The sequence below is a fragment of the Camelina sativa genome, chromosome 12 (genome assembly GCF_030686135.1).
Source record: "Camelina sativa cultivar CO46 ecotype springtype chromosome 12, ASM3068613v1".
NCBI lineage: Eukaryota > Viridiplantae > Streptophyta > Magnoliopsida > Brassicales > Brassicaceae > Camelina > Camelina sativa.
The window spans coordinates 9,887,239-9,946,462 of record NC_141891.1 but is presented as its reverse complement, the minus strand read 5'-3'; the positions used below and the strand labels follow the sequence as shown (position 1 = coordinate 9,946,462).

The window sequence follows — 59,224 nt, the reverse complement described above, 5'->3', positions numbered from 1 at the left end:
TATACGAACTATATGTATTTCATGGTCACATATACCAACTATATGATGACATGTGCTCAACATCACAACTATCTTATTCCGGTACACCGTTCATCAGAATCCGGGGTTGACCGGCGTTGACCAATGTTGACCAATAAAAATATGCAATTTTTTTTTGTTTTAATGTTAGAAACCAAACAAAAAAAATTAGTTGAATTATTTATGAATCATTTATAGTGTTTTATAATGTAAAACATATATGGATCCAAAATAAAGATATATTGTATATAATTCCATTAATTTAGTCTTATGATAGTTATCTTTTTCAATTTCAAAACTTAACTGAAATTGAAATAAAAATCATTCATAAGATATTAAAACTTAAATTCAAACCAGATTATCTTGTTATAATAAATCAAATAAGAAAACTATTTATTTTAACTTTATTAATTTAAAACATCAACTTCTTACTTAATTTATCTAAATATAAAATTAATATTATTTAATATTCTCAACCGCAACAAATGTTTCTACAACAAAAATACTTAGAACCAAACCCAATACATATCAAAATCATTAGAATTATTGAAAAATGTTATATACTCATGGTAAATAAAATTTTTAATACCTGAAAAAATTATTAATGATTTTTCATTTCACTTTTATTAATTTTTGCAATATAAAAATATATTATATATCTGTTAATTCATCCATTCTTATAATAGTTAGTTTTTTTTTCTATTGCAATTTAAAACATCAACTTATTATTTGATTTATTTAAATACAATGTTTTTTGTTATTTAATAAAAGAAATATATTTGATTGTAAACAACAAAAACACACAATATTTATTTTTAATATATAGAAGATCCAAAAAATTGAGTTTGCAAAACAATATATTTGACTGTAGAAATATTAATATATACATATATAATTAATATATATATATTCAAAATAATTATTAATAATTTTTATTTAATTATTAGTTTAGCTTCAAAATTAAAATTAATAATTATAAGAATGAATACATTAAAGATGGAAACAATTTTTTTTTTGGTTTCTAATATTAAAAAAGCATATTTTTATTGGTTAACATCGGTCAACACCGGTTAATACTGGTCAACATCGGATTCTGATGAACAGTGTACCGGAATAAGATGGTTGTGATGTTGAGCACATGTCATCATATAGTTGGTATATGTAACTATGCAATACATATATTTCGTGTAGTTGGCAATACATTTTTAAAGTTGGGATGTGTGGCCATGTATTGAACAATACTTCGTGTAGCTGAGTATCTTTTTTCCAAAATGAAAAAGGTTTGAAGAAAGAAGAGAGACCATATATAAAATCCAAGAAAATGATTTGGAATCATTAGAAGGCAAGAAGTGGCTGATACGCTTCGTAAACCCAAGACGCAAGTCTTTTTGCCATACTCTTTACCTTCACGTTTCTCCTTCGTTTCACGTGTTATACCGTCGACTTAGGTCCTTAAATCCTAATATACGTCTATTACTTTACTACTTTAGTGTTGTGATGATTCTCATGAAAGTTTTCATACAGTATGATATAGTTTCATTATTTTATCTTCAAATGTTCCTTTATTAAACTGGTGATGATTCTCATGAATGTTTTCACATTTCCAAAATATAACTATTTTTTATTAGTATTCACAATATCGTTATTTTTTACCTAATTTCACGAATCTTTTGCGAATAAGTTAGAAACCTTTCTTTTTAGTCTATTCATCTTTTAAGTTATTCCAGTACTATACCAGTCTGTCACCTATATAATACCTAAATATGTGGCAGATAGATTTACATTTGGAATTGATCTTGTGTGGATGAGAGATGCTACAATGATGGTCAAGACTCGAGAGTAGTAGACACAGCCAACAAAAACGTATTTTTTAACTTAATTTTGTGCTATTTACCTACAAACAATAATTATTTTTACCTATACCACATTTATCTACACCAAATGGTCCATAACCAAAACCAATAAATACTAGATCCACCAAGAGGAATCTTCCATTTCCCTTTTTTTACTTTACAAACTACGATAAACCAAAGAAAAACTTGCAATTCCATAACTAGAGTTTCTCCGGATTAGGAGTAGCAATTCCCTCAGTCTGTGTCCCAGGGAAACCATTAACACCTTCGTTACTAAGACTATGAGACCATGGAATCGAGCTAACCGGTGGAAAACAACAACTGCACTCGTCCACGCATTTAGTCTGGGGGAGAATTTCAGTTCTGTGACCATCAGGTGAAGTAGCTTCCCAAAGGGGACCCCAACACTCAACTTTGTTGAACTCATTGACATTAGAATGGAAATAAACCCAAACGGGAGCTTCTTGTAACTCAGGGTAATTGTTCAACAAGTTCCCATCACCATGCACAAATGCTTTCAACACCTAAATGTATCCAAAAACAATCATAGTAATCAACATTTGTTTACACATGAAACAAACAAAAAAGTTACTTTTGAATTTGGCAAACATACCACTGGTAGTTCTTTGCAAAAGATGTAGTACCGAAACTTAGCAAAGAGATCTAAAAGGAAATGGCCACCGCTTATGTGACAATGAACGTGAAGCGACATTTGCCCTTTCACTTTCTTCCATTCTGCTACTACTTCATCTCTATATAGCCTATTTGCCCATCCTTGCAACTAAACACAAACATTTATATACATCAGCCTCTCCAAATTGCTACAACCATGAATCTGAATTACATTAATCTTTCTTAGGAATAGTGTTAAAGATTTGGGTGACAATAGATACATATAAATAGGATAAAACCATAGTGCCAAAATACAGATATATAAAGCCTAACAATAGATTATAAGTCAGCGTAGTTTGCTTGAAATGCTCAATCCCCTAAAATCTTACACTCATGAAACAGAGGTGTTTATGTTTGTATGTGTAGATACGTTAAAGAGCATAAGGAGGTGTTTTTACCTGAGAATTGTTTATGGAGTGGGAAATAGCTAACGTTAATTTAGCAGTAATGTCACTGTGAGTGAGTGTGTAAGTTCTAGGGAGTGTTGATGGATGCTTCTTCTCATCAACCCCTAAAAACAATACTTTCAATTTGGATGATTCGAATATAGCCGGTCCAAACAACCTCGCAACCTGCACCAAAATCCAAAAAGAAACCTTAAATTATTCGAATTATGTTCTTACTTAGATTCAAGAATCATTTGTAGGCTTCCTTGAATCCAGACATAGATGAGAAGAGACGTAACTTCCCATCAATACAGACAAAAAAAAATTAAAAAGAACCAAATCCTTACGGGAACAATCGACTGATTCTTCTTCTTGGATCTTCTATTGCCGAAGAAGAGCGAACTGCTGCTACTGTTACTCCGTTTGTCTGAATAAGCTGGTTTCAGCTTCGTTGGTAACAACAGATTCGCTGACAAACTACACATCTCCACTCTCTTTGAAACCAAATCACAAAGCTTCAATTTTTGACAGAAACTAAGACGGAAACAAATCACCCCTATATACAGAGAAGCCCTTGGAACCAAACGGTCACGCGATTTCTTGCGTGTTCGTATACTGAAACCGCAATCAGAAAGCTTGTAACTTTATGAAAGAAACTACAATTTTGAGCTTTTTTTTTCCTTTTTGATTGATTGCTTGAAGTTTTGGTTTTTGAATCTTTTCCTGGAATTTAGGGTTCTTTCTTTCTGTGGTGATGCGTATTTGGTTGGCTCTTGTGTTTAAAAGGGGTTGCTTCACGCTACACACTTCCGTGCCCAAATCTGAACACTCTTTTGGTATTCTTCTTGACCACTAGAGAGTGCCACGTGTACTCCAATCTTTGCATGAGAATATCCATGTGTCGTCATGGTGGGGCTAACAGGTGCCTCTAACCGTCATTTTGGATAACTTAGCCATCTCGTCTCGACAAAGAGACGACACTGACCGAACCTTTCTTTACTTAATGTACAAGTAGTTAGTTTAGTTGTCTGAAGTCCGAACCATAGCTGTCCGGTTTAGTTCCGGTTCAATTTAATTTCATTCGTTTTCTCGGTTTAGTAATTAGACCACTAAACGCCATCGTTTTAATCCAAAACTGATTCTGACATCGGAGACTGACTCCATTCGTTAAACAGTGGTAACCTTCTTCTTCTTCGTTCGTCCCCTTGAGGCCATCTTCATATATCTGGTATGTGTATGAGTGTTGTCTTTGCATTATTTCGAATATTTGATGAACTGGGGTTGCATCAATTTAGTGGCTTTTTTCTAATAAAGATCGAAACTTTTGTAGACTAGAGTAAAAATCGAATCAATGGTTGTTTGGTTCAGTTGTTGAATGTCTTTTGTCTTATTTACCCTTTTTGAACAGGTGAAATCTTGCAAAGCCTTGAGATTTTTGACATGATAAAGACTTTGGTTTCTCCTTGTAGTGTATATGTACTGTGTCTCCTCCTCCTCCTCCTCCCCCTCACTCTTGCTTTTGAGTCTTTGTTTTTAGTTTACCTTACCCATTTTATTCAATCCACGTGACTCAATTTTTAGTTTTATTTAAATGTAGTAGAAAGCATATAGTTGTCCACACATGCGTCTGTAAAAGTCTTGTGTTATTCTCTGTATTTAGGGATTTGGATCTCAGAAACTGAAGTTTGACCGATCTTGTAAGAAAGTGAAGCCAAGAGCAGTAAGAATGGAACTCACAATCACTCAACCTGATGATTGGCATCTTCATCTCCGTGACAATGATCTTCTTCAGGCTGTTGTTCCCCACAGGTCCTGACAATTTTTGTTTTTTTGTTTTATTTTTCTTGGTTTGCTTTGTTTTTGCAGCTGTATGATTTTGAGTATAACTGTTTGTGTGTGTTTCTATTTGTCACATTACTGTTTTGGTTGTTGTTGGTGTTTGATATAGGAACAATTGTTTGTTTGTTTGTTATGTATGAGATCGTCAATTACAATTTTTTATATTTTGTTGATGCTTGTGTTGTACTTGATGGTTTAAGGGTGTCTTGTAAATGTGTGTAGTGCGAGTACTTTTAAGAGAGCGATTGTGATGCCAAATCTGAAGCCGCCTGTTACAACTACTGCAGCTGCTATTACTTACCGGGAATCTATCATGAAAGCTTTGCCATCTGGGACCAGCTTTGATCCGCTTATGACACTTTATTTGACAGACAAAACTCAACCTGATGAGATCAAGCTTGCAAGTAAGTACACCTGTTGCTTTTTTTCCATCATGTTGCAATGTGGTCTGATACATTTTTCATCTTTCAGATTGAGATTCTACTTGCGACTGTTTAGTTTTATGCTCATATTATATATGCTCCTTTTTTAGGGGAGAGTGGTGTGGTTTATGCGGTTAAGTTGTACCCTGCTGGAGCAACAACCAACTCTCAAGATGGTGTCACGGACCTTTTTGGAAAATGCTTACCGGTGCTAGAAGAGATGGTTAAACAAAACATGCCTTTGCTGGTAAATAAATCACACAGCACATTATTAGATTTGTATTTTTGTCTTTTATACTGTCCTGTCTGAGGAATGTTTTTATTAGGTTCATGGGGAGGTCACAGATCCGAGTATTGATGTCTTTGACCGCGAGAAAATCTTCATTGAGACAGTTCTGCAGCCTCTAATCCAACGCCTTCCACAGCTGAAAGTAGTGATGGAACACATCACTACCATGGATGCTGTGAATTTTGTTGAATCTTGCAAAGAAGGTTTTGTAACTATCTTACTTATCATTTCGTCCTTTGGTTTTTGCTAATCTGCCTAGCTCATAGTCTTTTGTTGATTATAGGGTCTGTGGGTGCAACAGTCACACCACAACATCTCCTTCTCAACAGAAATGCCCTTTTCCAAGGTGGATTACAACCTCACAACTACTGTCTTCCGGTTCTCAAAAGAGAAATACACCGTATGTTCTTCACTTTTCATAAGAACATTAAGATTTCATTTCTTTCAGCAGCTTTCTGAAAGGTCATTGCGTTTACTTAATTGTACAGGAGAAGCCATTGTTAAAGCTGTAACTAGTGGAAGCAAGAAATTCTTCCTCGGTACAGATAGTGCTCCACATGAACGGACTAGAAAAGAAACATCATGCGGATGTGCTGGTATTTACAGTGCTCCTGTTGCCTTGTCCTTATATGCTAAGGTCTTCGATGAGGTAAAACTTTGTAACTTCAAACAGTTTACTTTCCCGGTTTGGGATTTCCTTTTAAGTTCATAGCTTTTACTTCTTTTACATTCAGGCGGGTGCGCTTGACAAGTTAGAAGCTTTCACAAGCTTTAATGGACCTGATTTTTATGGCCTCCCGAGAAACTCGTCAAAGATCACACTGAAGAAATCTCCTTGGAAGGTCCCGGACGTTTTCAGCTTCTCCTTTGGAGAGATCGTCCCTATGTTTGCTGGAGAAACTCTTCAGTGGCAACCGTTGAACTAATGTGGTGGTTTGGAGTTGTCAAATTTTTTTCTCCCAAATCAGTGTACCTTTTGGATTGGATTTTCTTGCGGCTGAGTTATGCTCTGCATTATTTGAGGATTAAAAATCAAGATATTGACCAAGAATGTTTATTTTGTGTTTGAATCTCTTTGTTTCTCCATTTTAATCTAAATGACAGTATAAGTCTCAATCAGAGTGGGTCTTATGCCTACTCCTCCAGATGAAGATGTCCCATTCTCATAAAGGCTAGGCAGGGTTGGTGTTGGGTTAACTCTAAACGGACTCATTGGCAAAGGTATGTGTTCCTCCATATTCATTGATCCACCTAGATTCTGGTCTTCTCTAGATGGGTCGGTGTAAGAGACTTGTGCTATAGTTTCATCCTCAGTTATCATGTCCGTGGATGTTTGCACTTGTCTGGAAGTCTCTTCTTCCTCGGAAGACTTTGTAAATGAATTGTCTCTGCTCGTGAAATCTGAGCACTTTCTCTGCACATACATCATCTTTTAGTTTGAATCTCTTCCAAAACACTCTCAAGAAACTTAGAAACCTAAGATTAGAGATACCTGCACAGGTTTTGTGAGAGAAGAATCTGTAAGTATTGGCTGGACAGTTTGTGATTCGTCTGTTCTTCTAACTTGTGAAGCTTGTTTTCTAGTTTTGTCGCGCATTTGAATGTTGATTTCCTTACTGGGAGGGTATTTTGGTAGACAAGATGGATCACAAGGCAATGGCTCAGTTTTAAAGTACTGTTTCACGGTGGAAGAAGTTAATCAGTTGGAGTCATAAGAACAACAAAACCAACATTCAACAGTGGAAAACGTAAAGATCCCAATCCAAACTCACCTTGCTCTTGAGTGCACTAGTTGCAGTGCCTCGAAAATCTGGATCTATTGAGAGCAAAGTCTCTAGAAGCGAAATAACACAAGTTGGAAAATCTCTGAATGTCTCTGCTATATGTGATCCATATGGAAACATGGGTCTCAATGGAGCTGACAGTTGTAGCTTTAGTTTTGTCCAGTAATCATCTGAAGGCGATCCACACAACTTGAATATCTTGTGCAGTTGATCTGTCTTGGAATATTTAGAAAAGTTTCTGAGACTTTACTTCTGTAGTAAGAACAAGATTGATTGGAATGTAATGGTTTACCTCGTTTTTTCCAGGAAGTATAGGCTTTCCAGCATATAATTCACCTATGACGCAGCCTGTGCTCCACAAGTCGATCCCAACACTGTAATGAGAGGCTCCAAGCAAAAGCTCAGGAGGTCGATACCATAAAGTTGCTACATGCGTCGTCAAGGGAACACTGTTATGAGGATCGAAGAACGTAGCTAACCCAAAATCTGCAATCTTAAGGACTCCATTAGAGTTGATCAGAAGGTTTGAGCTTTTTATATCCCGATGGAGTACATGATTAGTGTGACAATGATCAAGCCCTCTTAAGAGCTGCCTCATATAGCATTTAACCTGACAGAGAAGAAGAGAGTACCTGAGAATTTAACACCAAGTAATGAAGAGAGTTTGAACAGACGCGATTAAAAGTACCTGAGGTTCTGAGAATTGGTTACCGAGTAATGAAGAGAGTCCCAAGAGGTCATGTTTCATGTACTCAAAGATCAGGTAGAGGGTAGAGGAATCGTGGTCTACAAGCATTAAGCCTTCCAGTTTGATGACGTTGGGATGATCTAACTTGCGCAGGATTATGATCTCTCTGGCTATACACCTGATGCTTTCTGAGTCGTTGAGATCAAACCGGATTCTCTTCAAAGCTACGGTCTTGTTACGAATAAGATCTCTAGCTTTAAACACCTTACTGAATGTTCCTCCCCCAATCTGTTGCAAATACAGAGAATATGTCTTTTCTATCAAATGGGAATCAACAAAGAAAGGTAACGACAGAGAAAAAGAAAGAGAAAGAGAAAGAGAGACTTGTTCTTGCTTCTCGAAGTTAGATTCACGGCCAGGGATCCAACCGACAAGAGCTTCATCAGCTACGGAGATAAGCCAAGATGGCCAACCGGAGGCAGCTAATTCCGATGTACGAGGATGAACATTAACAACAAGAACGCTTTCTTCTCTCTTCAGTTCCTTGGGACAAATATCACTCATCTTCAACAATTCTGAAACCTTTGGGGTTTGATGATGACCATCATCATCAGCCATTCTTCTTTCTGATGGAAGAGTATGGAAGCGAGGACGGCTTTCCGCCAACCCTTTTGTTGCCGGTTTCTTTTTCCGAGAAGAAAAGATGCAACCCATATTTGGGCAAAAGCCTTGAAACCCACGGCACTGAAGTTGTTACAGAAGAAGATATAGAGAGAATATAGAAAGTGCAATAAAGAAACGTAAACTAAACAATAAAAGAAAGTGAAAGGAAAAAAGGAAATGTCAGATGTCTGAATAGAACCAAATTCGCCGGAAAGCGACAGTACGCAATCCCACCACTTAGCCGTGGACCCCTCTCTGAAAATGCTATGTCGCTAATCATGTTTATTCTCTTCATATTTAGGGATTACGTAACTAATGGTTAACCTTTTTTGGTTTACTTCGGTTTGTTTTTTATGTTATGATGATCATTGTGATTTAGAACCAAATTCCTAGATTTAGACGAAACAATATCATAATTTTAGAAGAACAAACAAGTTTAGCTTCCTTGATTAAGAACAAATTAATACACTATGTTTAGAATTTATTGAATATCACAGATTTTGGACGAAAATATGATACAATAAAAAAAAGTTGATGGTTGTTGATACATTCGTTTTGAAGTTGTGAGATTAGTATTGAGGAGGGGTTTTCTTGGATTGTCTTGTCTCAGGAGGTCCAATGAACAAACCAGTCTCCACTTCCATGTTGTCATTGTCATCTATGTTCACTTCTGATGATGATAACGTTGATTGCGATGATGCTACTGTTGCTCCCATTCCAAGCCACTTTTAATTTACAAAATTCTTAATCAGAAGCACATTTACGTTTTATACTAGTAATATTAGCATTTAAAACTATATATAAACTAAAATCGTACCGTCTCCTTCAGTTCTTTATTTTCCTTGACGAGTTTCCTCTCCTAAGGTTTTGACAATGAACAGATAAGTTTATGTCATTATAAAGTACATATGGTGTACTCACTAATACTTAGAGAAAGAAAAGAAAAAAGAAGACTGTATTTTGATTTACCTCTTCCTTCAACTTCTCAATTTGTTCACGAAGTAATTGGTACTGAAATTCAATATACAGAGAGATGTAAGCAAATTTTCCTCATTAATATATCCTGTAGGAATCGTTAAAACCATACATATATCCTACACTATCACTATCAGTGCATGCATATACTGATATACATATATAGTTGAATCGCTGATACTCATTTTTATTGCAATGTTAACTTGAGGATGGATGATAATATATATGATTAGTAAGGCCATGCAAACCATGCTGACTTGAGTATGATATCGATGATATCAGTTATAAATACATGCATGGAACGACACAAACCGCAATCACATCAGACGTATGTATGCTAGATGGTTAACAGAACAACGTTTTGGCAATTGGCATAATAATTAAAAGAACCTATGATTTTCTTATAACGTACAAACAAATTGAATTTTTGGTTTGACTATATCTTTAACATGTGTATAACATATAACATAAAATACAACATATCATCAAAACATCATATTCGCAAAATCGCATAAAAACGAGAACTACTCCTAATTTCATTTATCATAGGAAATTGAGCTTGCATGTGAATGTATGAATGAAATGGATGATGTTTTCAAAAACTTCATATATGAACATTTAGTGTGATATATCATGCGGACTTAATTGTAAATAATACCTTCTTGGCTCTTATCCTGGTCAAGCTTCGCTCCAACTGATTCTCTAACTGTTGCAGCTCCTCGATAGAACATTTATCAATGCCTTCCCCAAGCAATTTTCTGCAAATTTACTTATAATCAAAATACCTTACACTAGCTAGTGTCTAATACAATCCATATAAAATTTCTCATAAGATAGTACTATATATGAGCTAGTTCCAAACCGTTTAGATATCTCTAGCTGTTCAATCTTTTTTGTCAAGCCATGTGTTTCGTCTCTCGCTTGCTGTCAAGTACGCAATAGTAGTATGAAACATTTAAACCCACCACACACACAAAAAAAATCTAGTAAAAGATTATTCATCCGCAATGCGTGAAACCCAAAATATATATGAATGAGGACTGATTTTATAACAATGAAAATTTTGGAAAAGAGCATATAGTTTTACCTGAGAATTAGCATCTCCCTTATGGTTAATCCCGATTTCTTTTATTCGTCTCTGATATCGTTCTATTGTTTTTGCTATACTGAAAAGAATCAAATAAAAATAAAAGAAACGAAAATGTGGAGTCAAAACGTTTTCACTTCAAATTCCGAACAAGCAAAACCAATAGCTTATAAATGGTATCAGAATGTTTGTGACAACAAAGAATCAAAAAAAGTTCTGGTGAGTTCATATATAACAATATTGAGATTATATACATAAAATGTGTAAAAGAGAGACAGAGAGAATCATACGTAAGCATGGTTAGTTGCATTTTCCCAAAAGTTAGGATGTTTCTCGAGATCATATCTTATATACACATGACGTACTTTCGACACCAAAATATTCTCAAAACAAAATTTGGTTAAATGAAAACAAAAGGCTTGTTTCTTTACTTTAAAATGCATGAAATAGTAAATAGCAATATTGAGATTTATGATACAACATAATGCGCTAATATTATACATACACATTTACAGAGACAGACAGATGTATATACATAGATGCACATGGACATGCTCCAATCTACATAGATATTAATAAGCTTTATTCTTTAAAATACATTAAACAGTGGGTTAACACAACTGGATTCTGTGGTTAATAGTGCCTAGTTAATCGTGATTAAATTTCTTTTGGCTTTGCTCAAAAGACACTTAAGTACACTTACGATGTTGAAGTGTCTAATCCTTCTACTCTAATGTTTTAATCAGCATAAATTTATACCGAAAGAAATCAGCATAATAACCCAAAAAAATATAAATAAATAAGAAACCATAAAAAGAATGAATATACAATTCTGATCTACACACATGCGCTGACTCCATCACTGCTATTTGTGGGTAAAAAGTGAACCAAAATATCTCTTTGTTGCCACATTTTTACAGATCTATACTTACATCGATAATGCATATTCACACTTATACGATATATATAGAAGCATCAAGTATATACCAGAATACATGTACTCACCACATGACTGTTCACACATAAATGAGTAATTTATCCATATATTTCCAACATGTGTGTAAAAGTATTCAATAATGTGTAGGAATATATCTATACATATTCTATTAACTATATTGAACCATGGTAAAATCAATCTCACGCAAACAGCCAAACACACAAACACACGGTCTAAATAAGGAAATTTAGTGTTAGTTCCAAGTATTGCTAATTTCCTAATTTATGAAGATAGGCTGAATCGTTCATATATAAATAGGCCTTATTTGACTAAGTAACGACACTATACTTAAAAAGACTTGATATTGCTAATTTGCTATACATACAAAAGCAACTATATTACATAGCTAGCATTGAAGTCTAAATGGACAAGTATCAATTATCTGTAAACTAAAAGCTGCTACCATATCAAAAAGATCTCTCTTGATAAAGAAAGTCAAACAGATCAACTCATCTACAGCGAGAAGTGGATGGGCTCACAACCAAGTACATACAAATTTATACACAAATCATAGGTTGTAGTGCCATAAAAATCTGGTGACTACATATTGAAAATAAGATCATTAGTTTTAATCCTATTAAAAAAAATACTCCATTTTCTTTCTCCAATCTACTTTAAAAAAAATATATATATATACCATTATCTCTATGATTAGATCTTGATAATCAATCATATAACCAAATGCAAATTCATCGAATCTATTATATAATTACGGAGTAAATGAGACCCGGATTAGCATCTCAGTCGAATCTGATAGCACGGAGACTAATTAAAAACAAAAAGGAGACATACCTAGAGCTAGAGAACTCATAGAGTTTGGATCTTGGAGAGAAGATGACCAAAGCAACTTCAGCATCACAAAGGACCGACAATTCGAAGGCTTTCTTCAAAAGTCCATTTCTTCTCTTGGAAAACGTCACTTGCCTGCTCGTTGCGTTCTCTATCCTCTTCATCTCCGTTTTGCCCCTCACCATCCTTTACTTCTAATTGATTCCTTATCCAAATCTTCTGTTTAAAATCACACAAGAAAAGTTTATGTAACTCAAAAGAAAAAAAAAATGAATAGTGACCAAGAACATCAACAACAATCTTTCATTTAACCATTTTAATAAAGAAAAAGATCTATAAATAGAATCAACCAAAAACTGAAGACGGATTTCGAGATTTACCCTCTTTGGATTGATGTTTTCTCTTTGTGTATATATGAGAGCTGAGTGGAGAGAGAGAGAGAGAGAGAGAAAAAATAAATAGAAAGATTTTTGGGAAGAGGGTATGTGATTACAGATTCTTGGAAAGCCCTAGATTTATGATGGAGGAGGAGGAGAGAAAAACAAAAACTAATAAAATAAAGAGAGAGAGAGAGAGATATATATAAAAAGAAAAAGTTTTTTTTTTCCTCTATATGATTGATATATTTGACAATTTGCCATTTTCTCTTACGCCTATAACCCTAGCTAGACCTGGCTAGGATAGCAGTACATCACTTTTATTTTTAGAAATAACATTACGCAATTTCTTTCTTCTTTTGGTAAAAAACTCAAAAATGAAAACTGAAGGGCCAATGTGTTTATATAATAATAGTAATAATAACATGTACAATAATTGTGGGCGGGGTAAGAATAATAATTTTTCCCAATGAACTGACAATGAACAATAATCATTACTGTTTGGTAAATAACTACTACTCAGGTAAAAATGGAGATATTTATATATGGATTGGTGTGTAAATTGCAGCTTAACCGTGTGGGGGAACCGAAGGCGAAATTGAAGGTAATGGGGGAGATCTTGGCACGTGTCCAGATTAACCGACAACCTATAGATCCGGTGTCCGTCAAAGTATAGGTTTAAACTTTAAACTATTGCGCACCTGATGAGGGCAGCCATCATCATTGTTCCCTTTGCCAGCTCCTCTCGGACAAATAAGTGCTTACGCACGCACACCGTCTGATCGTCTCTTCTCTCCAACCGCACACCGTCCGATCTCGAAACCCATATTCTCTAGTATAATTAAAAAGACTTCGAGTACACAAAATGGGTTAAAGCATATATTGTATACTTGTGTAAGATAACGTACGTACTTTTTCGTGACTCTATAAATCTTCCTTTGTATTTATCAAGTAAGTAGTCTACATACATAAAGTATGATAGTGCTAAGACTCTCACATCGTCATATATATGGCCCCCTAATAAGATAAGCTTACAGAGAAAGTTTGAAACAAACTTTTGTTTTAACAAATAATTTTAATGCCAAAGATGAATCAGAAAACTTTACGCAAAAGAAAATAAAAAAGCACAGAACTTTAATCGTTGTGATATAAGTTAAATAAAAAACAAACCCGTCGGGACGTCCGTACAATCGACGTTAATTATAACAACGACCCATAAGGCCAATTAGATAGCAACAAAATGACACATGTACATGGTTTCACGTGGTAGCTATAGCTTCGACTCTTGTTTGATGCGCTTCGTAACACCACTTCTTCTTCATTGCTTTTTTTACTTTATTCGTTTCCCGTTTTTTAAATATTTTTAATAACCTAAGCAAAATTAGCATTAGCAAGTGGTTATCCACTATTGGATGCTTTTTTACAATAATAATACGTAAGCTAACATTTGTTTATTCTTCCATATCTCGGAACAGGTGTCGCACGCTAGGAAGGACCACATCCCTTTCACCAACATGTGCATTCAAAATGCATTTCCTATTTTCCATATGTAAACATGGAAAACAAAAAAAAGAAAACTATGCGAGAGTGAGAGAATCAATGTAATGATTTATAATGACAAGTGTGGTTAGCTAAAAGTAGTATAGTTTACATCCAATTTTCCCAACTTCCTTAATATTTCAATTAGGTAATCCCATATTTCTACTATTCTTTCACTAAGCTGGTTCAACGATCTTGGTGGTCTAATATGATCTTAGCATAATGTAAGAGCTAATTTATTATTATGGTTCAGATTATATATTACTGGAAAAGTTATAAAGGGATTTATCGTGGTTAATTAATCTCATAAAATTTATAAACTCTATCATGTAAATGGAGCTCCTCAAAAATATTGATTGATCTCTAAAAATCCATCGTTAGAATTTTTTATTCACTGCTATCAGTTCAAATATTCGCCTACGCGTGTAGTTCAAGTAGTGAAAAAATTGATTTTATACGCGTCATCTTGATGGAGCCAAGAGATACTACGGGTTAGCTTTTTTAATAACCGTCACAAAAACTCCGGTTTAGTAAACCATTCTAGTCACGGTTTGATTTAGTTCCGGTTTGGTTTACTTCTAGATCAATTTTTTTTTCTTTCTCATCGCCCAATGCTTTATATATAAGCCAAGTCAGTTACTCCCATACTCACTTTTTTAGTATAGCTGAAAAAGAATTGAATCAGAATCTATCCCTAATCATTTAAAAAGGATTAAATCAGAAACTATCCCTAATTATTTTACTTAACACAAACTATTCCTAATCATTTAAAAAGGATTTAAATCAGAAACTATCCCTAATCATTTTACTTATGAAGGGAGAAGGTACTTACGGGTTTTCAAATCTCGAAGAACCAAGCGATGGTCAATCTCCATTTGGGCCTCCAGTTCTCTTTTTATATCAGCATTTATCTTGGCTCCCTTGGAGCCATCTGAAACAACGACCTCGAATGAAATCTCGCCGACATAATGGTTCCTATGGGATCAGAAGTGATTTTCAAACTTCTCCATTAGAAGAAAAACATCACGAAGCACATGGACGTTCTCGTTATCTACGTATCCTTGGATCCAGTGACCATCGCCAATTAAAGTCAGGTTCTGCAAAAAAAAAAAAAGTTGTATAACGCGATTTTGATAACAACGGTTCTAAATAAACAAACATTCTGAAAACGAAATAATTGATTCAGAGCGCAGCGAAGCCAAATTCATACATCACCTTCTCCATGGTTTTTCGACACTTGGACGACAGGGAGGGATTTGAGGAAACAAACACACACTAGATCTGAAAAGATTGTTAAAAACAAATCTATACATGTTTTTTAGGGTTTCACTAGGTCCAAGCCCAATAAACTCAATATGAAAGGTCATTGATGGGAAGAAGATATCGGATATTAATATTTTGGGTAAATCTAGTTCAAAATACAAAGAGTGGTGTTAAATTTATATTTTAGAGTATTTTTAAAATTACTTGTTGTTACTCAATTGGTGATTTTTAATAGTCTTCTAAAATTATATATTATTCAATTTCTAAAATTATTTAAAATAATTTACAATCTCTTGTTATTCAATCAATGATTTATAAAATCTTACTTAAAACCTACTGTTATTCAAAATATCACAACTTTTTTTCAACAATGCTACTTCGAATGATTCTACGAAATTTTTTTACATTAAGTAATTTTTTCTCTATAAGATCATAACTTATTTTCCATATGAAAACATGGCAAAAAAATTAAAAAAAAAAAAACTTTGCGAGAGTGAGAGAATCAATGTAATGATTTAATCTAAAAGTAGTATCTTGGTGGTCTAATAGGTCTACTTATCTTTTCCCAACTTCCTTAATCTATCAATTAGGTCTTCCCATATTTCTACTTATCTTTCACTAAGCTGGTTCAACGATCTTGGTGGTCTAATATGATGATCTTAGCATAACGGAAGAGCTAATTTATTATTATGGTTCAGATTATATATTACTGGAAAAGTTATAAAGGGATTTATCGTGGTTAATTAACCTCATAAAATTTATAAACTCTATTATGTAAATGGAGCTCCTCAAATATATTGATTGATCTCTAAAAATCCATCGTTAGAATTTTTTTATTCACTATCAGTTCAAATATTCGTCTACCGTAGTTCAAGTAGTGAAAATTTGATTTTATACGCTTCATCTTGATGGAGCCAAAGAAGAGAGATACGGGTTAGATTTTAATAACCGTCACAACAACTTCGGTTTAATAAAACCATACTAATCACGATTTGATTTAGTTCCGGTTTGGTTTACTTCAAAGATCAATTTTATTATTTTTCTCGTCGCCCAATGCTTTTATATATATAAGCCAAGTCAGTTAGTACCATACTCACTTTCTTGCTTCCTTCTTTGGAGAACAAAATTGTTTCTTCTTCGATTTCTCCGAGACGATTTAAATCTCAAAGAAGCACTTCTCGAATTCGAGTGATCGTCGTCGTCGTGAACCTTCTCCGTCTTCGTCAATGGCGATCTATCATTCTCCTCCTGCTTCTCCGAAATCGGATCCCCCTCCTCCCGCGGAAGAGACGAATCAAGAATCGCAACTGAAGGAGAAGAACGAAACTCCGAAGCAAGTCTTTTACAAGACGAAGGAGATTGTGTATCGAGGACGATCGATGCGTATCGTACTCCAAGACAAGAACGGACCATGTCCTCTCATTTCCATTTGTACGTTCTTCTTCTCTCGCTAGGGTTTTTGAATCTTTGATTAGGCAACGGAATTGGAGAATGTAGATTTTGATTAGGGGTGAAATTGATGTTTCAGTTGTCGTTTCTTTGGATTAGATCTGTGAGTTTTTGTGTTCATCGTCGTCGTCGTTGTGGTTCTCTGTTTACAAGTTCTTGTTTGTGAATTGTTTTGTTTTACAGGTAATGTTCTTATCTTGAGAGAAGAAATAAATCTAGGTTTTGGCTGTGTTGATGTATCTGAAGATGATTTGCTGAATCATGTGGCCGACGTATTCTGTGAAGTAATAATCCTTGACTTACCTTCTTCACTTCTTTCCTCTTTATCTTGACTCAGAATGAGTGTATTAATCTTCTATTTTTGTTTCTCATGGCAGAGAAATGATTATGAGTGTATTGATGTTGAGCTCCTCAAACGCCTTGCAAAGGGAATAAATGTCGATATTAAATTCGATAGGTTAATCCTCCTTTTTTTTTTTGTTGATATGTTACAACCTTTTGTTTAATCTCCAATATCATAATGTTTTTTACTTGTTTGCAGCATTAAGGGTTTTGTGGTTACACCTGAGCTTGCTTTATTCGGTTCACTTGGTATTCCTTTGTATCATGGATGGATAGTTGATCCTGAGGTACATCATTATGATTGTTTTTATTATTTTTCAATTTGTAGTATTGGAATAGTTTTCGATATATATGATTGCTTTTCCTCTGCTTATACCTCCAGGATTCGGAAATCGCTACTGCAATTGGAGGCAGATCTTATGATGCTTTAATGACTGAGCTTACTGCCTTGGATACACAGACTGTTAAGGCTCCAAGCTGTAAAAGTAGTGAGGAATGCTCTGTTGATTTTCCTGTGTCGGTTACTGCGTCTGCAGAGCATGGTAGATTGCGAAAGGGAGATATTGAAGAAGAAGAAGCCTTGTTAAGAGCCTTGACATTATCTGGAAAGGAAGCATCTGGTTTTGATACTCACAGAGACTCAAATGAAGCAGAGGAGGCTGTGTCTGAATCCTCAGGTGAAGCAGAGGAGGCTGTGTCTGAATCCTCAGATGTAAATGGGCTCACGCAAAAAGAGGGTAAGCTCATACAAATGCATTTTTATATCTATTGTGGATAAAGATAACTCCATACATTTCCTAAGTTGATCAAGAAAACTTCACCATGGTTGAATTTTCAGGTGAAGTGATCAAAGAGTTCTTGAAAGATAATGCCAGTCAATTAACTTGGGATGGGTACGTGATTCTGTTGTTTGCTTACGAAGATTTTCTGTAATTGGCTAGACTGGTTATATCTTCATAATTATTGATCTTTCATTTCCTCCAGGCTCTTTAACTTGGAAGATGACCTTAAAGAAGATGAACTTTGTGTCTTGTACCGCAACGATCACTTCTCTACCATGATAAAGGTTATTTACTTATATGTAAAGCTGTAGTGTTTTTTTTTTTTTGTTCCCAGTCTTTTGTATCGATAATCAGGAAGTGATTTCAACAGTCTATACATAATATCTTAGAAGGTTAATTCTAATTTCGATATTTTCTTTTGCTCTCTCATTTTGCAGCATGATGAAAAACTCTTTACTTTGGTTTCTGATCAAGGCTATCTGATGGAGCAAGGCTTGGTTTGGGAGAGATTAAGTCAGGTATTTGAGAATTATGTATTAAGCTGTCCTTGTAAAGAGAAGATGAATTTTTGCTATTTTCAAAGTCTCCTGATTGCAAATGGTTTGGTTTGGTTTTCAGATCAATGGCGACTCTGTCTTCATGACTGGTAACTTCTTTGTCTTCAAGCGTGCCAGTTGCACAAGCCGAAAATGGGATACTGAGGTATGAACTCCTCCTGCTTCTGCTTTTTGTTATAATAGAACATGGCTTTTACTAATTTAGATCCTTTTTTTTTTTTTTTGTCTTTCTCAGAATGTTATCTCCGGAATCAACAGCAGTGATGATAATGAGTAAATATCTCTTACTTTACACCTTCTGATCTCTGAGGACTTAAAAAAGTCAATCTGTTTAGACTATTTCACCCTTTGTTTCTACATCTATAATCTTTTTAAGATTCTTAGTCTTTTTTTTTTTGGTTTTTAATGGCAGTCTGGATCTTCAAATGGCGAAGGAGTTGCAGCGTCAAATTTGGGCTGGAGAGACTGGATCAGAGGTATAGGTGACTTTAATACTTGCAAGTCCTGATATATCATCTCAGAATATAAAAACTGTCGTAAAAGTGTAGAGAAAAATATAGAAACAGAACTCATTCTCATATATACTCTGTTAGTTCTATAGCACATGTACATTCTCGTGGCTTTCCCCAAAACATAAGAAGAGATGAACCTTTATGCCATTTTATCTTTCTCTTGTTTCCCTACTTCTGCTTGTCCTTTGTTATGTTTTCCCATGAACATGACCGAGGACCTCTTCTGCAGTATGCTCTTGTACCAAACTGCTATACCCTTGAAAACCTTTAAAAAGTTAAAACAACGAGCAAAACACTAAAAAACTACATAAGAATTACCTCAAAAGTAAGATAGCAAAAAAAAGTAAAATGTAACAAAAACAAACAAAAGGAAAAGGTAACAGCATATGGTTTATATGCGTTTTTACTGAATACATTGATGATGAAAACAATTAACCAGATTCACACCATATATACCAAGGTTTAAAAAGAGTGAAAGCAGTAACCACCCAATACGATTTACTCTTGGGTAAATTTATGGGACGACTGCAATATCAAACAAGAACGATCATGATGCATAATAATATAGTAATCGCAAAACTCTCAAAATTTATTTGAAACCACCAGATGTTAGTGTAAATGGTACATCTTTTACAATTGAAACTGTGTCAAATTAAGTGAAACAGTTTAAAGGATGGATAGGATGTGTAATAATTGTGTGATATATCTCTTCAGGTACCAATAATAACCCTCAAGCACATATCTTCTTCAACACAAAGATGGAAAGAATTCCTAATATGGGCAAATGGACGATCTGAAATATAACTCATGAAGCATTGGCCCCTTACCACTTCTGCGTATGTCTTTCTTCTTTCTTTATCTTACTATCGTTTATCTTCTTTTTTTAATAATTATTGGCTTTACATAAATGTTTTAAGAGTAACCAGCAATCAGAGCTTTTTGAATTTGTTTGTTTCTCTTTTTATAATTGGCTTTACATAAATGTTTTCTGATGGTTTGTTTCTCTTTTGTAATTCATTTTGCTCATATGTTACAGATTTTAATTGAATTCAATTAAAATAGAATCATTTTATATACTTGAGAATACCTTTTTACAGTGGAATCAGCTCTTTTAACAGTTTGAAATGCCCTCTTTCCTTTATGCAAAAATAGAAAACAAAAATGATGATATAACATGAACAAGTAATGTCTGAACTCTGAAATACGCAGAAATTGATCGTAAAATCTGAAGGATGTGCACCATGTGATATATTTCTCTTTACAATTGGTTATATAAAAGAAGGGATGAATACCTATATCTCTAGAGTCTCTTTTCTTCTCTTCTCTTGTGTTGTCATATGATCCTATGATTTAAAAGTCCTTCAGTCCTAAATATATATATCCCTCAAAAATCATTATATGACCAAACAATGAGGATTCCAAGTTAAGAAGGGACTTATTAGGAAATGCTCTTTCCAACTAACAAGATGAAGAAGGAAGAAGAGCATCGATTCCTTTTTTCTTTGTGATACCTGTTGGTACACCATAACAGACCGGTGCAGCCCCAATCAAGTGTTGCAAGGTGCACGCATCTCGAGCTGCGGCTATAAATGAACCGATTTTACGTCTCTGCTTGTGGTTGCACTCAATCTTCTTCCCTGACCCATCATCAACATTTGATGGAGCTGGCTTGTTCCGCAAAGACGGTTTCCTTGACCTCTTGGTGGTGTTGTTTCCTTTTAGATTCATGGCTGCGAGTTCATTAGCTAATGACTCACACTGGCTACATCCACCCTCTGATGAAGAACCTGACCTCTCCTGCAACCATGCTTCCAACAACGCTTTCCCAAACCGATCAATGTCTCGGTCTGTTACGTCCCATAAAGTCGCCACAATGGCTGGAGATCCACCTAGTAGATAAGAGAGTGGTATGCCTTCTGGAATGTAACAGCCTTTTAGCCATAGTGAACCACTACTGCATCCCATTAAGAAAGTTGCAGAACAGTTATCTAGCTTCTCTATTTCACGCTTAGGTATATACTGTGCTCCTGCCGTATCATGAAAGGTAGAGGATCTTTTAGAAATCAATCTCAAGTAAACGAAGATTGCACCAAAAAAACGATTTACGATTAAACGGTTGATAAATTCAAAGTGCTAGAAGAATCATACCACTTCCATGACCAAAGTAAAGAAAGAGATCATGATTTTCTAATGCTTCTGTCAACTCCGTAGCACTTGGTTCTGATCCAGCTTTCCCCTGAAAGTATACACAATCATGGAAGTTTGAAAACAAAACATCACAATAAGGTTTGGTATAAGTATGATTTTGTATGTTACCTCAAAGTTTTGATCTCTGAACCAACTCTCAAACATGTCTTGTGTTTCGGGGAGATCACCACCAGGATTCAACAAGTAAAATGAATCTAGCGGATCAATAAGAGGGAAGGAATCAAGATGAGATCTTGCTGGCTCTCCTTGGAGACTGCGCTTCTTTAGCACAGCAGATATGCAACCTACAGAAGGCATGCGGTACACCTCTTGTTTCCTTAGTATCGGAATATTCTCCCAAGGAAGCATCTAAGCAAAATCAGAAGGTTAGTTAAATTTGCATTAACAGCTTAAACATCAGATCAACCTGAAAACCAATAGCTTAAAATTTAATATTCATCGAACCCAATATTTTATATCATGCAAGAATTAGCAGCAGTCTTCACGAAAAGGATCTATGTTTTTCATTAAGAATCGTGATGGATAAAACCATCCAGTCAAACTTTCTAATTCATGTGCAGGAAAATTATAAGGATATAATTGACGAACCTGAACCTCCGGATCTAACACAAGAATGATAGGTTCTCTGTTTTCTTGTTCGTCTTGTTGCCCTAGTTTGGCTGCTGCGTCATGTATCAGTTTTAAGGCCAATTCATGCCTACTTTCAGATATATTAGACGCAGCAGTAGGAGTTTTACAGTTATCTTCTTCGTAAAGATATCCCCCTCTACCTACATAGCAACCATTTCTTAAAGAAAGCTGAGCAACACATGCTTCTCCTTTTAAGTTTTCCGTACCACCACCAAGAATAACTTTCAAAAGCATCTCATTTACTTCCATTTTGCACTTGGACTTGAGATTATTCACCAGCTTTTTTTGCACTGAGTCAGGCAATTTGTAGTTCGACCATTCTCCAAGAAGCAGACACCTCCAGGGACCCAGCCAGGAAGCTTCTATATTCCTAGAACAAAAAAATGGTTATCTGATGTTGTTTACACACATGCAGACCCTTACCCAGTTGTCGGTTAAGAAGATGGATCAAAACACAATCCTATAGTTGTAAAATAGACAGACATGTGCACGTGTTATTAAAAAGAGAGCCATAATACCTTAGAAATATTCCCAGGCGATGATCAAGTTTCTTTCTCTTTTTCCACCACTGGCATCTACTCTCTGTTGTGTCTTCTTTAGGAATAGAAGATGATGCGTAGCTTGCCTCCAATATTGACTTAAATGCTGGAGCTACCTCATCAACCACGGTGGCACCCCATGGACAAAGCCAGGGCCCTTTTAAACTCTCGACTTGAGTCGCTTTCGTAGAGCTAAGATTTGCACTGTCATCTGACTTGTCTAGTGAATCAATGAGATCGTGAGTACAAAATATAAACACCATTGATCAACAAATATGGAATTCATACTACCTTCTAAAATCGAATCTACAGGTAGAAGTGTGGCAACCGGTTGGCTTTCTGGGTTTAGGCGTGATATGAGCACCCAGGCACAAACAGGTGAACGAATGTGCATTAGCTCCTGTAACAGTTGGTTTAAAGCACCTCCAAGCAAACTAATGCAGATGATTGTAGAGCTTGGAAGATTGATGAAAAATTCTCTAGCAAATTGTACAAGATCTTCAGTACGCTCAGGAGCAAGCCTACAATGGCGAGTAAGGAGATACAGAGTCAGCCAACAGAAAATTATAAAGCATGTCTGGTTGCTTAAGTTAAATTAATCTTATACCTGGGTAAGTCCAAATCCTCAGGAACCATGCAGCTCGAGCAAGTAGCCTCTGTGCACTGAAAATAAAAGCTGTCAGATAGAAGATGAAACACCTACTTTGAAAAAAGCAATCAATAACTACGTCAAAATATCATCAATAACACCGACGTCAATCCACAAATTGAGAAGCTGAAAAAACTTATCCAACCTACTTCAGTTACCTCTTTATCTGAGAGGCACCGTGATTTGTGTTTTCCACTCAAACTTGAAATGAAATGGTAACTGATATGGGTCCCAAGCGAGGCTTGATGGAAAAATGAGACCCAATGACTTGCTGACATCTCATTTCCATCATATTCGAATGAGAATTCAGCACTCGATGAAGAAAGCAGATATAAAGAGGCAAGCAATCTTGAAACCTACCAGGGACAAAAAACAGTTTTATACCAAACAACAATGATTTTAAGATTGAAGCAAAATAGGCAAGGACAGGTTACTGTTGAACAACCCAAGCTTATACCTTTTGAAATAATATTGGAACCTCTCTGCTGAGTACAAATGCTAACATTAACCATGACACCAGTTTTGTGAAAGGAATATGAGACAGATCACAGCAAATAGACCTATTAAAGGTAAAAATTAAGAGGTTAAAAGGATGATAAGTACACAGTTCTAAAGAGCATACTTAATCAATTTAGCATATGATGTTTTACATGGCCAAGTGGTATACAACCGATATATGTCTCACATACCTACTCTCCCTGCAGTGGTAATTCCGCAAATTCAACCAGCACAAGTTGTATAGTATTACTGCACGATCAACAGCGAATTCATCTCTTGCAACTTCTTTCCTAATAAACTCCAGCAGCTGACTGACAGAAGGCTGGTTGTGGCTGGACCAGTTGCTTTTAAATAAAACAGAGATACTATGCAGTAAAGCCTCATGAGCTAGATGAACTCTACCAGAGTCTGCCAAACATTTTCCTGAATTGGAAAACTAAAACTGTAAGCAGAGATACTCATCTTCTAGCAAAGATTCATATGTGAGACGTGTATATACCATGTGTGTGTGTGTTTTAAGAGAATAAACATATGAATAGCCAACACAATTTTCATGAACTACATGAGAATGGTCAGAACATAAAACAAAAGCATGGAAAGGGAGAATATGATCATTTGGCCTCGAAACTCACTCAAGGGTTTTCATACCCATTACTTTTTTATCGACAATGGATGAATCAAAAGGTTACTGGATCTCAGTTGTCATCTAAACTATTAGTTGTCATCTAAACTATTAAGCTATTAGATTGTTTCAACAGGAAAATGTCAAAAGGCTAACTTCATATGCATGCATGCACATTTGACTATTTGAGTGAGCAGATGCATAAGGAATTAGAGCATACCAAGGCTAACAAGTATTGAGGACGCAAGCTTCCTATGGCAGAGTTCCCATTTCAAACTTACTAAATTGTTGAGAGACCCAGATTCTGTTGCCTCTTCGGACAGGCACTGCTGACATTTCTCTTTGTAGCAAATGCAAAAGCCAAGGACTGCATTTTTTGTGTCCATGAGCACCCTATCACCCCTAGTACCATCAGATCTATCACAGAAATTAGAGTTATTTGACATAACTTCAGGCACATTGGAAAGGTTTTGGCATTGCTCTTTAAGTGACTGACGCATAGATCGAGTCAACCTTGACGTTGGCTCAGATATCAAATCCTTGTCCTTTGACAAACAAGTTGGGATAGCTCTTCGACCCCTTCTGGAGGCTCTGTTTCCTGTTGGCTCCTTTATATTGAGTTTTGTTTTACTTAATTTATGTCCTAAAACTTCCCCTCCATTTCTATCAATCACTATTTCCTCAGCAATATCTTCCCCATGTGATCTGATGCAGCTTTTCCACGCTGAGCAACAGACTTTTCCCAGGGCAGTACTAAACAAGCTTTCAGCATGCAAGAATCCATCTGTCTGGGAAACTCTATCAACTTTTTTCCGAGATATGTCTCCAAGTTGTTTATCCAATTGAACTTCCAACTTCAGTTTGCACTTGAGGCACGAAAAATCTCGCTGATTAGCAATTAATATCTCCTTTGCATTTTGGAGTTCCTTTTCTGCCAGACCCAGACACTGCTTTTTGTGGTAAAGATTTCCTTGAGAAATTAAAGAAGAAAGAAAACAAATCAAGCAGCTTATTAACAAAATGATTAAGGAAACCTAAAAGAAAAGACTATACCCATTGAATAAAGGAGTAGTTTCATACCTAAGGCAGAAGAAAATGCAACTGCAAAAGGGAATAGACTTTGCGAGCATGAAATGGCTTTTCCCCATGATAGACTGGTTTCTGCCTCCAGTCCATTCCCTATTAGATCATTAAGAATTCCAACCTGCACATTTGACACCAAATTGAGAAACAGCGAACTGATGGGACCCAGCTAGACTAGAAAGTTTGAACAGAAACAGAACCTGAAGGGTGCTTTCCAAATAACATTGGAGTACACTCCAAGGACTTAGGTAGCAGCAATTGACGTCCCAGAGAAAATTTCCACATGGCCAAAAATCAGTTGCTACCCATCCGTAGACTTGGAAGTTTTTTAAGCCAAAAGTCCGTATCTTTGATATTTTTCCAGCGTCGTTGTGTTTTTCGAACTGCTTCTCAGCTGAATACTTAAATTTCTGGTGAAATATAAGAGTCCGTATCCTATAGGCTTCTTTTGCATATGAAAGAGCCTGTAAGAGAAAATGGTTGACCATCAACTCAAGAGATTATAACAATGAAACTGGCAGTAATTCACAATCAAACTTTGGGGGCAATAGATGTAATATATGTATAACTACCTTACCTCAGAAAGTTTTCCAAATGATATGAGCCTTTCACAGAGATCATAATAGAGATATGCAGCTACAAAAGATGAAGTACCAGAGAGTGAAGCCTGCAATGACATTCATTAGCAAAATTTGGATGATCCCCATAGATATTGTTTTGAGAGGACAAAACTCCACATGAGTTAACTTTCTTACACTTGAAATGAGTTCTGAAGCTGCATCTTTAATATCATCAGTTGTGATGTCTGATTGAAAGGGGCCTTCATCTTTATTGGAGGCACGCAAGTAATTATTATGTAAATCATGGAAGTTCTGCTGGAACCCAATTAACTTTGCTTTTGAATCTTTCAAGCAATCTATCCAGAAATTAATGCATGTAGATTTGTCACCACAATTCTCTGATAAGGTCCGGATAAAGGTATCACTTATGGGGGAAAGGCATAAGGCATGACTAAGCCTTCTACATTCCCACAGCATTGCAAGGCAGACCTCCAATTTGACATTCTTCCACTTGAACAATTTGAAAATCAGCTGGTATATATGATGATGGAGCTCTGTACATCCCTGGAGATGGAAAAAAAGTATCAACGGCCAGATAGATATGAAGAACGCACTATAAAGTATGCCACTCAAAAAACATAGTGCAGCTAGATAATAGGAAAAATGTTACCTTCACTGACATTAAATCAATCATATTATACAGTAACGGAATTATGTTCTCTGTTGGTAGACTGTCCCCGCTATCATCTAGGCTAATAATCCTCAGCCAGAGATTTAGTGAAGTTCTAATATCTTGAAAAACTTTCTGCGCAAAAGGGGCGAGGCAAAATGTTTCAAGAAAGATTAAGTAAACAGTGAAACACAATTCACCAACTGAAAGATAAACTGTCAATGATTAGAAGCTATGCAATACGCATTTGCACCTTCGAGTTTGGCTCAGCTTCCTGGGTACAGAAAGCCCTCAAGCAATACGCAATAGGTAACATGTGAGAAGATGGAGTACCCTCTTTGTTTGGCCCATGATGTACCTCATCCTGCTTTCATACATATGAAATTTGTTCACTAAATATACAAGCCATTATACGAGCTATTAATTGTGAAGGTACTAAGACACATACCAATATAGAGATTGCTTCTGACAGTAAACAAATGCACTCATTTAGATGTTCAGTTCCAGATGTCCTTGTCATTCGTGCTTTCCATATTAAGATTCTTGCTCTCTCTATATGCGTATCCTCAGTGACATAAACATCCTTCAAAAGGATATCTGCTATCGTGATTCGCGTTACTTGACCTAGATTTGAACTTAATGAGAACATTTTTTCATAGGCAATAAGCTCCTGCAAGCATTTATAGAAAAGAGAAAATAAAATTAAAAACAAATCAGGATCACCAATTTTATAGGTAAAGTACATTCACCAATTAAGTATCCAAGGGAATTTCTAGTAGCATGCCCCGTCAAGTTAGAACATGCGCAAACTTTTATTCAAACATTAACTGAAAGGTTGTTAGGATCCGAACCTGCTCTAGGATTTTTCCGATACCACGCTTTGACTTTTTTGGAGAAGATAATAACAGTGAGTACAAAGTTGTACAAGAATCAGCCGCATCCAGATTCGTGTGACATTCCCGTTCTATCTGTTGATAGCACAGACTCAATAACTTGTAATTCAAAAATTTGTATAAAGGTACTTCATCAAAAATTTACCTTAACCCACTGCTTAACAATTGCCTCAGGACCTTGTAACCTTCTAATCAGATGTTCAGCTGACAACCAATTTTCTAGAATATGAACAATACTCTGTCTAATCTTACATCTGCTACATTGCTGGAGTATATCCAGGTAGAATGCACACCTCTTACATGCTTCGCCCACAAAATCCATAATGGCCTCTTCTGACAAGTCAGTATCAGATGAACTAGACTGATTTACAAACATCTGACAATGTAGTTCAACACATCTCCATGATGCCTTGGAATTCAGCTCAAGCGCCTCACATGCCTGCAAAGTAGAACACTTTATAAAATGTACAATGAGAAGAAGAAGTAAAAGAATGTATCATTTAGATGCATAGGTCCGCACAAGTAAAGCAAAACCAGATTTTTTATTCCAGTCTTGTTTGCATAGAAAATTTATAAGACGCTAAAAATCATGTCCTCCACCTTATTTAGCTCCTTATTTCTGTACAATACGATACCGATATTGTAAAGCGTCGCAATTAGATACTTGAGTTCTTGAGATCGGATCCATGGACTGGCAATTACAACTTCAATTACATGGGCACTGATCTGAAAAGAAAGATGTTCGATTACTAAGTTAGATTTATGATCGATCGCATGTTCAGGAAATTGAACAAACAAAATTCCATTGATTTGTATGCACTGCACATTAATACCAAACCTCCACTTTAAGCTGGGTTCTCAATGAGACAATGAAAGCACCCATAGCCACGTTTAACAAAGCTTTGTTATTGTCAGTTTCTCTATCTCCCTTGTCAGACGTGCATCTAAGAAGTGGGCACAAGAGATGTGAGGGATGCATTCAACCCACAAAAGATGATTTCACAAAAGAATTGATATAGTTTCCACTTTCTAAGTGCACTGAAAATTTAGACATCATCTCACCTGCCAATGATTTGCATATTACCATGATAACAACATATATATATTGAAAAAACTGGTGACAAAAATTTGCTTTTACAGTTGCATAAAACCTACAATTTAAAAGAACTATGTGATAAGCAAAAACAATCTTCTGATGATGCGCACGACTCTGACTAAAAGCTACAGAATATAGCATAAGGGACAGATAATGATCACCTTACCTTTGAAGGAAGAGACAGCCATCACAAAATTGGAGAAAGGCATCGTGAATAGTAGTTAGATGAGCAGAAGCGCAGGGCATTTCTGTCTTCAACACAATTTTTCTTTTCACTGAATATATCAAGTCTGCAAGCGGTTGGCACAAGAATCTCAAGGCATCTAAGTATTCTGGCCGACAAGTCTTCTCGTTCCTCTCTATACAGCAATCATGTCTTTTATTGTTGTAGTTCTTACGCCCACCAATCAATGATGAACCAGTCCGATTGCCCACATCACCTGAGTAACTATCAACCATGCCAAGTAAAGAAGCTAAGCTTTGCCATCTAGCATCATCATCAAACAAAGCTTGGATCTTCCAATCATCTGTTGCATCTTTATCCTTACTTTCTCCGAGCTTGGAATCGCAAACCGTGATGGACAGCCCAGTCGAATACAGTCTAAGAACCAGATTAAGTTGGGGAATTGCCTGCCAAGCAGTCAATTTGTAAATCACCTCATACACCAGAATAAATCATGAATAAGTTAAGGCAAGTTTACATGCCTAGGAGAGTAAAACTACCTCTATGAAAATAGCTGCCATCTCATTTAATTTCTTTGAAACTTTTGCACAGTACATGTCTCCTGCTGCTCGAAACTTGTGCGCGCAATAAGCGACTAGGTCAAAAAAGTCCATCAAATTCTCATTACTTTCATCCTGAAAAAGAAGCAGTGTTTATAAGGCATTGCAAGTTTACGGTAGAACATCAACGGAGAAGCTAGCAGAAACCTAAAGTCATCCAACCTAGCAACAGATAAAGGAGCAGGTGACACCAGAATGTATGGAAAATTTGGTGGTGGAAATAGTTACTCGATGTACACAAGACAATAAATAATTAAGATGCAAGGAATTCGCGCAAACCTCAAATTGGCAAGTTAAGCTGCGCAACAAAGCCATTGAAATGTCAATGATCACTGACATTTTTCTATACTTCAATCCGAACAGAACAGAAAGCACCTCGCGAGCAAACTGGAAACAGGGATACAGATTTAACTATCTATTAGGGATACAGATTTAACTATCTATTAGATTGACAGCATGTAAAAGGAAAGCAGCAGCAAGAAAGAAAGCCATCAAAGGACAAAAGCAACCTTATAAATCCGATCTTTTGACAATGCAGATTTATAGTGTTCTTTCACAGTTAAGTCGCAGAAAGACAGCACCAAATCCTCATCGAAATGTTCAGCCTCTTTAACCAAGGAAACAGCACATTTACCCATATTTGCCACGATCCCTCTGTGCAACTTTTCACTCGCCTTAGCATCTAAGACCCTACACAGTAACAAAATTTCAGGCTGTGCTAAGAAAAATTCAACTTACTGGTGCAAAATGGAAGCAGCATTGATATAATAATCAAAGAAGAGAAAGTTAAATAATCCCAAACTGACCTAAACCAGGGTCTGACCTCCTCGATCAAAACAAGGACTTTCCTACACCGCTTATCTTCTAAGTGCTGACCCATTGCCACAGCCTTAACAATGGCATTCACCGCATCAACAACGACCAAAGCCAGCTGCGCCTCACCATCCTGAACCTCAGGTAACAACCGGGATTTGCAATCAGAGCCGCCTCTTAACTTCTCCAGAACCTTAAACCCTTCAGCATAAACATTCTCATACAAACCCCAAACATCGAGACAATAAATCATCCGCAGCCTCTGAGACTGAACGGTATGAGGCTTACAAGCTAACTGCGCGGAGACCAATTCTAAGCAATCGACGCAAAGCTCATAAACGCGGAACAAGCCCAAGGCGAATTCGCGAGCTCCGTCATTAGATTTGGCGACGGAGAGGCGTTTCGGTAGCAGCGACATCGATTTGTTGAGGAAAGGAAGGAATTGCTTGGCTAGGGCTCGAACGGTGGTTGCTCGGTCTTGTTTTTTATTCCGGGAAGTTGTTGATGATGATAGAGTAGAGAAAGGTTTAAGGTAATCAGAGAAAGAGGAGAAGACATTGTCGCCGGCGGAGGAGGAGGAGTCGATGAGTGAGAGGAGACGGAGGTCGTCAGCGGACGCCATTGATTTCAAAATTTTTTTGAGAATTCCCGCTAATTGAAGAAGATGCTCATTCCTCTAGGTCTACTCTAGTCACTCTCTCTTCCTTGTAATTTCAAAATCTCATTCGACGTGAAGAATCGTAGTGAAGAAGACAGTTGAATTTTATCTGAAATTGAAAAATTATCAGAATTATAAACTGTTTTCTGTAATTATTTTGAAAATGTTTCGGAATTTTTGACAAGTTTTAGAAATTAGAAGAACCCTAAACGGCTTTTTAAAACACCTTCTAGATGTTCTCTCGCGGTTTGTAGTGGGCTTGTATATGATATTTAAAATAAAAGCCCACTTTACTTTTACAAAGCCCTTTCTGTTTAAGGAGGTTTTGCAATCAAGTAATATCATAGATGATAGTTTTTTTTTTTTTTTTTGTTAAAAATAGATGATAGTTTGGATATTAATATATTGTACTTACTTAATTTATATATGAGTTTTTATAATTTATGATAATCTTATACTTTTTCATGTGATTTTAGTTAAGTTATTCAAACTTACTTAATGGTTTGTGTTAATATTTTGTTGTTATATCACAATCCAAACTCGAACACTTGTGATAACGTTTTTTGTGTGCAAGCTTTGTCCGTGGACACAAAACTATCGTATCCAAAATTAAGGTACCCCGTACCCGTACTACCTTTAAGTACAGTGTACATACATTGTTGGACACGTTTTGATTGACAGCAAATAGTATTTGATATTTTAGCTCAGTTTAATATGAGTGTGATTTATATGCTAAATATTTTGTTACATAATTTCTGCAATATCATTTATAAATAACGTATTCAAATTTCCAAAAGTTACTAATCTATTCACCTTTTATTAAAAGTAAAAAAAAGAAAAATGAAAGTGCCTTTGATTTTGGTTTTGTCAAACCAAACCGAAACCAAGTTGAATATATACCCACCAAAATGAATCAAAACTAAACCAAAACAAAAGGAAAAAAAATCTAGCTAGTGCCTAAAACCGAAATCCAAATCCGAAAATGTTCAACCATTCCATATGTGACAAAATTGAACCATGCGGATTAAGATTATACGGTTTCCCAAATTAACGCAATAAAATCAATCATTGGTTTTTTTCTCAAGAGCTTTCTTTCTCCACTTCTCTTTCTCAACAAAATCAGCATCCAAGAACCTCGACACAAACTCCCAAACCTTAAAAACATCCTCAAAATTCATCATAAATCCTAACCTAACACTCACCACCGACAATCTCAAACTCATAGCTTCATCACTTCTTCTCTTGTTCCCAATCCTAATCTTATGCAAATACGCACATCGCAAACCAATCTTATCCCTCTCCGCAAGCCTCTCCACCACCAAAGGATCAACCTTTTCGCCTTGCCAGTCGAAAACGTTGAACGAAATCGACGACCCTCGACTTAGTTCCGTCTTTGGTCCGTAGATTTTAACCAAAGGCAACTCTTTTTCATGAGAGCCTGGATGTTGCAGAGTCATCAAGGCTCGTATTAGCCATAAAGTCAACGACTTTGACCTTCTACTGATTAGTATTAGTCCCAAAGAATCTGCGTGATCCAATCCTCGAAACTCAATCATTGCTTTATTATCTTGTTCATTCGATGATGATTCGATTTCAATTATCTCATTGCCAGAAGTAGACGCCGCTTTGTAGTCCTCGTGGTCATTTTGTTCAGAGTACTCTGTTTTCCATTTCCGAGATGGTTCTGCTTTTACGGCCGTGAGATTCGCCGGATTCGTTGGCTCTTCCGACAAAGCTGGAGAGATAGATTTCTTAACGAACAAGCAACCGAAACCAGAAGGATCGTCTTGACCTAAAAACTCTGTAAAAGAACAGATGAGGAAATCTGGTTGGAACAGAGAAAGCCCTAAAGTCTCCATGTCTTTAGAACCTAAAGCAGAGGTGTCTAGCAGTACATGCCATTCGTTTTCGTGAGCTAGACTCATCCATGAGTATGAATACGAAGCTCCTGTGACTAGAGATTGAAGTGGAAACACAAAGAGCCCTCTTTTGCCTCCTCTTCTCTTCCCTTTAGTGATTCTTCTCTTCAACTTCTCCGAGTTAATCTCAGTGCTTGGCCACGAAAACTCGGCTGATTCGGGCTTTACACCCTTTTTCTCTGAGATTCTGATCATTTCTTCAACTGCTTCGTCTTCGTAGTTGTAGACAGTGAGAAGGTTAGGATTTGTTTTGAAAGAGTAGAGTTCTGCTACAATCTTGAAAGCAGAGGAACGGTCTTGAGTTAGAATCATGTGATATTCGGATTCGTCAAGATTCATAAAACTCGTGAGTCTTCTCCTCATCCTCGACTGAAACTGAGATTCTTCTTCGCTCGCGAATGTTATCAGTTCTTTACCGGAGCTTACTTGCTTGCAAGACAAGGTAAGTATAGAAGGATTCAAATCGGGTTCTGATTCTGAGACTTGTGGAAACTGGGAGTAAGAGAACAAAGGTTGTTGCTGACCAAACACGTGTGGAGAGGACGAGAGGTTTTGGTAATCAGTAGATCGGAGATGATCGGCTTGATTCGTCTGCAAGTAATCTGGAAAAGCTGTGATGAGATCGTAGAAAGATGTACGGAGACGTGGAAGAGATTCTTGGCTCGTGAATTTGGCGTCTTGAGTTAGTAAAGAAGCTCCTGTTGTGATTACTGAGAACTCTAGCTCTTCTGGTTTCTCAGATACTGAATGAGATGAGAATGGTGATGAACAGCAGCCATTGAAGCAAGCTTCTTGTATGAAGTGTGAATTCTTCATCTCTTCCTTTTTTTTTTCCTCTCTCTCTCTCTCTCTCTCTCCCCTGTTCCTCTGTTTTTTTGTCCGGAGAAAAGAGGGAGGAGTGACTTGAGAGAACGTTTGAAGTCAATGAGATTTAAAAAAAAGTGTGAAATTGGGTCTTTAGGAAAATTATTTTGCTGTCGTAATCTAATTGCAATGCATAGTCAATCAAAAGAAAAGTTCATACCAAAATTTTGCTACTCTTCTTCAATAGCTTAACCAATTTTAAGACTTCAACTTCAGTTGATGAATAGTATAGTCAATTATTAAAATAAGAAAATAACAATAATGTATATAGAAAGAATATTATAGTTTGTTAGGTAAGTATATGCTCACGTTCAAGGTTGAACAGAGTTGACTTATCTATAGCTTTATTGGCTTATATTAGTATATTTATTTCGATTTGATTAGTGTGAATGTGTGTGTGTGTGTGTGATAGTAATGAGAATTGTAATATATATGTTGGTAAAGGAAACACAAATAAGCAATCAAAGAGATTATTAGTTTATAATTTTTAAAGTTGGCCAGATGTTTATTGACCAATGACCAATAAAATTATATCCATGAAATGGGGTCCAAGTCAAGATATAATTTTTTTTTTTTGGCCTACTACTTTTTAATATTTCTTATAACGATATATTGGACTATGTTTTTTTTATTTTGTTAAGTATACTAAATCACTTGTGCAAGAGACTTCCTAACTGAAATAATATTTTACTATAAGATTTTCTTCCTTAATGCCAGTGTTCAAGAAAGCGGTCTAGGCGCTAGGCGCTCAGCAGACGCCTACATAACCGTCTAAACCGCTTAAAATTACATTAATTTAATTTTAATATTTATTTTTGATTTTTAACTATATATATTTAAATTATTAAGTTTTATATCTATATACGTAATTATAAATGTTTATATGTTGTTAATATAACTTAAATAAATATTTTTTTCTTAATTTTGTATATAATTTATATTTATTTTTATTTTTCTAACATATATTTATACATAATTTTATATATATAATGTTTTATGTTGTAAACGTCTAACCCGCCTAAAAACCGTCTAGACCCCGATTAGGCGTTCTAGGCGCTAGGCGCTGGATCACCGCTCAGATACCGCCTAGCGCTTTCTTGAACACTGCTTGAACACTGCTTAATGCTAATCATGTTTCATCTGTTTTGTAACATCGTCCTTTCAAACGAATGAGAAAGTAGATGGCAACTTCATCATTTCATGAATCATGCACGTAGAAGTAGAACCTCGAGGGCGACGCGCTTTGGACTTGGTCAATATTATATCTTCTTATTCTTCTTCATCTCGTGTTTACACTACACTTTAATCATTAATGTCTTTACACTCATCACAATCAAACATGGAATGTATGTGTGTGCGTTTATCCATATTATACGTGTCCATGTATATATCATCCACTCCTGACTCCACTACATGGGTGTGTTTAGGTATACATGTTGGGTGGTACAAATTGCTTTTTTTTTTTTTTTTTTTTTTATATAGTGTTTGATTAATTTTAGAAAAGATAAATAAAACTTGTAAACTTGTGGTTTGTGTTAGTGTTTTGTATATCTTCATTTCGGACTTCAAATAAATTTCCTTAATGCATAATTGACAGAAACAAAAAGAAAGTTAGCTTAGGATACTCACATCTATTAACACAAATTAAACAAAATATGTCACATAAAATATATTGAGATTTATGGTCGCATAATAATAAATCAAATTTATGAAATTCTGAATCTACTGTCAGATTCTACCATTGAACGTTGCTTAACTAAAACCAACTTGTTGATTTTGGTCAGCCATACATGCATATATGATATATATGTTTGGAGGAGACTTGTAATTAAGAATCACGAGACAAAATTATGTGGAGATTATAAAGCATTATATCTTTGAGAAACACAATATATAAAAAATAACAAAAAGTGAAAAAAAGGAAAACAAGGAACAATTGCTAGTGGCATCTTTCATTTTCAACGAACCAAATCACAAGTTTACAATGATTTATGATTTTTCTTGGCGTTATTACAATCCGTGTGGCATCCACTATATGACCGCAACAAAATAAACAGAAAAACCAAGGAAAAAAAAGTAGCAAACGAAGAAACTTCTGAAAAAAGAACAGTTTTGTTACATTTCGAAATGATATTTCACAGAAATAAATCGTCAAAATATGTAAACAGCAGGTGATGTGATTATAATAAGAAGAAGAAAGAAACAAATATCAAAGACTTTATAGAAATTAATTCTGATGATCCACCAAAGAGAAGAGTAAAGTAGGAGCTTGAGGTCCATAACACAATAATTATCCAATCACGTGACCGATTTTGTATTAATTTTTGCCTAAAGCGCAGGCTAATGGTCCTTTTGATATGTCATTAATGTTTTAGTCAACGTACCCTTTATTAGTGTGACATCTACTTTTTTGGTTCAAATTGTAACGATTTTGTTATTAAAGGGATAAAAATTTTACCACTAATACATGGAGTTATAAGTAAAACAAGTAGCTACGATGGACAAAACACAAATGACTAGAGACGGAAGCAGAGTGACATTTAAAAGCATATCCCGTCCTAAGTAACCCGCCACCGTGATCGTCGCGTCGGCAATCACACGTGCGATCGTGCCTGCCTCAGTCGAAAGCAAACCTCCGTTATAAGTCCCTCTTGATAACCTCGACGACATTACTCTCGAGAGTAACGATAGATTAACACCTATAAAACAACAACAAATGGGGTTAGTTAGATTGATCTATATAGAAGTTTTGAGTACAGTAGTATCAATCTTTTTTACTTTTTACCTTCAAGAACTTCTGCAGAAACAAACATGATGAGTCCTGAGCAAACGTATTGTGGCACAGTGTAAGGAACAGCTACATGGAAGCTGAGAAGTATTCCTACACAGACCATAATCTCCGAGACCAACAGGATTTGCCTGTGACATAAAAGTTTGTGACTTTAGGGACACATCAAGGAGATAGAAGAAATCAGCAAACAGAGAAAACACTTACCGGTCTTCGAACATGTTGCTTATGTAGCTTCCAACGACGAGGTTAACTGGAAGAACCGTGAGACCAAGACAAAACAAGAATATGGCAACTGAGCTCGTGGACCAACCAAAGTAGTAAGTTGTAATGACACTAGATTCAGAGAGAAGAATCTCCATTGCATACTTGAGCATGAAGTATATCAGTAATTGAACCTGAAAACCAATCAGATTTCATCATCATAATTGCACAATCATATCTCAGACGTGAATTCTAAAGTTTCAGGTTTTTATATACCTTTACTGAAGGTGTAAGTAACCTATACGCAGCTACAATGGAGTTTGCAGGTGCACGGGAATCTTCAGCAGCTTCTTCGCTTCCATCACATTCATCTTCAGCTTGTTCTTCTATTTCTTCTGCTGTAATCAGCAATGGTTGTTTTATACCTTTCTCCAGGTTCACATCTTGGACTGTTTCTATCACTCACACCAAACAAAACCGCTACAATCAGTTTTTGATAACTCCTATCTATCAGTCTACCAAAGAGGGAATTAGGGACTAGACATACCAGAGTTATTAGACGCTTCTGAAGTCTTAGGAATCTCCTCAGGTTGAAGTGCAGGCTCCCGAAATGAAATAGCTAACCAGACTAAGTACATAAGCCAAGCTATAGCCATAACCCAACCAGGCAATGTATCTTGGTTAAATGTAACTTTATATATCTTGAATCTGACTTGCAATAGACCAGCAAGTGCTGGACCACACGCCATTCCTAGAGCACTTGCACTAACAAACCCCGCTGAAGCCTGCATCCTGATCTTTAACGGTACACAGTCACTTATATATCTCCTGTTCACTGCTCTTGCCGATCCCAACCTGAACAATACAATATGATTAATCACTTAAGAACTCATAATATGAGCAGTTTGAAGTCTAAAGAGACTTACCCACAGAATAGCCGACCAATCAAGAGAACTGCTATTGAGTTGAGGTCAAAAGCTAACGCATATAACAAGTTCCCAATAAAGAGAACAATGCTACTGAATATGAGGGGTTTGAAGTAGGATCTATTGGACCAAGCGCTGAAGTAAACTGAAGAGAAGAGCTGAGCTACAGCCATAGCACCAATTACAACACCACACACCGTCGCTGCTGCACCAAGACTCATGGAATAGTCATCTGCTGTAGGCACAATGATATATGTATTGACCATATAGAGAAACGTGTTAACCAAATTCAACAACAGAGACATGAAGTGATATCTCCCATCTTCTTCTTCCCCTTCCTCATCTTGTGGACTTGGTAACTCTTCTTGCATTATAAGCGCATGCTGAGCCATGAAGTGTAGAAAGTTTGTTGACCGTGTCAGCCTATCCACTGCTGCTCTAATTGAATCCACAACAGGATCCTGAAGTGGAAGAACTGGCTGATCATAAATCGATAAGTAGCTTCCTTGGTTGTTTTGAAGCTCATGAAGGTTACGAGATACAGCTCCAACAACAGCTCCAAGGCCCTATATATCAACATTTATAATCAAAGTTAAGCTTAGATCAAGAGAGTGATCAATACAGTTGCAAATAAGACTTTTACTTACCACATGTCTAAAGACTTGCTGAAGTTCAGAATAAGGATGGTTAGCACGAGTCTTGACATAATAGTTTGTGAATCTATAACCTAACCGTTTATCAAACTTCTTCAGTATCTTACGGATACCAATAGCATTCATCTCAACGAAAAACAGAAGCTTGAGAAGATCTTGTCCAACAGCTCTGTACTCCTCCTTAAGATTAGATACAAGAGATATATCAGGCTGCTCTTGGAGAGCATCATGCGACTCCCTTAGTCTCTGTAGCCTACTTGAAAGCAACCCTTGTTGCTCCAGCATGAATAGAGCTATCTTCTCGATCTAGTATTAATGCATTCACATCCGAACTAGCAAATTACAAAAAGCTCCACACTACTTTTGTCTTATTAAAACTTGTAGTTACCTGATTATCAAGCATCCTAGAGAAATCTTTAAGAACATGGCGACGTTCAAGATTCCCTCCTTCTATCTGGCGACTGTACTGTTTCACTTTCTTCTTCATCAGTTTGTAATTGATGTAATATCTACAAGAGAAAGAGAGAGAGACCATGATTCACATTAGTAAGCACAAACATTAGTACTGTTTCGAATAGTATATCAAGAAATTACCCTTGCCATTCTTGAATACTCCGTTCCTTGAGCTTCTTCCCGAAGGTAACCATCTTCTACAATGAAAATAAAAAAAAATGAATCCAGCTTTAATTTAACACCACAAACACAAACTGAACTATGCGGTGCACTCAATTAGTGACGGGGACAAGACATGTTGCTGCTACAGGAAAATAAAGATTCGGATATGTGTGAGATATATGTATCAATAAGTGTGATTCATGATTGTGATGTGTTGATTTGGTCAACCAGAGAGACTCTGTTTTCAGTTAAAGAGTTAAAAGAAGCAAATGGTAACAAATCACTAAGAACTTGAAGTTATAATGCAATCTACAAGAATTCACAAATAACTCCTCTTTTTCTTATCCAATGGATAAGAAATGAGCGAAACCGCCATTAATCATCAAAGAGAGAAGAGAGAACAGAGAAACTCACCGTAAATGAATTAAAGATTCACTCTTTAGTCTTTACAAACCTCTGTATCTCAAACCTCTGTAAACGAGAAAGGAGAACAAAAACAAAGGTTGAGATATAGAGATAGAGAGAGAGAGCCCAGACTGTTTTTTTGTTGCGAAGTCGTAATTTGTTTTAATGTAAAACCCTATTGTATTTTGCTAAATGACCGACTTGAGAGATTCGGTGAGAAAAGAAAGAAACAAAAGGGAAAAAAATGGAAAGAAATCAAATTAAAGAGAGTGGCTCTCTCTGACCTCTCTGAGTTTGCAACTGCGGAGTCACGTTGAACGATATTTTATACGGTTTTTAGAGGATGAATGAAGAGTAACCAAGAACTGCTGACAGGGTCGGGTCCATCTTTTTTTTGTCCGACTTGGACCTATTCAATTATTTATTGACTTATTTTTCTTAATATTTTTGGTTTTTAGATAATAATGAATTTAAAATTTTTCTTGGTAACAGGGATTTTTCTGTTGAAAAACATTTTCATGACGGCAAACAAAAAAAAGTTAAAAAAACATAAAATATCTCATTCTTTTCTGTTATCCTCTTTTTTTAATGTTTTGAATTTTGATAAAAAGTTAAAATAGATCAAACAAAATGAGTAGACTTTTTCGTAGACAGGATTTACAATTTCGTGTGTTGAAAATAAATCCAAAACTCATTCGTTGGAAGAGCTCTACGGACTACGATCATACTGCATGATTTATAATTTGTTTGTTGGGGGGTAAAAATGAATCCGAGGTTATGGCATTTTTATAATAAACTAGGTAAATACCCGTGCTACACGGCGGGATAGATTTCTAAGCTTATTTTGTTTGATGTAATGTAAGTATGAGTAGTTAAATTTTTTAATGTTTTTAGAATTTAGTATTTTGTATTTGCTCATTTTTATAATTTTACTTATACTCATATTTTTAGATTGTAAAATTCATTCATATATTTCTCATTCCAAAATCCTTTTTTAGAGATTTCAATATCTACATGACAAAACAATTGTCCAACCAGTTCATTACTTATAAGAAATTTAAGTCTTTGATATAACAATGATAAGTTGTCTACATAATTTATTAATAAATTATTTTCTAACAAAAATTTATATATAAAGCAAGCTATATACCAGAAAATAAGCATTGGCTGTAAAATAGCACTATATATATATATATATATATATCAAGAAATAGCACTATATATATGTATCAAGTTAAACAGACTTTTAAAAAATGTTGATAAGTTAGTTTCTGACAAACTTATATACCAAATTTTCAAATATAAACCTTGGCTAGGATGCAGCAAAGTTTATTAATTTCATTTTTATATTTTGAAGCTTTGTTAATCCAAACAAAACCTTTTAACTACCACAATCAAACACAAATAAATCATAAACAGACTTTCACCTTCATATAAAAATTTAAAATGACGAAACTGTATATACATGGAATCATTTTGACTCAACGCTATTTTCTAAATGAAAAAGAGAACAAAAATTTACCTTCTTAATGAAGTACTCAACGTTAAGTGTTCCACTCAGGTAATCAGGTTTATGCTCCTCCGTTCTCCACCGCGAGTAATATTAACACCTTCATCATCCTTCTCTTATGCATACAGAGATTTTGACTTAACAGAAATTCCATTTTTTTCTTCCAAAACTATTCCTCTCAACTCCCAAAAATATAACTACCGTGTAAAACCAAGAAGGTATCAATTGTGAATTGTCTTTAGAAACCAAATCCATCTAAATTACGGTGAGTTGTCTATTATAATTTCAATTTATAATATAGTGCAATTTACTTTGCTTTTCTTTTGTTAGAATATAAAATATATTAGGGGAAAACCTTTTTTACATCTACGATATCCTTGTTTTTTACTCTAATTTGACAAACTAATGAAAACAAAAATAAGTACAGAAGACCTAAGCAAGAAGAAAACACAGTACAACTTCCTAAGGACGTGAGTTGAACCAGAGACTTAACCCATCCTCCATGAACGGTTATTCTGGTTTCATGAGAGAAGAAATTCGATTTTGAACTGTCTGATCTTACCGTAGTGAGTTGTGACTTGAAGGACATACCAAAAAATGAATTGCAGTAAACTTGCAAATATGAATCAATAAGGATAGGAAGGACACTGAAATCTTGAAGAATTAATTCATGTGTGAGATTCTGCCATGTTTGCTCTACCAAACTATTGTAAAGTAAATAATCTAACGAATCTATTCGAGTCATCAACTAAATATAATTCAGAAAAAAACATTTTTAATTTGGCCAAAGAAAATAGTATTTAAACACAAAATCAATAATTAAGAGTATCAAACGACACATTAAGCAAAGCTAATATTGTTAATCCTAATCCATTTGAAAGCACTAAACAGAACAGGGAATGGTATAACACGAGTGACACTTCTCTCTACCATTTTAATATACATCATTAAGTTTACTTTGCTTACATTCTCGTCACCAAACGACCAAGAAGCAGGTCGTCCAGCCAGTTCATGGAAAATAATGTATAAATACGATCAAAAAGCAGAGTTGGAACTACAAAACACGCAAAAAATATATAAATATAAAAAACAAACAAAAGGTAGTCAAATCTCATGATTATGTTTTTATATAAGAAGAATTCACGTTACAAACCTTAATACACATAATAAATTCATATTTTATTATATGGAGGACAAGCATCAGATTGAAGTAATGGATTGAAGTAAAGACAACCCAGCCACACTTGTTTTCTCTTAAAAAAGCAGGATACACTCTCAATCGAAGCTCAATACGCTAGGAACTATTCCGTCGAAATCAATGTTCCGCTTAATATATAATTCTAAATTTCAAAGTCATAAACAATACAAAATAAAGGATTTGTTCATGAAAATATATGTTATTGGAAGAGACATAGAACCAGCTAAAATCTAATCGATCATTTGTCGCTGTTTTTTGTTGGGTTTTAATTTTCTTGGAATTGTGATTATTGACATGTTGGCAAATTAAAGATGAGATGTATTAATTGTTATAATTTGTTTGGTTATACAATTTAACTGATGTGTTAATTCCTCCTTTAACTAAAAAGCAACACATGAGAGAAACTCCTTATTCTTTTATTGTATTGATCATTGCTTTTGGCATGAGGTTCATGGGGTTAGACGTAGACGTATTCTTGACTTTTATACATTTGTGGGACTACTAAACATGTGTTACTAAACAATTAAGAGCATCTTTGAAACAATTGAGAGGTGTGCCACCATGCATAATGGTCAAATATGATATGATTCAAGATCACATTATTACTTAATTGAAAAAGTTGGGTCGATATATATGTATAAAGAAGAAATTGGTTTTATATAATATTTATTTATTTCTACTGACTTTTTTTTTTTTTTGGGACCAACTAATTCTAGTGAATATTTAATGGTGTGGAAAGTTCATATGATTATTTGGCTGTCGTGAGAGTCTATATTATTATTTAGCAATATAGAGTTCACCTTCTATTATAATTAAAAAGTTTTTCAATAAAACTATGATTCACTCGGAGATCAGTTTTATTTTTCTCAGTTTTGATTCTTTTTATTTCTTTCATGTACATGTGAAGCTTTAATAGTTTTTAAAATGGTATTGTTTGTAATATATATATATATATATATATATATATATATAATATGTGAACAATATGATGAATACAAACACAGAGAAACATTTGGTTTTCCGGTTGTTTTTGTTATACTTATGTTACTTTTTTTAATTCTGATTGATTATATTTTTTTGTTTTGTAATATTTATAATTCTTAATTTTAAATAATCGTAGATTTGAATTGGTTGTTGATTCCTTTATAACTATAGTAAGTAACATTTATATATTATAACTTTATATAATACTACAAAAATATTTTAAAACCTCTTTGAACAATTTATGTTTAATTCATTTTAAGTCAAAAGTGTTTAATTGTACCATATACCACATATAAAATTTTATAATAAAATGAGACGGGTTATATAGCGGGACGGTTTTGGATTGACATTAACATAAACTTAAATTTTCTTACATCTAATAAATTTATTTGAAAAACTAAAACAGTAAAACTTAAATTATAAATGTTAAACACATATATATTTCAACCCAAACACAATATAAAACTATATTAAACTAGAAAATAAAATTCATCCAAAATTAAAACTGTATAAATTTTATAAGATATATGAAATACTACCAAAAATAACAAACAAATATAACATAAATTTTTATTTATAAAAACATAGTCCTGCGGTGTACCGCGGGTTTAAACCTAGTAAATAGTGAATATCTAACCTAGTTCAGATTTCAGATTTGACTAGATGAAGTGGTTATGCGTCATATGATTTGTGTTTTTCTTAAGTTCTTAATAAAACCAATATTAATTTTCATTCTCTAAAAAGTTTGTTCTTTTTGCTTTTGGTCCATTCCATCTTTTCAAGCATTATTGTATACCTTTCTAATCCCTTCTAATGAAGACATCCATTATATTCATGACCATGGTCGGTCCATGTGTGTTCTTGGTCGTCCATGTCGTCATCCTTAGCCATCTCTTAAAACGTTAGTATTATATGTCATTAGAATTCATGTGGTAGTTCTTGTATGCACCTGGGTGAATGGAAATGTGGTCCATGCCACGATTGCTCGATTATATCTTACCTGTGTTTAATATAGCACATGTTAATTATGTACGCAATTTTCAATAACCACTATCAGAAACGTTGATTAATAGTATAAATATTTCCAAAAACAATCTCTACGATACGTAAATTATGATAAAGGTCAAAATGTTTTGTTGGAAACATGCATGGATTTAGGTTGGATTTGAGCTTCTTGAAAGACGTTAAATGACATGTTGTGTATTAATAATTAATACAAACACGTAACATGATATACTAATGTGTAGCACTTACAGATTTCCAAACAAAAATATGTCGTAATTTATTTTTCGTTATGGTTGATGGTCTTGAGGCCAAATCTAGGGTAACTATTGTAATTAATCTTTTATTTGATTTTTTCATTTTCAAAATCTATTGTATATATCACAAATCACATAACGACAATTGTATCTTCTCTCTATCTACATCCAAAATATTAACGTAATAAATTCCTAACCAGTACCGCATGGGTTGATAAATAAGGATGACCCCAAAAACCAAGTTCCCATGTGCCTGCAAGAAGTGTCAAAGACTTTGTATGTGATCGGCACACAGACAGCAAGCACAATTTGAAAGCAAAAAAAAAATGCAAAAATTTGTTGTCCATATAAAATAGTACAAAACTAAAAATATCGAGAAATTAAAGACATGTAGTTGGTGGCATTGATATATGTGCACAGCCCAAAAGACATACATGTGTGTGTGGTTGAATTAATTTACATTTTCTCAATAATTCACACATATACTGGATGTGAATTCGGAAACGGATAAGATACCAGTACAACTATAAAGTAAGTATAAATTAAATAAACAATCAAGTCATCATATTATTTAGAGTTACCACTTACCACCTAGTACTTTACTTACTTCATGCATGTCAGTCAGTACATAAATGAAATAATTCATGTTTGCTGAAAGATTGAGTGGGTCCTCGATTATATAAAGTTAAGTTGAGGGATCTCTTCTCTTCTTTCTAAACTAGTATGAGACAACAAAATACTAGTTTTAGTAGTAGTATATAATATCATGTGCCATATAATATCATCACGTGAACAAGCTAATCTGACTAATGAGTAAGATAAATTAAAATATTAGTCTAGAAATACGAACCTCTATCATCACGAGTAGAGTACACACAATTAATTTTATAAATAAACTCAAAAAGTATCACTCTAGAAACACGGATATTCGATTTCTGTTTATCCAATTAATCAAACTAAAAAATTTTAACCCGAAGCCATTTGCTTTCGACGATCTATGTCCTATATATGACCATACTTTAACTACTAGTCACTAGATCAAATAACGTATTGACCAACTAAACGAAAAGGGTAATGAGAACGCTAATTAATAAGAACCAAAAGAGAATCTGACATATGATATACAACTCAACAAACTGTGCTGATAATACTTTGTTTTCAAACATCAGATCGAATGTATAGCTGATAGCCTAATTCTTCTACTAAAAAAAACACGAATTCTCAAGGTACATATATATGAAGAAGCTGATGCAGTAGTGCTTTTACCAAGTATTAGTAATATTTACTACGATAGATGATGATAACAAAGCATAATAAACTAATAAGTGTAGGTAGAGAAAGAAAACAAACATAAAACAATCGTAGGTTGTAACAACTAGTATATAACAACTAATATGACATATCTCGGAGATGAAGTATATATGAGTCTTGACCGGAATTTCCATTTTATGTAATTAAGAAAGTATATTAGTTTCATAAATAATTAAACAAGTATGCTTTAGAAGTTTATGCGCAATTAAAAGCACTGGTACAAGAGAGTAAGAAATCTGAGAAGTATATATGATTAGAGAGAGTGGCTAAGACAAAAAAAAAAAAAAAAAAAAAATGTTCCCAAAATCCAGTTTAGGCAATTTTAAAAATCTCAAAAATGAATTTTTTACACGTAAAAATTAAATAAAATTTTACAAGTTAAAAAAATTAAACGAAAATTAATTTTTTTTGAACATAGTAAATCAATGATATCTTTGCCCAAAAAAAAAAAGAAAAAAATTTGAAAATTTAATATTAAAAAAAAAAAAAAAAACAAATGAGCTCAAGAATAAAAAGATTCTGGAATCAGGAGATTCCCTCTCTCTTAGCAGAATAAGAAAAAAAAAAAATAAAAAAAGATGGAAATCATCTATGCTCTCATCTTCTTCTTCATCCCTCTCCGTAAAAAATGGTGCTTCTCTTTTCAAAACCACAAATCTCGTGGATTCACCATCCGCTTTGACTCACCCACCCACCATAGAATCAATCAATCAATACCATTTTCCGAATCCAACAATCTTAAGAAAATGTATTTTCTTCTAGGGTTACGAGTCAATTCGGGAGACGATCATTACCAATTCCACTGAATCGATCGGAGAATTCGATAGCATTCGCTTGATTCCAAGGTTCGATTTTTAAAACACAGTTGAAGCTTTTGAATAGTTTCTCTCATATTCTCAGACGTATTTGTTTAACATTACTTTGTTTAATGTTTATTAATTTAGGATAATTAAGTGATTGAATCAATGAGGATGATAATTATAAAAAAAACAACGTAAGTATTGTTTGATTGCCATAAGTATATAAACGAGTATGATTTTGACTGTTGACATAGTTTTTAGGTAGAAATTAGATTTTTTTAGCATTTTAGGAATTTTTTTAAGAAATCAGTAGCATTCATGTTTGTATTGTGGTTGATTGTTTTTGAGAAAGATTGAACTTTTTTTTGTCTACATCGGTAGATCATTGGAGAGATGGAGATTAGAAAAAATCATAACTTTGAAACAATAGCTTGAGGCATCTGTTCATATGTGAATTATCTGACTGTGTGAGGAACGCTAACAGCTGTCAACGTTATCAAGTTCAGAATCAAACTATACAATATCATGTATAAACAAACTTGGCTTTCCTTATGTAATTACAAGGGGAGTTTCATGCGATTGTTTTGTCATCAGGACTTCGAACAACAAGATAGACGTTATTTTCTTATAGTATGTGCAATTCAATGGTTCATGAATTCAGTTCCACTAGTAGACCAGACTGTGTGCTGAATGTATTCCTTTCTTGCTTTGAAGGTTCTGTATGCTGGATTTGAAATCGGGATGCTGAAGTTATTCTTCTGCTAACCATTCTTAGCTCTGTCAAGATTTGGACTCGTCAATAAGTTTTAAGGACTACGGGAACCTCAAGCAATGGGATCTGATAAGCATTCTGCTCGTTTTCTACATAACCTCAAGATGGAGAGGGTCAGAACGATCCTTACCCATACTTACCCTTATCCTCATGAGCATTCACGTCATGCTATGATTGCTGTGATTTTGGGTTGCCTATTCTTTATTTCGTCGGAGAACATGCACGGTCTCGTAGAAAAGTTAGACAATAATTTCAAGTGGTGGTCCATGTATGCCTGCTTGCTTGGATTTTTCTATTTCTTTTCATCTCCATTCATCAAAAAAACTATTCGACCAAGCTACTCAACCTTCAGTCGGTGGTAAGTGGATCCTTTATTCTGTCTTCCACAATGTGTATATTAAAAAATTATCTAACACTTTTTCTTTGTTTGTTTTGTTCTGTAGGTACATTGCGTGGATTTTAGTTGCAGCTTTGTACCATCTCCCAAGTTTTCAGTCAATGGGTCTGGATTTGAGGATGAATCTGTCCTTGTTTCTAACAATTTATATATCATCCATAGTCTTCCTTCTTGTCTTCCATATTATTTTTCTTGGGCTTTGGTATATTGGTCTTGTTTCTCGTGTGGCTGGAAGGCGCCCAGAGATCTTAACCATTCTTCAAAGTTGTGCTGTACGTACCCTATCCCCAATCTTGTAGATCAATGACACTTGCTTATAAGCATTATTTTAGTTATTAATCAAATTTTAATGTCCTTTATCTTGTGCAGGTTCTTAGCATGGCGTGCTGTATTTTCTACAGCCATTGTGGTAATCGTGCTTTTCTGAGGCAAACACCCCTTGAAAGAAAGCATTCTAGCCGTTTTTCATTTTGGAAAGGAGAAGATGGCAACAGTACTTGGCTTGCGAAATTCACTCACATTGATGAGCTGAGAGACCAAGTCTGCTCATCATGGTTTGCTCCTGTTGGATCTGCTCGTGACTATCCACTATTGTCTAAATGGGTCATTTATGGGGAGGTCTGGCTTCTGATATATAATTCTAATTTGTTGTATTCGTGCTTATTTGGCCACTTTCTGTTGTAATCCTACCTTTTTATCTGCAGTTGGCATGCAATGGGTCTTGTCCTGATTCATCTGATGAAATTTCTCCTATATACTCACTGTGGGCAACGTTTATTGGCCTTTACATTGCTAATTATGTAGTGGAGAGATCAACAGGGTAAGTGGCAGCTTGGGCATAGTTTTTGTTAAACGAATATTGTAACTAAAATGTTCAACACATACAGGATAACATTTTCATTGTAACGTTAGGTGGGCTCTGGCACATCCTCTGTCAGTGGAAAATTATGAGAAGTTGAAGAGGCAACAGATGAAACCTAATTTCTTAGATATGGTTCCTTGGTATTCAGGGTACGTCTATGCCAACTGATCTTTTCCCTTCTATATATTTTAACATCTACCAATGTTTTTTCGAAGAATATACATTACAAGTAGGATACTTGAGCATGGTCTGATCTTTCTGACTATCTATTTCAGAACATCAGCTGATTTGTTTAAAACTGTGTTTGACCTCCTCGTATCAGTGACTGTCTTTCTTGGCCGCTTTGACATGCGAATGATGCAGGTATACTATTTTTAGTGATATTTGTTGCCTCTTCAACTTCAGATCATTTTATCTTCCCCCGTTTTGGTTTTCTTATTATATTGCATTTTTTGTAACCTACCCCATTCTTAAATTTTTAGGCTGCAATGACCAATGATTGTGATGGAAACAAGAGCAAGGAACTTTTATATGACCATTTATCTGATAAGGATGACTTCTGGTTTGACTTCATGGCTGATACTGGTGATGGTGGAAATTCATCATATTCTGTTGCGAAACTCCTAGCTCAGCCTTTTCTCAAAGTCCCGCTAGATAATGATTTGATATCTCTGCAAAGGGGTAACGTACTGCTTATTGGGGGAGATCTTGCGTAAGATTTTTGTATACCTGTGATTTCCATGTTCTCTGTTTTTTGTCAGGTCTGAATGTACAGAATCAATATCTTTCTCTGATATATTGCAGATACCCCAATCCATCAGCGTTTACATATGAAAAACGTCTATTTTGTCCTTTTGAGTATGCACTCCAACCTCCCCATTGGTATAAAGCGGACTCAATATCTGTTGACAAGCCTGAATTACCTGATGGGGTGTCTGATCTGAAGCATTATGATGGTCCCCAATGTTTTCTTATCCCTGGAAACCATGGTGAGTTTCAGCTCTCAACTTTATATCTCTCTCTAGTAACATGTTTCACATAATTGGTGTTTGTTGGTATTGCTTCTAATTGTAATGCTCGTATATATATTTTTAGACTGGTTCGATGGACTTAATACTTTCATGAGGTATGTATGCCATAAAAGTTGGTTGGGTGGCTGGTTTATGCCTCAAAAGAAAAGCTATTTTGCCCTGCAACTACCTAAAGGATGGTGGGTGTTTGGTTTGGATCTGGCGCTTCATGGTGATATTGACGTGTACCAGTTCAATTTCTTCTCTGAATTGGTGAAGGAGAAGGTAGTTTCAGCATCCTCTTTATTTCTCCTGCTAAATAGACTCTGTAGATGCTGTACAAAATATACTATTTCTTATTTACTCGAGCTCTTCTGTTCTTTTGTTCATGACAATGGGTTGGGTGTTTCTTTGGTTTATGAAATGACAATGGGTTGGGCTATTAGAGTAGGTGTCTTCTGTTTGATACTAGTAAATTTGTAGTTTGTTCCTTTGAATGTTTATTATCTTTTCATTTAGGTTGGGGAGAATGATGCAGTGATCATTATCACACATGAGCCGAATTGGCTTCTTGATTGGTATTGGAACGATGATACTGGAAAGAACATGAGACACCTGATATGTGACTTTTTGAAAGGCAGATGTAAACTTAGAATGGCAGGAGATTTGCATCATTATATGCGTCATTCATGTACTCAATCAGATGCTTCTGCTCATGTTCAACATCTCCTCGTTAATGGTTGTGGAGGGGCTTTTTTGCATCCCACCCATGTGTTTAGCAACTTTTCAAAGTTTTATGGTGCTTCTTATGAAAGTAAATCTGCTTATCCTTCGTTTCAAGATTCAAGCAGGGTAAACATTTTTCTTTTTTTTCTTCTGATTGCTTATAGTCCACAATCACTGACTTTTCCTCTTTTTCTTCACATTCAGATATTTTATGTTCTTTGATGTTCTTTGCAGATTGCTTTAGGAAATATTTTAAAGTTCAGGAAAAAAAACTGGCAATTCGATTTCATTGGTGGCATCATATACTTTCTCTTGGTCTTTTCCTTGTTCCCTCAGGTGCAGTTTTACAGAGCTTTGGCTTCCTCGAACTCCTCTTTCTTATGTACTGTTTCTTGTTTTTCCATTTATTTCTTCTGTCAGCAATGCAACCTGAATTAGTCATTAAGATTTGTCTATTAAATCGGTACAAATTATTAGCATCCATTACTGAATGGTGAAACCTAGACAAGCCTTTGCATATCTGCAGTCTTTTTTTTCCTGTGCTGTGTGAAGTGAACCATCTTTTATTTACTTGCACTCACAATATGATCTTTATTTCCTCGTTGGTTTCAGTGTAAGCTAGGCCATATCTTACGTGGTGATTCGTTTTCTGGCCACCTGGGGAGTTTCTTTGGCACAGTTTGGAGCTCCTTTGTGTACGTAGCAGAACAGTCATATGTGTCTTTCACTGGTGTTCTTATGTTGCTGATAACTGCAATAATGTTTGTTCCCTCAAAAATATCTCGGAGGAGACGACTGGTGATTGGAATCCTTCATGTTGCTGCACACCTGACAGCTGCTTTGATTCTAATGTTGCTGTTGGAACTTGGCATAGAAATCTGTATTCAGCATAAGCTTCTTGCGACCTCCGGTCAGTTTCCTTTTCATATGATGTTCTTTCACTTTCCCCATTACAATTTCGTTGACACTAATGGATTAAAAAATATATATATCCTACCTTAATGGATTTTGAGATTTTAGAACTCTTGGCTACACAGGGTATCATACATTGTATCAGTGGTACAAATCAGTAGAAAACGAACACTTTCCAGACCCAACTGGCCTTCGAGACCGTATTGAACAGTGGACGTTCGGATTTTATCCCGCCTGCATCAAGTATCTTATGTCGGCATTTGATATTCCCGAGGTAACATAATTTGTCAACTTAGTCTTCTTCGTTATAGGTAAAACAGATATCTATTTTGCAGCCGAAGTTAATGTATTTAACATTAGGTAATGGCGGTTACACGGACTAACATATGTCGAGATGGAATGGAGTCGCTTTCTCGAAGCGGAGCAGCAATCTACTATGCTTCTGTCTTCCTCTACTTTTGGGTCTTCTCAACTCCTGTTGTATCTTTGGTTTTTGGAAGTTACTTATATATATCCATCAACTGGCTTCACATACACTTTGATGAAGCATTCTCTTCACTTCGGATCGCCAATTACAAATCATTCACTCGTTTGCACATCAAGCCTGACGGAGACCTTGAAGTCTTCACTCTCGGAGTAGACAAGGTAAGAAAAGAACCTGAATTTACAAAAGAAAAAGTTTGTGATTATGGAATTAACTAGAGAAATGTATGCGATGAATGAGTCTAGGTGCCAAAGGAATGGAAGCTGGACAAGGACTGGGATGCAGAGCCGAAACCGACTGTGAAGATGAGTCATCACAGAATGTTTCCAAGCAAATGGTGTGCAACAACATTGCAGCAGGATCCCGTCAACACCGTAAAGATTGTTGATCGTTTTGTTATAAGTAGATCAGAGAAAAAAAAATGAAAGGGTCTTAAGATAGAATCAGGTTCATCACTGATCCTTTACCTTTTAGAATGTAGTCTGTAGCGTTTCCAGCTTTATGAATAGGCTTTTTGAGATGAATAATGGTTGCTTTTGAAAGTGACGACATATAAATCATACCATAGTTTACAATTTAACATCTCATTCTTTTGTAATTTTGCTTTAGAATCTAATAACAAGTCTCTGAAACAACTTTAACTCTATTTGCTTTTTCTCCCTTTTGTTTTCCCTTCATCCCAACATTATTATTCTATAAACCCTTTGAAGTTGTGAAAATAAAAATATAGTGTGTATATATAAATAATACATGGCACATTCTCAAACCAATGACTTCCTCTCTTCATCGTCCTCTCTATCACCGTCCCCTCCAGCGCTCCTAACCGCTGGTCTAGCTGGAATCTTGGTCGGAGCTTTACTATCCATTGGAACCATTTTCAATACAATCCCCATTGCAATCAACAGCAAGCCTGACCCGTGTTGTTCAGTTAACGGTTTCGTGAATATCAAATACGACAGCAACAACGTAACACCTTTCCTCGCCGTTGTTATCTACACACAACATTTTTTTAATAACCAAAATGTGAATTTAGAACGCTGAGTCAGTTAAAAACACAAATGAACGTTTGCAGATAAGAATAGATATTTTACCAAGGCTGTAGTGGCGGCTCCAAAGAGGGCAATGAGGGACAGAACAGAGACTTGACCGATGAATGTGGCCATGGCTTCAAATACAAGCACTCCGTACACATACGGATGCTGCAAATTACACAAAAGTAACAATTGATTTTTTAAAATATTGTCAACTACCGAATCATTAAATGGTTTGATTAAACTAGTCCACGTTGGTGCTTTAGTCATAGAATCAATGAATTTAATTTCATTTTTATAATATGACAATTTGGCTTTTAAAAAGTTTGGCAGATTCAGGCACGTCTTCGGTCAATGATTTTATTTCCCCGGTGCCAAGAATCCTACAAGTGTTGACGTTTTATATAACAGACCATACCGAGTCAACCTAAACCAAGTACTTTCTAAAGCCAATACAAGGTTTCACTTTTGTCACTTTCATTTCAGATGACCAAGTGTATAAACCAAGAACTGAAACGCGTTAACTTGGTTTGGTTAAAGGTTGACCAAAACTCAAACCAGAAAAAAAAAGAAAAAGAAAACAAAAGTTGGTTACTTACTTGTGCACACGCAGTCCACGCACGGAAAACCTCTCCAGTTAAGACCATGGGAACGAACAAGAACGGTAATCCAACAACAGTTGAGCAGAAAAGCATCTCCATCTGCACACAAACACATTACAAGAAGAATCTCAGACACGAAACAAAACAGAATGGTAAAGTACAAAAACCGAAAAGAACTCAAGTTCCTTGCCTGAGTTGTCTCAGGATTCATTGTGAAGATAGCTTCTTGTAAATTCCCCAAGAAAGCATCCATGATCAATGCACCGGTTATCATCATAATCCCAATCATGCTAAAGTTAGGCGACATTTGAGCATCGGCTAATGTGAATAGGATCAAACCAAGAACTAGCAAGAAAGCTGAAATGTACTCATGGACAGGGTATTTTCTTCGCAGACCGGGTATAAACGCACCCATTATCATCACCGGCAATACCTATAAACATCAGCCATTTCGATCATTCTCTTAAACACTTAAGCCTATACATTAAAAATACATTGAGAATTGTGGATTGTAGATCACCTTGGTGGATTTGAACATGATTTGAGCAGGATAATTGAGATAGGCCAAAGATCCTTTGGTTAATCCATGAGAACCCATGAGAACAGCAGAGAGTTTGACATAAGTTCTCATGGGATTAACGATATGCTTAGTGGTAAAGCCTTGAAGGTAGATGAGGAACAAGTAGACAAATCCTTGTATAAACGTGAAATACCAACCAAAGCTACAAGACAGAACACATCAAATCCCATTTGTTACTTTTTGCTTAAAATCTAAAAAAAAAAACAGAAGGAATCAAAGTTGATTATTTTAATTTACCTAAACTGAAGGCGATTATAAACATATTCCTGCAAAAAAAATCAAAGAAAAAGTCAATGATCATATATGACAAACTGTAGATCCAATATACACTCTTCAAGAATCAAGATCACAACATTTTTTGTGATGTCACAAATCTTTTTGACTATAATGTTTATGTGTGTGTGTGTGTTTGGAGAGAGTTTAGTTCGTCATGCAATTTTTACTTCTTCCTCTGTTTTATTGTTTTTTCTCAGAAACCAAACATCAAACACTTAGCATGCAAAAACAAAAAAAAATCAAAACTTTACAAGAATCAGAAGCAGGGTACGTGAATTTATCACAAGAACGAACAAAACACATCGATTGTGTTCTGTCGGAAATCAAAATTGGAACTGAAAAAAAGAAGAAGAGAATAGAAGAAAACGAACCTCGCAAACTCCGTTGACGAGGTAACCAAAAAAGAAACCAGAAGTACAAATGAGAAACTGTTGCCAAGTTGGTCGATCAGACAAAGAGATTCCAAACAGAGATCTTGACTGTTCCTCCTTCATTTTTTTTTCTCTTTCGTAATAAGAGGAGGCGGAGAGAGATCAATGAAAAGAAGAAAACCTAGAAAAAATTAAAATCTTAGGAATTGAAGTCACTCATTCATAACGGTATATAATTATCACCACCTCGATGTAACCAAAAAAGAGGGTGGTGATCGCAGTAAATCAAACTCTTCTCTAATTCACTCTTTCTCTCTCGAGTCTCGAGGTCTCTGTCCAATTACTTTCAAGAAGAGAGAGAAGGAGAAGAATAAATGTAAGTGGTAAGAGAGGAAGAAGAAGAAGAAGAGAGCTTTTAAGAAGGAAGGAGAAAACGCATGAAGAAGAAGAATGAAGAGAAGAGGCGAGTCCGAGACTCGTCGCGTGATTTTGCCACTTCGATGACACGTTTTTTTTCATTAAGGGTTCTTCTTTTCCTTTCTTCTTTTTTTTTTTTTTTTTTCTTTTTACCGGTAAAAGTCAAAATTTGCAAATAAGTCCCTAAAGTTATTTTTATTTTTACTTGAGGTCTGAAAAACTTTGGTTGTCTACACATGATGACAAAATTTACATTACCCAACGTGGCACCTCTTTTTTTTTTTTTTTTTTTTTTTTTTCTTGGAGCTTTTTATTGCATAATCTCATGTTTGCTAATTAAGATCATATGTATATCACATTTTTGGCAGACAAAAAGGAAGAAGAAGATCATATCACATTTACCACCGGTTATATATAAAATAATAATAATAATAAATAATTGTGTTTTGTATGACAGTTTTTTGTTTTATCTGTGTATATGATTGAAAAACAGATTTGTAACATTTATTTTGTGTTTCTTAGTATATATATACTAATAAATACAAGAATGATAAATGCTATGAGTATATAAAAAATATCTAGATTTTGTCTATAAACCATATCATATATCTATCTTAGTAAACAAATTAAAATGTTTTTATTTACGATTTAATAGTGTGACACTTTATTTTACAGAAAACCTTAATTACTAAGAAGTCTAGAATCATGATATCATAAAATCTTCAAATAAAATAAATAATATGTGTCAATGACTATGTTTACACTTTATACATTAGAATAATATAGGCGTTATTAAAAAAAAAATAACATACACTTGAGGGTTCATTTTCATATTTCTTTTAGTTGACTAAAGGAAAGTTACAACTTCGAGAGAATGAAAACGAAATTAATAATGGTAATCAAGAATGGGTTGTGAGTCAACTTTCTCGTTTAAGTGAATCGAGTCATCGTCTCAATAGACGCCATTACAGCCTGTCTCTTACAATTTCGGTAGTGATCGTTAAATGCGTCATAGTAGTAGTAGCTCCTGGTTATGTCAGAATAACATCTTCATCATATATTTTTGGACACGTTTCGGTCTTTGTTCTTCTATTTTTTGGTTGTCATCTTCTATATACATATCGAGAGCAATACATCTCATGCATACCGACGGAGTAGCTGTTTTGTCGTTATTGGACACTAGTGAAATTGGATATTGAACAAAATTAGGTGAGCAATTAGGCACTAAATTATAGACGATTAAAGACAAACTAATGGCGATATTTAGTCAACCAAGTAAATGTTAAGCCCTTTTATAAAACAAAACAAAGAAAGAGTTACATGTTATAGCATAATTAGGTGGAGGTGTAGTCGTGTAGGGTGAACAGTCGAAAAATAACCGTATTTGAGAGAAATCGTGCGCGTGGTCCTCACTCGCGACGATTTCTCTCTCAAAACTCCTTCTCTTCTGACCACAACCTCAAGCGCCGTCGGTTGGGTTCTCCGTCGATTCCGGCGACGAAGAGGACCCGTGGCTCATGGTGCTTCATCCGTAAACCGATGCATCAGCCAGACAAATCTCTCAGATCAAAATCAAGGGAGAAGTGGTGGGGAGAAGTTTCTGCGTGGCGCTGTCGGTGAGAGCTCCATCGCCGGTGTAGCGACGCAGATCAGAAGAAGGAGATCCACGGCGAGGAACGATTGAGGATGGTGGTTAGATCTGCGGACTGGAGATTCTGGAGGTTTCGATGCGCCGTTGTTCGATGGGAGAGGTCGTCTGCGCAAGGCGGAGCTAAGCCACCATTGAATATTTGTGGATCTACTCCCTACCGCTATTTCTCTCTCACGACTGAGCCTGGCTCTCCTCGACGAAGGTAAGATCGGTTATCTTCTTCCTCCTCTCCACGACTCTACAGTGGCGGGATGGCAACGGATCCTGGATCACCATCTCCGTTCGACTCACGGCGTCCAGGCACACCGGAGGTCCTGATCCGGTGTGTATCCGCAATCCATGGGCGGCGGCCCCAACAGAGTTCTTCTTTTGGGGAATTAGGGTTTCCTGAAACCGGTAAAGGGAAACCGAGTCGGTTTTGTATTCTGTGGTTTGTTTTGGTTTGTTGTATTTCGGTTTAGGCCTTTAGAGGATTGTGATGGGCCTAAATCCGAAAATAGCCCATTGGGCACTTATTTATATAAATTGAATACCTTTTAACAAAAAAAAAAAAAACAGTCAAAAATATACATTCTTATTTATTCCTAACTAGTAGTCACTCCGTAGCTAGTGTCCAATAACTAGTGTCGTTATTGGACACTAGTGAAATTGGATATTGAAGAAAATTAGGTGAGCAATTAGGAACTAAATTATAGATGATTAAAGACAAACTAATGGCGATATTTAGTCAACCAAGTAAATGTTAAGCCCTTTTATAAAACAAAACAAAAAAAGAGTTACATGTTATAGCATAATTAGGTGGAGGTGTAGTCGTGTAGGGTGAACAGTCGAAATATACATTATTATTTATTCCTAACTAGTAGTCACTCCGTAGCACGGGATTTAGTTTACATTGTTTTTTAGATATTTTTTGTAATTTTTTCTTGATCATCAACATAAATATTTGTTTTACCTTAAAAACACCATATCTTATGAAGCCGGTTCAAATAGGATAGCCTCGTGAGCTGACCATTCCGGAACTTGCGGACTTACATAGGAAAAGAAAGATCCTTGTGCTCGAGCCGTTTTTGCAAGACGGTCGATACGGACATTGTTCAGTTTAGGTATACATTGAATAGAAAACATAGACAATCAAGACTGTAAAAAATCTAATTCCGAAGCAAACGCTGGCCAGTCTTTTAACTCATCTATGACAGTTCAAATCCCTTGACAATCTGTCACAAAATGAACCACATCATATCCCACAGAGATAGCACTTTCCATGGCCCAGCATAAAGCCTCTAGTTCTGCATTAAGAGCTGATAACAAACATGGCATTGCTCTTAGGCCCCAGATAGGCAGCTCTAAGCCAGACAAAAGAAAGCCAATACCTGTAGATGTGTCGTCTTTTTGTAATTTTGGAGATTTTTAGTTAAGACAATATTAATTAAATAAAAATATTATGTAAGATTTGAGATATGAGGGTTAGTAAAATGTCTATATTTCTATTTATAAGAGAAATTGTAGTTAAGAACATATGGAAAATTTATACTTTCTCCGGTCTTTTACTTGTCGTTTAAGGTTTTCTTACACAAATTAAAAAATAATTATTAAATTATCTGTTTTACCCTTTATTAATATATTTTATAAATATTTCATTGGTCAAAACTTTAAACCTAAATATTTTCACTGAAAACCTAAAATGATAACTAAATTAAAACAGAGGGAGCATTTCATTGTTATAGGAGTCACATAAACTTTGTGAGAGTTATAGATATGCAATCATTACATATTAATATATTTTCATATATATGTAATATTTCTAAATACTATTATTAATCATTCATTGCATTACTATAAATATTAGGAAAGTTACAAAAATTAGAGTTATTTAGTACAACATATGGGATTGATGAGACAGAATAGAAAAGTTAATAAAAAATGTGTCAGGTTTATAAAACTGTCTATTTTTTTTAAATATATATTCAAGAGTTATATATTATAAATATAGATCTATGAACGGACATCTTAGCTAATCAAGTCATGAATTTAAATATATATTCACTTCTCTGTTTAAACAGAAATATATACAGTTATCTCTTTATCAAAAATATATTCAATTCTCATTTAGTTATTTAGATATTATATATTAAAATATACTTTAGTTTAATTTAAATGGATTGAAAATGAAATAAAATAATGTAATATCAAGATCATGTGAATTATTTATATATATTAAAGTGTGGAAATAAAACAGCCAATAATTACTTGACATTATCCTATAAAACCCAAATATATATATATATATATATATATATATATATATATATATTATAATCTTAAATCCTTAAACTATTTAATCATCAAATTATTTGTTAAGCGAAAATTTTACTATGTAAATTCAATTGAATAAATTTGTTACACTAAAAATTAATAGAAACAAAATGACACTTGTGAAAGAAGTAAGCATCAAATGACAATGTTTTGGAAAGCATTTTACTTTATTATTAGATGATATAATAATAAACCTGACAGTTGTAAGGTTTCTTTCAACTCTTGCTCTAAGAATCTGACGCCCAACATCATTATATATTAAAATTCTTTTAAAATCAAATACACATGAAATTATTTATTTTCTTTTATAAATATTTCAAAAAGATTGTATAAATCATCAAAAGATGAACAATAGTAAAAATAATTTACATTTTTGGAAAAGATATTCAAGACTGTAAG

General features: G+C 35.1%; 9 protein-coding genes and 1 non-coding gene across 27 annotated transcripts; 3 read left to right on the top strand and 7 right to left on the bottom strand.

The window, feature by feature from the left end:
• Positions 1-1,861: 1,861 nt before the first annotated feature.
• LOC104731201 (magnesium dechelatase SGR1, chloroplastic) lies at positions 1,862-3,769 on the bottom strand. The gene is made up of 4 exons (XM_010450507.3): positions 3,277-3,769; positions 2,942-3,115; positions 2,485-2,652; positions 1,862-2,395 (listed from the first exon to the last, which is right to left on the bottom strand). The coding sequence occupies exons 1-4, from the start codon at positions 3,412-3,414 to the stop codon at positions 2,072-2,074; spliced, it is 804 nt and encodes a 267-aa protein (XP_010448809.2). The 5' UTR covers positions 3,415-3,769; the 3' UTR covers positions 1,862-2,071.
• Positions 3,770-3,905: 136 nt separating this feature from the next.
• LOC104731198 (dihydroorotase, mitochondrial) lies at positions 3,906-6,595 on the top strand. Of its 2 annotated transcripts, XM_010450501.3 has the most exons (9): positions 3,906-4,157; positions 4,338-4,405; positions 4,590-4,738; positions 4,991-5,172; positions 5,301-5,437; positions 5,517-5,682; positions 5,763-5,879; positions 5,968-6,128; positions 6,214-6,595. In XM_010450501.3, the coding sequence occupies exons 2-9, from the start codon at positions 4,370-4,372 to the stop codon at positions 6,403-6,405; spliced, it is 1,140 nt and encodes a 379-aa protein (XP_010448803.1). In that variant the 5' UTR covers positions 3,906-4,157; positions 4,338-4,369; the 3' UTR covers positions 6,406-6,595. The 2 variants fall into 2 exon arrangements, with proteins under 2 accessions (XP_010448803.1, XP_010448804.1); XM_010450502.3 differs by lacking the exon at positions 4,338-4,405 and having other exon boundaries at positions 3,911-4,157.
• LOC104731199 (putative serine/threonine-protein kinase At1g54610) lies at positions 6,520-8,674 on the bottom strand. 5 transcript variants are annotated; one of them, XR_015574885.1, is made up of 6 exons: positions 8,336-8,674; positions 7,952-8,239; positions 7,556-7,873; positions 7,252-7,475; positions 6,972-7,154; positions 6,520-6,893 (listed from the first exon to the last, which is right to left on the bottom strand). XR_015574885.1 is itself a non-coding variant. In XM_010450504.3 (6 exons), the coding sequence occupies exons 1-6, from the start codon at positions 8,663-8,665 to the stop codon at positions 6,573-6,575; spliced, it is 1,668 nt and encodes a 555-aa protein (XP_010448806.1). In that variant the 3' UTR covers positions 6,520-6,572. The 5 variants fall into 5 exon arrangements, 3 of the variants coding, with proteins under 3 accessions (XP_010448806.1, XP_010448805.1, XP_087335162.1); XM_010450504.3 differs by having other exon boundaries at positions 7,252-7,479; positions 8,336-8,665; XR_015574884.1 differs by having other exon boundaries at positions 7,952-8,665.
• A 356-nt stretch (positions 8,675-9,030) lies between these two features.
• Positions 9,031-13,047, bottom strand: LOC104731200 (agamous-like MADS-box protein AGL19). 3 transcript variants are annotated; one of them, XM_019234231.2, is made up of 8 exons: positions 12,843-13,047; positions 12,466-12,678; positions 10,677-10,755; positions 10,452-10,513; positions 10,248-10,347; positions 9,584-9,625; positions 9,432-9,473; positions 9,031-9,339 (listed from the first exon to the last, which is right to left on the bottom strand). In XM_019234231.2, exons 2-8 carry the CDS (start codon positions 12,645-12,647, stop codon positions 9,184-9,186), a joined length of 663 nt encoding a protein of 220 aa, XP_019089776.1. In that variant the 5' UTR covers positions 12,648-12,678; positions 12,843-13,047; the 3' UTR covers positions 9,031-9,183. The 3 variants fall into 3 exon arrangements, with proteins under 3 accessions (XP_019089776.1, XP_010448808.1, XP_087335163.1); XM_010450506.3 differs by having other exon boundaries at positions 12,466-12,681; positions 12,843-13,046; XM_087479037.1 differs by lacking the exon at positions 9,031-9,339 and having other exon boundaries at positions 9,420-9,473; positions 12,466-12,681; positions 12,843-13,046.
• Positions 13,048-16,689: 3,642 nt separating this feature from the next.
• LOC104731197 (uncharacterized) lies at positions 16,690-20,359 on the top strand. The gene is made up of 12 exons (XM_010450499.3): positions 16,690-17,072; positions 17,274-17,374; positions 17,468-17,547; positions 17,632-17,719; positions 17,815-18,169; positions 18,271-18,325; positions 18,417-18,498; positions 18,652-18,732; positions 18,833-18,916; positions 19,007-19,044; positions 19,184-19,247; positions 19,998-20,359. The coding sequence occupies exons 1-12, from the start codon at positions 16,868-16,870 to the stop codon at positions 20,085-20,087; spliced, it is 1,323 nt and encodes a 440-aa protein (XP_010448801.1). The 5' UTR covers positions 16,690-16,867; the 3' UTR covers positions 20,088-20,359.
• A 110-nt stretch (positions 20,360-20,469) lies between these two features.
• On the bottom strand, positions 20,470-31,181 carry LOC104731195 (separase). Of its 7 annotated transcripts, none has more exons than XM_087479274.1 (28): positions 30,321-31,181; positions 30,024-30,204; positions 29,794-29,901; positions 29,455-29,589; positions 28,898-29,361; positions 28,474-28,579; positions 28,236-28,361; positions 27,781-28,074; positions 27,594-27,710; positions 27,191-27,412; positions 26,996-27,109; positions 26,743-26,877; positions 26,268-26,636; positions 26,090-26,179; positions 25,713-25,976; positions 25,510-25,633; positions 24,650-25,399; positions 23,999-24,230; positions 23,767-23,869; positions 23,468-23,665; positions 23,268-23,323; positions 22,952-23,181; positions 22,640-22,880; positions 22,080-22,491; positions 21,600-21,839; positions 21,432-21,519; positions 20,795-21,310; positions 20,470-20,650 (listed from the first exon to the last, which is right to left on the bottom strand). In XM_087479274.1, exons 1-28 carry the CDS (start codon positions 30,947-30,949, stop codon positions 20,634-20,636), a joined length of 6,561 nt encoding a protein of 2,186 aa, XP_087335400.1. In that variant the 5' UTR covers positions 30,950-31,181; the 3' UTR covers positions 20,470-20,633. The 7 variants fall into 7 exon arrangements, with proteins under 7 accessions (XP_087335400.1, XP_010448798.2, XP_087335398.1 ...); XM_010450496.2 differs by having other exon boundaries at positions 26,996-27,106; XM_087479272.1 differs by having other exon boundaries at positions 20,630-21,310.
• A 591-nt stretch (positions 31,182-31,772) lies between these two features.
• Positions 31,773-33,927, bottom strand: LOC104731194 (uncharacterized). Its single transcript, XM_010450492.3, has one exon. It carries the CDS (start codon positions 33,718-33,720, stop codon positions 32,047-32,049), a length of 1,674 nt encoding a protein of 557 aa, XP_010448794.1. The 5' UTR covers positions 33,721-33,927; the 3' UTR covers positions 31,773-32,046.
• A 2,124-nt stretch (positions 33,928-36,051) lies between these two features.
• LOC104731193 (SPX domain-containing membrane protein At4g22990) lies at positions 36,052-39,750 on the bottom strand. 4 transcript variants are annotated; one of them, XM_010450489.3, is made up of 10 exons: positions 39,369-39,750; positions 38,934-38,989; positions 38,728-38,848; positions 38,334-38,645; positions 37,687-38,252; positions 37,308-37,615; positions 37,037-37,215; positions 36,764-36,954; positions 36,554-36,687; positions 36,052-36,467 (listed from the first exon to the last, which is right to left on the bottom strand). In XM_010450489.3, the coding sequence occupies exons 2-10, from the start codon at positions 38,984-38,986 to the stop codon at positions 36,229-36,231; spliced, it is 2,103 nt and encodes a 700-aa protein (XP_010448791.1). In that variant the 5' UTR covers positions 38,987-38,989; positions 39,369-39,750; the 3' UTR covers positions 36,052-36,228. The 4 variants fall into 4 exon arrangements, with proteins under 4 accessions (XP_010448791.1, XP_010448792.1, XP_010448793.1 ...); XM_010450490.3 differs by having other exon boundaries at positions 36,059-36,467; positions 38,934-38,986; positions 39,369-39,747; XM_010450491.3 differs by having other exon boundaries at positions 36,062-36,467; positions 37,037-37,209; positions 39,369-39,744.
• Positions 39,751-46,160: 6,410 nt separating this feature from the next.
• On the top strand, positions 46,161-51,968 carry LOC104731191 (uncharacterized). The gene is made up of 16 exons (XR_015574532.1): positions 46,161-46,466; positions 47,136-47,551; positions 47,637-47,862; positions 47,960-48,208; positions 48,295-48,410; positions 48,503-48,601; positions 48,728-48,815; positions 48,935-49,164; positions 49,257-49,441; positions 49,548-49,747; positions 49,982-50,314; positions 50,423-50,524; positions 50,801-51,098; positions 51,226-51,374; positions 51,461-51,745; positions 51,830-51,968. It is a non-coding gene; the product is annotated as an uncharacterized LOC104731191 (transcript).
• A 243-nt stretch (positions 51,969-52,211) lies between these two features.
• On the bottom strand, positions 52,212-54,985 carry LOC104731192 (UDP-galactose/UDP-glucose transporter 2). 2 transcript variants are annotated; one of them, XM_019234145.2, is made up of 8 exons: positions 54,691-54,964; positions 54,445-54,625; positions 54,035-54,063; positions 53,738-53,939; positions 53,408-53,650; positions 53,215-53,316; positions 52,676-52,783; positions 52,212-52,576 (listed from the first exon to the last, which is right to left on the bottom strand). In XM_019234145.2, the coding sequence occupies exons 2-8, from the start codon at positions 54,565-54,567 to the stop codon at positions 52,346-52,348; spliced, it is 1,038 nt and encodes a 345-aa protein (XP_019089690.1). In that variant the 5' UTR covers positions 54,568-54,625; positions 54,691-54,964; the 3' UTR covers positions 52,212-52,345. The 2 variants fall into 2 exon arrangements, with proteins under 2 accessions (XP_019089690.1, XP_010448790.1); XM_010450488.3 differs by having other exon boundaries at positions 54,445-54,985.
• Between the last annotated feature and the right edge of the window lie 4,239 nt (positions 54,986-59,224).

Bases quoted from the DNA above. Each gene is read 5' to 3' on its own strand.
- LOC104731198 (XM_010450501.3), top strand. From the start codon at position 4,370: ATGATAAAGACTTTGGTTTCTCCTTGTAGTGTATAT. The intron at 5,173-5,300 runs GTAAGTACACCT...CTCCTTTTTTAG, and splicing joins TGATGAGATCAAGCTTGCAA to GGGAGAGTGGTGTGGTTTAT. The intron at 5,438-5,516 runs GTAAATAAATCA...TGTTTTTATTAG, and splicing joins AACAAAACATGCCTTTGCTG to GTTCATGGGGAGGTCACAGA.
- LOC104731200 (XM_019234231.2), bottom strand. From the start codon at position 12,647: ATGGTGAGGGGCAAAACGGAGATGAAGAGGATAGAGAACGCAACGAGC. The intron at 9,474-9,583 runs GTAAATCAAAAT...TCAAAACCTTAG, and splicing joins TTGAGAAGTTGAAGGAAGAG to GAGAGGAAACTCGTCAAGGA. The intron at 9,340-9,431 runs GTACGATTTTAG...GTAAATTAAAAG, and splicing joins ATAAAGAACTGAAGGAGACG to TGGCTTGGAATGGGAGCAAC.
- LOC104731199 (XM_010450503.3), bottom strand. From the start codon at position 8,665: ATGGGTTGCATCTTTTCTTCTCGGAAAAAGAAACCGGCAACAAAAGGG. The intron at 7,155-7,251 runs GTGAGTTTGGAT...ACCGTGAAACAG, and splicing joins CTAGTGCACTCAAGAGCAAG to TACTTTAAAACTGAGCCATT. The intron at 6,894-6,971 runs GTATCTCTAATC...ATGTATGTGCAG, and splicing joins CTCTCACAAAACCTGTGCAG to AGAAAGTGCTCAGATTTCAC.
- LOC104731193 (XM_010450489.3), bottom strand. From the start codon at position 38,986: ATGGTTACCTTCGGGAAGAAGCTCAAGGAACGGAGTATTCAAGAATGG. The intron at 37,616-37,686 runs GTAAGTCTCTTT...TGTATTGTTCAG, and splicing joins ATTGGTCGGCTATTCTGTGG to GTTGGGATCGGCAAGAGCAG. The intron at 37,216-37,307 runs GTATGTCTAGTC...TGTGAGTGATAG, and splicing joins AGAAGCGTCTAATAACTCTG to AAACAGTCCAAGATGTGAAC.
- LOC104731195 (XM_087479272.1), bottom strand. From the start codon at position 30,949: ATGGCGTCCGCTGACGACCTCCGTCTCCTCTCACTCATCGACTCCTCC. The intron at 30,205-30,320 runs GTCAGTTTGGGA...GTTACTGTGTAG, and splicing joins GAGGTCAGACCCTGGTTTAG to GGTCTTAGATGCTAAGGCGA. The intron at 27,413-27,593 runs GTTCGGATCCTA...AAATGCTTGCAG, and splicing joins TCGGAAAAATCCTAGAGCAG to GAGCTTATTGCCTATGAAAA.
- LOC104731201 (XM_010450507.3), bottom strand. From the start codon at position 3,414: ATGTGTAGTTTGTCAGCGAATCTGTTGTTACCAACGAAGCTGAAACCA. The intron at 3,116-3,276 runs GTAAGGATTTGG...ATTTTGGTGCAG, and splicing joins AGAATCAGTCGATTGTTCCC to GTTGCGAGGTTGTTTGGACC. The intron at 2,396-2,484 runs GTATGTTTGCCA...GGATACATTTAG, and splicing joins TTTGCAAAGAACTACCAGTG to GTGTTGAAAGCATTTGTGCA.
- LOC104731197 (XM_010450499.3), top strand. From the start codon at position 16,868: ATGGCGATCTATCATTCTCCTCCTGCTTCTCCGAAATCGGATCCCCCT. The intron at 17,375-17,467 runs GTAATAATCCTT...TTCTCATGGCAG, and splicing joins TGGCCGACGTATTCTGTGAA to AGAAATGATTATGAGTGTAT. The intron at 19,248-19,997 runs GTATAGGTGACT...ATATCTCTTCAG, and splicing joins CTGGAGAGACTGGATCAGAG to GTACCAATAATAACCCTCAA.
- LOC104731192 (XM_010450488.3), bottom strand. From the start codon at position 54,567: ATGAAGGAGGAACAGTCAAGATCTCTGTTTGGAATCTCTTTGTCTGAT. The intron at 53,317-53,407 runs GCAAGGAACTTG...GTTTGTGTGCAG, and splicing joins TGAATCCTGAGACAACTCAG to ATGGAGATGCTTTTCTGCTC. The intron at 52,784-53,214 runs GTAAGTAACCAA...TGTAATTTGCAG, and splicing joins CGTGGACTGCGTGTGCACAA to CATCCGTATGTGTACGGAGT.
- LOC104731194 (XM_010450492.3), bottom strand. From the start codon at position 33,720: ATGAAGAATTCACACTTCATACAAGAAGCTTGCTTCAATGGCTGCTGT.